Here is a 60695-nt window from a genome sequence, read left to right on the forward strand (position 1 = left end):
AAAGTGCTGCAAAGGAGAAGGAGGTTTAACGACATGTCCAAAGTTTGATAAACAGTTTTTAGTGTAAAAGGAGTACTCTTTAAAAAGGTTCAATATGTAAAATTCATGCTTGTGGTACGTGTTGAAGTCTGGACAATTGTTAACAGTAGCTGATTATAGTCCTAAGCTAATGACATGAAGTCTTAAGCCCCTTTTCTACTCGATTCAAAGGAACTTTTATCATCAGTAACTTATTACTTGGGTAAAAGATTTCCGAGTGATCTGTGTGTTTTGCATTTCTACTGCATCTCAAAATTCCTGAAAATGTATTCAAATTAAGTTTTTGTTTTGTTTTGTTTTGATTCACAGATTTTCCTCCCGCTCAATTTGTTTCGCAAGGTCCAGGCTCCTGAGCGTATGTGGATGGACAAACAAATGACTGCAATGAGCTCGTAGGAGTGAACCGCACACACTCATCTCAGCTTGAGCCAAATCAAAAGAGCATATTCGGCAAGTGGACCTTGTCATCCATCCGCCTCTCATGGCTCCTTCTCTTTTACTCCATTTTCCAAATGATCAAAACACAAACCAACTGCAGCCTGTAGAAGTGGAACAAACAGGTATGCAGCTGCACACTGGCTGTAGGGGATGAATGTAAGTACAGATCTACATCTGTGTTCCACCAATCAGCGTTCTTCAGCAGACAGCCCACGCCCCCATGACATCTGGGGAATCTGAAAAGTCCTACATACACACACACACGTAGAAGACTAGAAGGTCAAATTTTCTCATCCTTACAAATATTCCTGATTTCTTCAGTACCTCTTCTGTTCTTTTGCAGAATCAACTCTGAACAGCAATTCCAGGATGTCAAGGGGATTAGATATTCAAATGGTTGTGTGTTTATCTTCTGAAACTACAGATAAATAGTTTGCAATAATAGCAAGCTCTTGGCACAATATAAAGGTTAATCTTGCATATTAACCCAAAAACTGGGAGCCATATTTCCCCAGTATCAGATGGTAATCAGCAGTGGTGACACTTCTGCTCATTATGACGTATATGAACTGATGTTTTCATCACACACAATAGCCTGGGTTTACTGCCCTAGATGTGTGACATCAGAATCATTTCCTCAAGCATCCAGATAATCATGTCCTAAAGTAAAGAGTCTTCCAGAGTCAACAGCAGCAATTACACTCTAATCTGATTAAACACGACCGGTATAAACACCAGGCTGACTGTGGGTCAGAGTTTGGTAATGTCTGGTAGCCTCAGGATGAACTTCTGATTGACACATCAAATTTTGACTTGGGTACATTTTAATCTTTTGCTTTTAAGCAATGGACTCTATGCACAGCCCCACTACTTCCTGAACTTCAGGTGGCTCCTTTATTTCCTGTCTTTCATTTTTGGACACACTGATTAATCCATGTGTGTCTGACCACGGTAGTCGCAACAAGAAGTCGCAGACACACCTGGATGAATCAGTGTGTCCAATAATGAAAGACAATAAATAAAGGAGGCACCTAAAGTTCACGAAGTAGTGAGGCTGTGCATAAAGCCCATCAGTAAACTGTGCAGTGTCATCAGAAGGAGGCACTGTAGGCTACATTTTCCCTGATTGTAATATAAGGTGCAGAAGAAGACCATTCTGTTGCAGTTTTCTGTTCAAAATGGGTGGTAAGGAATTTTTTTCATAGATGGGATCAAAGAATTAATAATTTGGTCTCATCGGTCCACATTCCCTGTCTACCATACACATTTTAAAGATTTATTGGGAATATCAGGGAAGACAGAGCCAGCAGATCGCAGTTCACTGTTCCAACCCCCCCACCCCATTTAAGGAATAGAACTTTGTTTCAGAAGTCTGTTAATTTATCAACCTTTTGTAATAAAATATTTCACAGTTATTGCATCGCTTTTCTTTTGTGAGAACACAGACACAAATCTTTAGTGTGTAAAATTATTTTGGAATCCTTTGGATTCAATGTTTTAAAGAAAAGTTTACCTTTTTACTGCATTTTAATTAATATTCTCTAGTTCCGGCAAGGATGTTGACTCTCTCCGGCCCTTTTCACCATATTCATTGAACCACTTGCCGCAGCAATTCATCAACATCTGAACATTACAGGAATATAGACACCCACTTTACACCATAAAATCAGCTTATACGCAGACGACATATTACTTTATTTGCAAAACGCACATACATCCTTAACAGAAACTATCAAATTAATAAAAATATTTTCAAATATCTCAGATTACTCCATCTACTTTCACAAATCCACAATCCTACCTTTACAGAAAAGTAGCTGGGATGCAGCAGTCCATACCCCAATACCCCATGCACAAGTCACATCACTTACTTGGGCATTAACATCTCCCCCAGACTGTCAGAGCTGTTCAATCTCAACTACACACCTCTTTTTAAAATCAATCACTGACAACCTCTTGCATTGGATGACCCTCCCATTATCCCTCATCAGCCGAATAGCAACAATCAAAATGTCCATCTTCCCAAAAATAAACTACCTTCTCTCTCTCTCTCACACACACATACACACACAGATACATACACACAAACACACACACATACAGGCATGCAAACAAACGCACCTGTAAATAGCCCTTTGTTTGCACCCATCTTTGTTTTGCTTAATGTCTATGTCTTATGAATTCTCTTTTGTTTGTTAGTCTTTGTTACCCCGTCACAATATTTTGTCAAGCACTAAATAAAAAAAAAAAAAAAAAAAAAAAAAGAAACATTGTCACAGTTGCAGTAGGCGACTGTTGGTTCACATTTTCAATATCTACATACAAAGACCTATTTGAAAATGCAGAAAATTATCCTGAAATACAAAAAGTGTTTTGGGGAGATGGCAATTGTAGCGTTTCCATCACAGGTAGAAATAAATAAGTGGAAAGGCACATAAATGTGTATCTTCTTTTGCTGATTTTCTGAAAACTCAGGTCCATTTGGAAACCTGACTATTTAGTTTAGTTTATTTCAGACACAAACATAACACAAAACATAGGAAAAAAAAAAACACAAGACAAAAAAAAAACAGAAAATGGAACAACTGTAGTGCCTGAAAGGGAGCAGGAAAGAAGTCACTGCTTATCCAGTCCTATGCCCCTGTTCCAGTCCTCAGACTGTTAGTGCCTAATCACATAATATGCAACATAAGATTGTGATTATCCATAAACATATATACATACCCCTACAAACCTGCACACCCATATACCTACAACCACATACACACCAAATTCTGTCTACATCTGTACACCGACCCACATCCGCACACCCATATATAAATACATACACACACACACACACACACACTACAATACCATATAACAACCTGACAATCCAAGTAACGATCACACCCTTCCTTGAGCAATATATTGTGACATATCCATTTCTTTGTACATTATTTTGAATTTATTTATTTGAATTTATTTTGACACTGCCTGAGGTCTACGTCCAACCCCACAGACCGATACACACAAACTTTTCCTGGTTGTCCTTGCTGCCTGGACTTCGAAATTCCCAAATCCCCACAGGTTATAGCCCCCCTCTCTTCGGGCAAATACATTTTGGATGTTTGGCGGTAGTTCATTTTTATTGACTTTATATAGAAGCTGAGCTGTGTAAAAATTTACTAAATTAAAGTCTTAATAGTTTTGCCTGCAGGAATAATAAATGAGTAGGATATAAATACCCAACTTTATGTAAGACTGACTATTGTAAAGTAAATATCCTTGGACTTTGAAGATATAAAAATTTTAAGATATCATCTTGGCCTTGAAAAATATAGTGACTAGAGCTGCCGTGATTAGTCGATCTACCATGAAAATTAGTCAACAGCAATTTTAGTAGTTAACACAAGGGCCTATCCCTTGTGTCAACTACATATGCAATACATTTTTAAGGGTCTCAAATAAAGCCATCAACTTTAAGAGCCATTATCATGCAGAAAGTGGGAAAGTGGAAAGTGGAGGTTCACGCAGCCGCCTGGCAGTGGCAGCTGCAACAGACACGATGCAGAAACAGCAGGAGCTCCACTTAACTCCAGCCATTTCCGCACCGTGTTTGTTGCAGCCATACAATATCATATGGGTGCACTGCCGCTGCTGCTGCCAGGCGGCTGCGTGAACTTCCGCTTCCCAGAATGCACGTCACGACAACATTCCGAAGATCCCCGAGTTACCTACCAGCTCTTTTGTAAATACATGGTTTGTTTATGGTGGAGTACACTTTGAAATTGTTCACCGTGAGGGAAGAGATTCAGGTGAGTAATCACAGAAAGACTTACGGATTTGTGATACTGAGGATATGACTGAGGTTTGACAGATTTGATAAAAAATTGGTGACGAAAGTCTCCCGGACCTTTAACATGTGGTTCCCACAGGAAATTTGTCTGTGATGTGTTAAATAACATATTAGGCTATGCTGATGTCAAAATTTAGGACAAGATATTGGAAACTTTTGGACTTGTTGACACAGACTTAAAGTAACACTGTTACAATGAGCATAGTGACGTGGTTTCAATTCTTGATCGTGTTATGATGTAAGGACTAGGGGTGTAATGGCACAGAAAACTTTCGGTTCGATATATTTTCGGTACAGTGAAGGAGAACAATTTCACAAAAAAAAAAATTTAATATGACCAGTCTTCACGAAACAATGCTGGCACACCACCCTTGTTTTGTCAATTTGTCTCTCTCCATTGACATAACTGACAGGGAATCTTTGTACTGGCTAGGGGTAAAACAGTACATGTCATACAGAACGGTACGCCCCTCACGGTTCGGTACGAGCATGTACTGTGTTATGGCTTATTTGTCATTTTCAAATGACATTTCCAGACAACTCGCGTTTATATTAGAGCTTTGCAAGACGACTGACTTACAAATTCTATTGTCATTGGTTGGAGCTGGATGCGGAGCCTGGCTAAAGCATTACGCAGCGGAGCCCGGCCCAAGCCAGATGCAGAGTGCAGCCCTTCTACTTCCAGCTATCCTTCTCAATATTAACATTAGTATTCACATTAGTAAAACCTCCTCTGTCATCACCATGTTTGTTATTATTGTCATCTTCTTCTCCATCACAAAAAACCTTACTCTTCTTCGTGGTATTTGGTCAGTATGGTAATTTAGAGCAGCGCCCTCTGGTGGAATGATTGCAATGTTTGCATTCTTCACAAAGCCTACATGTATTCGTTTGGTACACCTCTATATTGTATTGAAGGCCCCAAACCAAAATGGTTCGGTACAAACAAGTGCACCGTTACACCCCTAGTAAGGACCAATGTGTCTAGAAAACAAGTCAAATATTTTTAATACAAGCTATACATCACAGTAATAAGCTAACAAATGAGTACATACAGAATAGGATAAGAGAAACTTTCTCATAGATGTGCACGTTCCCTTGACCTGACCCAGCTCCAACTTCTGTACAGCTGTCCACTGAGAGCCAGGAAAATCAAAGCTGAGCCAGCCTTGAATTCAACTGCAGCTGTAGACACAACAAAGCTCAAATCTCCATTTTACGTTCTAACTACTCTATACCATCTCTTGGTTTTAGAGCCAGCAGTTATAAGAATGATGTTGAAGCAGTTCAGTTTGACACTGAATATGGAAAACTTTAAAATTGCAAACAGAACCTTAATGTCTCAGTTGTAGCATTAAAACTTCACAGATGACACACCCTTTATTACATGACATGCACTCTAAGCAATTAGTGCATTTTTACTGTGCCATCTCAAAGTTTGCAATTAGCTTTTGCGTGGGAAGCTGAGTGCAACATTCTGCATTCTGTGCACGTTAACTATGAATCAAATATAAATGCGAGGACAACAACAGATCTAATTCATTCACAGTAACAGTCACATGCCAGCTCCGTGGCACTGTAAAAACAACAATAAATTAAAAAGATGTTACTCGCCGTCACTCAGGTTGTTAAAGTTATCTTGTCACACACTTCCCTCTGCTGCAACTCTCACACAATTCCCATTATGACTGGAGAGAGAATAACCCATTGAGAAATGAGGGATTAGCATGCAGACGTCACCCACCGCCGTCTCACACAGCACAGCACGAGCCAATCGCAGCACAGCGGCACAGACAGCGCACACGCACACACACACACGCACACACACACACACCGTAACCTGACAATGGCAGGCAGTGAGGGACGCTGTAACATGAGCAGCCTGGTGGCCAACAGGCTGAGGCTCTGGGCTTCTCTCAGCCGTAAACAGTGGCATCAACTCATCAGATCTGTCTGTGCTGTTGACGGCAATGCCAGTATGGACACATGATGGGGTTTGTTAGGGTGAACGGCCTCACACACAGCGAGACATAAAGTAGAAGTGGAACTGTGCGATACAACACTTACTGTTAATGCAGTAAGTTTATTTGGCTACAGGGTTTGTTTACATTTTCATCTGAACCACTTAGTCCCTGTTCACATAGGACTAATATAACCTGTGCAGGTTAAGCGATTTGAAAATTAACCCCCCACATTTCTGGTTCATGTGGTTGCACAAGATAAATGAAATCGATTTTTACTTGACCAAAAATCAGCCTTCAACCTGGGATGCAGCAATAATATGATCTTCACCATGACAGGAAACAGATTACATTGATCACATTTTTGGCCATAGTGCACAGACCTATGTAAAAGTGCACAATAGTTTTCACAACATGATAATCCACCCAAAATATCTTTCTGGTAGACGCTGGCTGATCAACTGGCACCAATGCAACATTTAACAGTCATTGTTGTGGCTCCTGGTTGTACAGCATCCACCTGCAAAATGACGACATCTAAAGTCTGTTCAAGGGCTACACACCCATTCATAACTAGAGTAATATTGAGAACTACGTATTAACTAGTATGTAACCCGTGGGGAACCACAGGTTCTAGATGTGGTAGTTTATATGCTGGGGAGAGTTGACTTTTGGGAAAAGATATTAGTCTATATTTTATAAGTAGTGACATAAAAATTGTTTAGTAAGTCATTCTTTAAAATGTAAACAGCAAGTAATATACAGTATTAATACCCATGCAAGCCTGCAGAGTGAAATAGTGAGGTACACACGAAATGCACGGACAGGGGTGGGGGGTGGATAGTTTGTAGGACCAGGGTGGCGGGAGTTCTCCTTAAGTAACGGGATATACCTTACCTATCTCTCTCAGGGTTTCCTTCAGGATTTTTTTAAACTGTGGGGGTTTGCGCCCACCCCCTGTCTGTCGAAACAGGAAGTCGCTTTAGATTGTGTTGACTAAAAAAAAAAAAAAAAAAAAAAAAAACTTTGCACTTTCTAGATGTGGAGTGCCAGTTACCTGTTTGTGTTCTGTAAGCTGCAGCATGTTTTACAATAAACGTGCAGTTTGAGAAGAAACCTGGCTGGTCATTAAACACCAAAACTTCAACTACACTACACATGACGAAGCCAGGAGTAAATGCGGCGTTCCTGTTTTGAACTTCATTTCCCGTCATGCAGCTTTGCACCCATGATTGTAAGGCAACTGTATTCCAAAATGACTAATATCTCTGAAAATATTGGTCCTATCAACTTGCCGAGACATTTAATGAGGAGACGGGACTATTCTTCAACTGTAGGTACCAAATTGGCCACATAAAAACATCTGAAAATGTCAGAATCCTGCAGATGCGCACACACACACACACACACACAATCCAAGCCCTTCCAGTATTATGATATAGATGGATGCTTCATACATAAAGTGAAGGTAATGTCATTATTTAAATTAACATTAACTCTCTGTATGAGAGTTTTAAAAATAACAATAAGGAAGGTTGTTGGTCCTAGTATTGCATAATTAATATGACTGAAACTGCCTTTTCAAAGGAACAGTTGAAGGGAGAGGAATTTGCCATTTCAGTGTCACATTGTTCCTCCACTGTCCCACCCTGTTAAGAGAGAGGCGGTGGATTATCTCCCATTTATCCCGATTCTTTCGACCCAAAGTCACCTATGTAAATAACACATTTCCTGAAAATTCTGATGCTAAAATGACATTTGGCAGACATATATATCAGGACAAAATAGACTTGGCCTCCATTTCAACATCACATTCAAAAATATGGAAATAAACTCATCCAGAAGTGGAAAAAAAAGCAGAAAAATAAAGCAAAGGATAATTTTGATAAAATAATGATAGATATTCGTAAAGAACTTGATTGTTTCATCCAGACAATGTTCTCAATCCATGTGACAATGCCCATTTTGGAGACAGGATGTGACCTATTTTATATGGTACACTATATTTTTTAAGTGGAGGACCTTCAGTAGTGCTTTGCATTTCCATCTCACCTAGAATAAAGGAATATAAGGCCGTGTTTTGTTGGGCATCTTTGCCCCAGCTGCTATTTTCATTTGAGGCAGATTCAAACACACTCAGAACTGCGGTTACTGTGGCTGATAACATTATTCTCCATGTCTCTATAAAATAATGACACTGCTCTGTTTACATTCTGTCGTTCAAAAGTTTGTTTTTCAGTCATAGTCAAGGTCAAGGTGAGACCTGCAGGGTGCTCATGTTTATATGTGACTTAAATGAAGATAACAGTTCTTCAGTTACTTTTCTTTTATTGCAGTTGTTCATTAACTGTTGAACAAGTTATAGTTTGTTGTTGTTCTTTGTAGTGCCATACACAAATTTAGACATGCAGCAAAACAACACAAGGTCCTCCAGCAGGATGTTCACCTTGACTCAACTTTTAATGCAACACAGCCCTGTGTGAACAGAAAAGAAAGAAGAAAACAGGATTTGGACCATCACCACGTTCAAGGACACATTCTTTGAGTAACTGAACACTGTATGTCTATGTAATTGTTACAGAAGATGAAATATTCACCACCAGGATAACTTAATTATCAGAGCTGTAAAATCCCGTCTAAGTATTATCAATTGTTGCTGGCAGTCCAGCATCTAAGACCTTTTCAACTTCACCAATCAGATTTTATATACTGTACCCATGTCTCACTGGTATCTGAAGCCACAGACTTGGGCTCCATTTACACGTAGCCAAGTATCTGGCAAAATGAATATTTTTCTTTGCATTTCTCTGCTGTTTGTACCCATCATTTATATGACAATAATGGCCACTGAAAACGATGGTTTTTAAAAATTTCGGTCAAAGTGGAGATTTCGGCAAATCTCTGTTTTCACATTAGCGTTTTACACGCAGAGGGAAACGGAGATCTCAGACGGACATCACAGTTTTCAACGGAAATACATTTGCATCACCTTTGTGACTGTTGGTTCATAACAGAAGTTTTGTTGTGATTCTTTTCAGGATTCTGATTGGTTAATGGTACTCGACTGTCTCACCACACTGCCACGTACAGGTTGGCACATTCTTCATGGTGCAGATATATGGGGCCATGTAAACAAAGATTAAAGTTACCTTGAAGTTACCTTAAAGTTACACAGCCCCATGCATTATTATAAGAGAAGGTACATTCTACTTCGGACAATTAGCATGTCAGCTTTCTAGGAACAGTATAGATCTTTTGGTAAACAAAGTTTCCTGCCAGGTGTTTATGGCTGCTTGGCTGCCCTGATAAGGGTGCAATTCTGGCTTAAATTCAGGCAGCCCGCAAAGGCTGTCTTCTTCAGGAGTGTTTCAACTTGACAGGCAAAGTCTGTGCATGCCTACATTGCTGAGGGATTATTACAGTATCAATTGGGGCCTAAATTCCATTTGCACCTGTCTTGTCCTGCTAAACGTTCGTGAAACAGGAGGGATTTTTCACTCCTCCAGTTTTCAGTCAACTCGTCATTCATTCAAGGACTTTGAAGAGAATAACAACCTGCTTGTACCAGTGGACACTTCCTCGCTACATATAGAATCATAGAGCCAGTGCATATACACACTGTGTTGAAGGATTCACTTATCTATCTGCACCATTTTAGATCCATGAAGTTCACAGGTTATATATCCAAACATGGGGAAGTCCTGGGACTACTGGTATCCATTTTGTAGAACAGCACAATAAAATATCACAATAAAGAAGGATTAAATACATCTTTCTATTCTCCAAACACTTCATCAGAGTTATTCAGGATTATTCCTAAATCCATGACTGTCTTTAAAGCCAAGGTTGACTCTTGATCATTGCTGATAGAAAACACAAAGACGGCATGAATGGAAGAAAGGGATTAACATACCAGGAAACAAAGTATCTCAGAGACACACTTTAAGGTTTAGCTAGGGTTAATCCCACCACACAGAGAACCTTCATTCAGTCATTGACTCAGGTAGGCCTCAACAAACAGCTGAAGCCACACAAGCTGAAGCATGCAGCACTGAACCACTTAACAATTCTGCATCAACACAGCCAGGTTCTCACAGACAGAGAAGCTTATTCAGGTCACAAGGATGCAGTTCACATTAAAACACTTGAAGAAACTCAAAGTAGTAGTGGACTTCTCCAAGTACCGCCTAACCAACAAAAATGTGACTTTTTCATTTTATATTTTTGTTAATGCTGTCAAACAATTAAGAATTTTAATCAGCTTAATCACAGGGTTGCTATGGATTAATTTTGTGAGAGCAAACAGACTCAAAAAAGAAGGGAATATGCCTATATATGCACTTAACATGTTTGTCGCAAGCTGGGCAACGCGTTAGCCAAAGTGCTAGCAGAATCCCTGACTAACGTATGCTTTGCATTAATGTGGTATTTTGAGATGGAAGTGCTTTGGTGAAAAGAAAACTCCTTCCTACAGAGTGTGTATAATACTTTATGTTGGTCGACTGTTCCGTCTTGGATTTTTTTGTACTCCTATTTCCATCCAGAGGGCCAACGTGCTATTTACCATCTTCCATCTTATCTTCATCATTAATTTTGAAAGCCCTTATTTTTATTTTAATGTCACTGACTTTACTTTATCCCCTCAAGCCACAAAGGGAAGTGGTTATCAATGGGCTATCAGCAAAACCTGAGGAATTCAACAATGAGGTCTTTAAAACACTAAATAAAAGGCATTAAAAAAGGCTGATAATGTTTGGAATTTTACAACACAAGGACTGTATATTAAGAGTCTACCAGTCGTGAAATTTAGCTCAAAATGTTGTTAAATGCAAGCAGCCATGCGAGTAGGTAACCTGAAATAAATGTAGTTTGGTTTTTTAAAACCCCAATCATACTAATTTCCAACATAGAAAAGGTTTATGTAACCAATTTTAAAATGTTCAGAGCATTTGTTTTGAGACAAAAACATATTTTTTTGGTTCTAGCAAAAAACCCAGGAGTTAGAAGTGTGACACCAGTGATGGCTGCACATTATGCAACACCCTCTGTTGACAAGACTTCTTTATTATTATAGTTCCATTCAAAAAATGGGTGGAAACAGTCTTACACAGATTGACAAACTGGACTGGGCAAAAACTCATCATCACTCTACAAGAAGGCCAGAGCCGTCTCTACTTCCTGAGGCAGCTGAGGTCATTCAACATCTGCCGGACAATGCTCAGGATCTTCTGTGAGTCTGTTGTGGCCAGTGCCATCCTCTACGCTGTTGCATGCAGGGATAGCAGGCTGAGGGTTGCTGATGCCGACAGCCTTGACAAGCTGATCCGTAAAGTCAGTAACACTGTTGGCCTCTAACGATGATGTCAGGGGCCAATGTTGTCCAAGATCAAGACAATACCGGACAATTCCACTCACCCACTCCATGACGTACTGGTCAGTCACAGGAGGATGTTCAGTGAGAGACTGATTCCACCCAAATGCACCACTGAACCACACAGGAAATCATTCCTGCCCGTGGCCATCAGACTGTTCAATTCTTCCTTATAACCACGAAATAATTACACACTACAACTTTTGCACAATTATTAATGTATATTTCTTTAATTATGATATCAATAATATATTGTCTAGTACAAACTGCTGTATATCTATCCATCTATCTATCCATCGAGCCTGGAGAAAAGACTGTTTCTTGGAAGGATCAGTGAGCTTTGCAGTGGTAATGCTCACTACTTTTAATTGGAGTCAATAAATAACTGAGGTCTAGCCTCCACCAATATAGAAGACTAGGACTGTAGCCAACTACTACAGTCATTATAGTGTTTTTGGCCTTATTTCCATTAACCTGTTATTTTATACATAGCATAAACAGATTATTTACAACTGTCTGAAGACCAAAGTGATATTAACAATGGAATGTCAACTCATCAGTCATTTCCACATTTCCTGAGGTGGAGTCAACATGACGGTAGTGGATGATTTAGATAAGACTTTGCCCACATGAAATGTTACACACTAACTGTTCACACAGTGATCAGTAATAATAAATCCAACTCACTCAAATGTGTCACAGTCCATCTCAGGCCACTCAGACTGTGGTAAATCTCCAAATCTACCCAGCACTGATTTGACACTGTTTTGCACAGCTCTGCCAGAGCTTTGATCACTGCTTTAATGACTTCCGAGCAAATTTGCAAACAGTGTGGTGCAGGCCTGCCAGCTACTCTAAATCTTTAAGAAGGATTCCCTGAAATGTGACTTTTATGTTCTGTTTTTATAACTATAACAAGTTATCTGTTGGAACCTGTTGTGCTCAATTTACATTTTGCTAAGATTGCAGGCCTTTAGATTACACCTTGGCTGGGCCGACTAACGGTGTGCCCAAATTAAATGTCCCCAAATTAGTGTCCCCAAATTAAAAATAAAAAAAAGGCCAGAGCAGAGTGTAAACGAAAGTATTGACTCACTCGCCCCTGCTTTTTTCCTCCCGTAAAACACATCGGTTATAATATACAAGGCTTGTTCATAACGACAGAGAAAACATTGACAACAACAACACATATGTACCGAACAGGAAAGCACAAGTATTCATGCTTCCCGCAGAAGTCATATTTTGTGATAACGTTAGCACAAACCCAGATCCAAATGCAGAACTCCGACAACAAAAGTTAGTTCCAAAAGGTTTATTGTTCACACACAGGTGAAAAAATATAATGAGTGACAGAATCTTGAGGATAATGGTTGGGGATTTTCTCCTCAGATTCGTCCTCCGGATCGAGGGCAGCAGCCCGTCTCCCCGAGCGGTGTTAGAGTCGTTTCCCCGACTGGGAAAAGCAAAGGGAGGTCCAGGGACGGAAACAGGTCATACACAGGCAGGCTAACAATCGAGCAACAGGACATAAGGACTAGGCAAACTCACGTACCGGTAGTCCAGGGCGAGAAGGTCAAAACCAGATCAGATGAGGCAGACAAAAACCGACAGGGATCAGGCAGAAGACGAAAAAAACCGAGGAATCCAAAACAGGTCAAAAAACAGGCAAGCAAACGAACAAACGAGGTCAAGTACGCTGGTCTGAACTACTGTAGTTACAAACTTGGCGACTGACAAGGGGAAAAAGACAGGGTTAAATACACAAAAGGGGAGGGAAGACAACTAGACACAGGGTGGAGCAAATTAGGGCGGAGACAGGTAACCAGGTCAGAGGTCAGGATGAGCGTGGGGAACAGGAAGTAAAGACGACAGACAAGACACATGAGGGAAAACTTAACAAAATAAAACAGGAAGTGACACACAAACACATAAAAGACAGACAAGACCAGACTATTGTCTGGCAGCAGGTATGACATATTTGCGCCGTTTGATTGGTCTAAATCACCCGTTTCGGCCAATGAGAGGTGATGAGAGCTTGGAGATTGACTCGTACGTTGTACGCCAAAGGTTTTCTCTCAACAACCATGCCTCGTGGGCGACCTATAAGTTCAGGCCGCTCACATAACAAACGCAGTGAAACATATGACATATGAATTATCTGCCTGCATGCAGTCCTGTGATTTGGAATTAAAATCAGCTGGCCATATGCTGATCAATACTTCTGGAAATTAGACTTGTGGAATCCATGCCTTCATACTCTTGAATATATCTGAAATAGTCTGAGAAAACAGGAATTACTGTTGAAAAATCTAATCCCGCACCCACCCCCTCCGCCGATTCCAGCATCTGATGTGCCCAAATTAAGGTAATCTAAAGCCCTGGATTGTCTAATTTATTATCTGTTTGGCTCTCATCAAATATGCACACTTCTCAACGTGGGGTATATTTGTACAGAGGAACTCTAATTGTTTGGTTTCAGTGGTTTTAGTGTTCAAAGTGGATTTGATCTTGTAATAACAGGGCAGTGCCAGAGGCTCATGTAGGTCTTTGCCCTACACTATAAGACATAAGCAGCTGTAATAGCTGCTTTCACCTCCACAATAACACCAAGACCACCAAAAAAACAAGGAAAAACAGCAGTGGATCTCACACAGAAAAGAGCATAAATGTAGCAGTTCCTCATTAAAGCAGCAGGGAAAGTTGTATTTTTAACACTCAAATTTGCAAGAGAGCAAAAATCAGAACAGATCATGAACAGATGTTCAACCAAAAACTAAAATTACCCTTCAGCACCACCTCTGCATTAAATTACAGAGAAAACACCACAGCAAGGATTCCACAAGAACTGTAAAGCCGCAAGAAAAGCAAGGCCACATTTGACATGCAACCTGTTCAGACAGCGCAGCCGAGTGGAAGTCATTTTCTCTAAACAAACACCAGAGGGATGGGAGTCATAATCACAGGGAGGCTGTGACCAGGGCTGACACATCTCTGCAGCCCAGGCCAGAGCTTTGATCATGTGGACAGAGGGGTTGCCTCATCAAGGTGTTAATTGAGAGACCTCTGCCATATGTCTACAAAAGGCCAAATGAATGAGCGGCCTGATGTCCTGATGTGGACCAGCTAAGCCTGATGTGGACCAGCTAAGCCTGATGTGGACCAGCTAAGCCTGATGTACCAAGCAACACCAGGTTGCAGACTTCCACCAGATCTGCTTATGTGTTGGATATAAAACAGTTGAGAAGCTGTGGTATGCTTTGCATGTTGCAATGTACAGATTTAACACTAAGCTTGTAACAGGACAAGTATGAGAGACTCTGAAATGTATAGAACAGGGATGGACAATATTTCCCTCCACAGTGACTTCGCTGAAGTATGAGAAGGGCCACATATTTCAGCTAAATCATGAAACACAAAATGCTGGAAAACAAAAATGGCAGATTGCTTTACAACACGCCATTTGCCAGTTCAGCGGGCTTGAGTCCTCATCGAGTCCTTGGTTAATAAATGTTGACTATTTTACGGTGTGCCAGTCTGTAAAACAGTCAATGTGTCAGTCTTACCAACTGTCTGATAAGCACCAGAGCACTAAAGAAACACTGCAGTACGTTATCAATATGGACAGTTTCAAACATCTGCCATCGTATACAGATTTACTCTGTTTTGTAAACTTGCATGAGCACAGGCTGCTAACTTTTGTTCCCATTTCATGGACAGTCGACTGCTGTGCCTGGAATTAAGTATTTCAGACTTTTTTTCTTCTTGTACACATGTTCCAGTTTTTTTTTTTTTGTTTAATGTCAAGCAAATTTGAAAAATAAAATGCATTGCAAGTGTTTGTTTCAATCATAGTCTGCCTATGTTTAGTACAGATGCAAACAGGTGGAGAAACAGCAGATCTATGTTTCATTTTGTCATCTCCATAGTCATCAGTTAAGCCCAACATTGCATTAATATTAGCCTAGTACTGCATTAGTTAGTGAATTAATGCAATACTACCACTATCTATACACTGTCTATGATATTGATGGTATAATACAGTGATTCCATTACATTTTATACATATTTGTATGTCAGTTATCTGCAATACTTCTCACTGTGATGAAGAAAATATCTGTTAAAAAAAAAAAAAAATGCAGGCATTCTGGATTTATACTCTGCTCTGTGATGTTAGTGTCACAGAATTTGACAGATAAAACAATAGAAATGGAACAGTAGCACTTGCACTTGCACTAGCACTTATGGCTCCATGTATCAATTTAACTCAGCTGTAGTGTTTTGAGCGGTCATTCCAGTTTCATCTCATATTAGTTGCTATTTGGGTATTAGTTAAAGCTGTTTCAGTGTGAAAGATGAGGTTATGTTAAAAAACCTCTGCAATTATTATACAATCACCACTTCTCCAGCACCTGAACTACACCTAATCTAGTTATAGATAACATTTAAGCTAAATTACAACATATGTTTACAGTGGTAGTGGTTTCCTGGTTGTGGTGGTGCACTGCTGCTAGATGAAGACATAGGAAAAACTGCACTGTGCTTTCACTCCAAGCAGAAGAGACACTGCAGAGTCAAACTGTCTGGACAATCAGTGTGGAGCATCTGTATGTTTTATGTTCATGAAATGGCACATTGCATATACTGAAGGGTATGATTCCCTTACTGATTTTTCTCATATACTGGAGAAATGTGTTGTCACATGACACTTTCAGGTTAGTGCCTGTAAAACACAATGACCTGAGGTCCTGTGTATACTGTGTACCACTAGACGTACATAGGACACAAAACAAGACAGGACTGTGGGTTTAAGTGTGCAAAACAAACTCTCTGGCTAAAAGTTAATGTTATGTACAACTCAGACAGGTTAGTTAGGCAAATGCATCAATGTATGATGTTAAAGTGTCACCATTAAAGTTATCTAGACTTACAACACTGGAAGCAATCTTCAAAGTAGGGATTCCTATTGTCAGTATGAACCCCATTTTTATATGATGTGATATTTTTTTCCTTTGCATATTTAATTTTAGTAAAACGATCAGTGTAGAGAAAACAAGCATGTCGAGTCTGTTAAAGAATGTTACCTTTGTTAAATGCAACACTAACCGTGGGATCTGCTTTTGCATTATTGTTGCTGTGAGACTTTTGCCACAAATCGTTGCATGAAAATTACACTCTTTGGTGGAATTGGTAAAAGGTGATTCGGAGGTCCTGGGTTTGGTTCCTGGATTTCATTCCCTGCAGTAAATCCTTTCGGTTCTATAATTCTTGTGACCATTTGGTCAAAGTAGGCTACATAAAAATGTAGCTTGTGGCAAATAACTTTGAGTCTATTCAGTAGGGTTAGACAGGAGAAAATAAAGGCTTACCAAGGACAAACCGAGTTGAGACTTTTACGTCTGAGAATCCTTTGTTTGCTTTCAGAATAAAAGCAACATTTATCTACAGTCATTATACCCAAGTGTAGAAAAATGGATTCAGGGACATATGCCAAAAAGTGCCACACTAGAAGCTAAAGAATTTCATTAAGCTGACATCTCTAAGCTCATATTCTTCCCTCCTGACATTAGTTTACTGCTTTATCTTGAAAGAAAGAAAAATCCAGAGAAGATGAAGAGCCCTCCATTTGACCCCAGGGAAAGGCTTCAAACTCACAAAAGAGACCACCATCCAGGTCTAAACCTTAGCTTCATCTAAGCTAAGGTCACTATTGTGACCCTCAAATACCCCAACTCCCCTTTCATCTATCAGCTTCAGAGTCTGAGAGCAACAAATCACACAAAAACACTTTAGAGCCGCAGAAGAAAAACTGTTACTAAACTCAACTCAACATATGAACAGCAGCTTCAAGGTTTACCACAGTCCCTTTGGTCAGCCCATAAGGACGCTCCAAAGTGTTAAGCATTTTACTGCATTTCAGACAGAAAAAGACAGTGTGACAAAGGAATCCATAATACTTTTTGGGTGCTTGAGTTGAGGATGCTTTGGACAGTGAAAACCACAGCTAAGCCTTCAATCTACGCAAAAATGAGTCAGTATGGATCATATAATGGTGAGGGATTACCAGGTCACATGAATGAGACTGACAGAGTCTGAGAAAACTGTTTAAAAGCCACAGAATTCTTTTTGACAAAAGTTTGTTTGCTTTTTAAGTAGTTTTCTTGCTTTTGAAGCTCAAAATTCAACCCACGTAGCCTCTCCACCACTATGTGAGATACTCCCAACATTTGCACGACACCTGTTCACTGTAAACAAGCTTATTTGTTGGAGAAAAACACAAAGAATTACCCTCGACGAGCAGGTCCAACAAACAGCATATGACTTTAAACGTAATCCTGCTTAACCAGCAGCGCTTCATGGGATTGTCTGGTCTGGAGGCTGAAGGACCACCTGACCTTACCAAGAAAATGCACTGAGGCCAACATGTACAACTCTGACCCAACAACGTAAATAAAAGGATATTTATGTGGGAAAAATGGATTAAACTCCTCAACATTACAGTCAAACATCTCCGGTTTTCAGACGCTCCTGCTCCAACTCACCCGACGCCGAATGTCCCAGACTCTGCTTTCACGACTGGAACCGCCTCCTCTGAGTCCCCGGAGTCGAGGTATAGGTGCTAAATGTTCCGGTTAGGGTTAGAACGTCAAGTTAAAGGCAGCAGAAGGAGTCTGAGAGCTCCGTGGTTGTCCCACACACTCGCAGCCCGGCCCGTCCGCTCCACCAGCCTCTTTGTACTTGTCCCTCCAGCAGCAAGTTGTCGAGTACTGCACATGCGCAGTCCGTGCCGGGACAGCTCCGCTCAGCCGCTGATATGAAGGTCAGTGTGTGCTACAGGTGTAGCTTACCTGCGCCCTGGCTGGCCTACTTTTACCGGCGGAGCCTCAGAGTGCTAAACAAACAGGATTTAACTCTTATTCTTTTATTTTAAACGGAAAAGTACTCAGAGGAAAAATACCAGCCACAAACACAACATAAACAATAAGCTAGGTCGTTAATTGTTAACGTTTCTGCGGCTCCTAAACTGTTTTGCAATGAATCAATAAATAACAAGGCTCATTTTGGTGGTTCGGCACATTTTTAAATTAACTTGTTACTTTGCTGGACGTTTCTCTGCAGCAAAACAATATAGTTCTCGTGATTAAAACGTGGCTACTTTCTTTTGGCGTATTAATAGTGACTAATATATATAGCCTCACCAATTGTTCATGTTGATAGGAATGTGTTTATTGTCCATTCCAATGTTTTCTGAGAAAAACTAACAAGTGCATTAAAGTTTGATACAACCGGAAGCCGAAATATCATCACAGCTAATTATATTTATAATTTTTAAACGCATTAATACAGTTTTTCTGACTAAATAAACCTTAAAGGTTCTATCAGCTCAGGGAAAAGCGAATATCCCAACCGCGGATGACTGGGCAACAGCGCCATCATATGGTGGTTTGTGTGAACAGCGTTAGAAAAGTTTGGTTGAAGTCATGCACTTCATAGTAGGGTGAGTATGGAGGTTTGTAGTTCATTAAAAGTCGACTTAACCACCTAAGACCCATCTAAGGGTTTTCTGTCCACATTTGTGGACAAGATTTTCACAGGTTTATACAAAAACAACAATAACTGTCCACTGCAAAGGACATTGCATTAAAAAAAAAAAATGCATCTGGAAAAATTGGTGCATCATGATGTTTCCAATATAAGAAATCATTTAATTAATTAATCCTGGATCTCAGGAGGTTAAGGAAATAAAATCCAAATTTTGAATGTAATATTAATAAAGATTTGAAAGTGCTGTAGCTACATTTATCCTGTCCCTCCTTAATTAAAAATAACTTATACAGGTGCATCTCAGTGAATTAGAATATCATCAAGTTTATTTTTTCAGTAATTGAATTCAAAAAGTGAAACTCATCTTTATATATATTCATCACAAACATAATTATATATTTCAAGGGTTTATTCATTTTAATTTTGATTATTATAACTTATAGTGAACGAAAATCCAAAATTCAGTATCTCAGAAAATTTGAATGTTATTTAAGACCAGTTAATAAAAGGATTTTCAACACAGAAATGTTGGACAACTGAAAAGTATCAGCGTTGCCAGATGTATGATTTGTTTGATAACTTTACCCTCTGTACGATCAATAATTCCAAAAATTCCCATAATGTATGATCATTTGACCCCTTCAATACATGGCTATAGACCTTTTTCACAGATCCATATTTTTGACCGGAAATACACAATTGTTGTGGAATTCTCCTATCAGGGCAACTATGGTGCAAGCGAGGAACAAGAGTTTTTGTAGCGCTCCAGGTTACTCTTGTTATGCCCAAAAGCAGCCATATTTGTCTTTCTGTTAGGCAGAAGTGGATTCAGGTGATCTGCCGGGATGAGGGACCGAAGCAGACATTTCACATCCGAAGATTTTGTGCTTGGAATTGCTGTTTGCCGCCTGAAACCGGGGCTGTTCCTAGCCTTTTCTCATGTCTTTTCTCAGCCTTTTCTGCCTGTCTAGTATATTTGATACTAAGATGACAGCTATACTATTATATATATATTATATATTAGATATATTTGCACTCTCCTTTTAAACACTTTTTTATTCAAATTTATATGACTGTTTTTATGTGTATGTGTATGTCTGTGTATGTTTTTTTTTTATGCTGCTAACAACACTGTGAATTTCCCCATTGTGGGATCAATAAAGGAATATCTTATCTTATCTTATCTTATCTTATCTTATACACATACATAAATACAAACGTTACCCAAAAAAATGGTTAACTGATGATAGCATTGGGCTAACATTACTGTCACTACATAGAAGATGTCCACATGGACAACCCTAAACAGAATAAGTTGATGCCATAATGCTTCATTCAAAGTAGAATATGATGCTTTAGTATGGTTGACTGTACATTATACATAACACGTAAACATGCTAATGACTTGTTATTCTAACCAGCAGTTCAGAAACACCTGATCGCTCTCTACTTAACTTGATATTTAGGGACAATTCCTTGTGGAAAAAATTTGTACCCTATATTGATTTTGCTCTTTTTGGTTATGGAGTTTCCGCACTCCGAAAAATCAATCTTATCCACTATTACTCGATAATGCAAAATTTAAATAAAATCGATCCAAGATCGATCAAATTGATTTTTTTACCCAGCACTAGCATTCATATAGCATTCTAGACAAATGTCTCTGGTCTGTGGAGTTCATTTCATTTAGACTCAATCCCAGTTAATGTTTTTTATTCTTTTCCCTTTTCCTGTGGGTTAAAAAGAATGTTCCTGTTAACGCTGTTAGACAAACATTTGGTTCACTCAGTCATTGTCAAAGGTTGTATTTTTTACTACATGATGATGCAGCAGTCACCTGAAATTAAATATACCTAATAAATAGCAGTAATCAAATTTATCTGTATATAACGGTATTCTTTGAGTGGATTCAGGTGATCCACCGGGATGAAGGAGTTGGATTTTCATAATAAAAATCTGTGGTAATTATTTTAAGTCAAATAAGGCATGTGATCTTCATTTGGCTGGTGAAAAATATTTTTGGCCGGTAAATTTTTGGAGGTCACTAGCCGATGGCAAATGAGGTAAAAAGTTAATTTTACGCCCTGCATTCTGCACTGCACCTGGTGGTGCACATTGTCTGGCACGACTTTACAGCCAATCAGTGCACAATGTAGCATGGGTGACGCATGACGTAGCACGGCAACACGAAACGTAAACAAAAGTTTATTAAGGTTTCAGTAGCTCAGGTAAAATGTTAAGTTTAATTTTTGATTCTAAAAGTTGAAGGTTTTAGCAGCTCAAGTAAAGTGTTGTTTGAAGAGACACCTAATTTTTAGTTTTGATTTAGAAAGTGTGTTTTGAACACAATAAAACTGTAAAAACAGCTTTCTTCAAGTTTTCCAATCATCAAGCATGTTAGTGGTTGAAGTGGATTGACTGATGTTTATTCCTAATGTATAAACAGATTAAGTCTCAAAATATTTATGATACAGGACCTTAATGCATGATGATTAAGAAGATGGTTAAAAATGACTGATATGCTGGGCTGTTCAGTGCAGGAGCTCATCCTCCTCCACACAGGTGGGGGCACTGCTCTGCCAGTGCCAGTGCTGTTAGTTCATTTAAAGGTAAAACTGCATTATAAACTCTACAGATACATCGTCTGTGGTAATGTTTTACAGAGGCAGATGGTCCTGAGCAATGTCAAATTGGATATGTGTGATTATTTTATTCAAACTACAATAATTTTAAGCTTCTGGTACGATAATTTGTCATTTCCCATCTGGTAACACTAACAAGTATGAACATGTAGCACAAAAAGGAGCAGCAGATTACATGGACCCCCAAACCACCAGTGACTGGGGAAACTTTACACTGGACCTCAAGCAACTTGGAATCTGTGTCTGTCTTCTCTCTCTCTTCCTCAAGATTCTGGGACGTTGATTTCCAAAGAAATGCAAAATTTACTTCATCGTCAAAGAGGATTTTGCACCACTGAGCCGTGACATCTGCTGGTCTTGGTCCACTGTGTTTTTTCAGGTCCAAGGTCAACACAGCCATCTACCAGGAAGTCTTAGAGCACTTCATACTTCCATCCACTGACCAGCTTATGGAGATGCTAATTACACATCAGCAGCAAAAGCCACCCCTCATCCTGATGAGGAGGTGCTGTGTCGGGACCCAACTGATGTCCTCCGTACTCTGAGGAGAATCAGTCCAAGGAAAGTGCAGGCCCAGACCAGATACCAGGCTGCGTGCTCAAAGGATGTCGGATCAGCTGACGCAGTCCTCACAGACATATTTAACATGCATGCCATCATGCTACGAAACCTCAGCAATCATCCCAGTTCCAAAAAAAACCCAGTCACAACCATGAATGACTATCACCCTGTAGCTTTAACACCCATAATAATGAAGTGCTTTTGAAAGGCTGATTAAGGATCACATCACTTCTGTCCTACCCCCTCACTTGACCCACTCCAATTATACTTACTTAGTATACATACTGCCCTAACCGCGCCACAGACGATGCCATATCCACTGCACTCACCTGACCCTGGAACATCTGGAGAGCAGGGAAGCTCTGGTCCTGATGCTGTTTGTCGACTTTAACACGATCATCCCTCAGCATCTGGTCAGTAAACTTGGCCCACTGGGACTGAGCACTCCCCTGCAGAATTGGATATTGGACTTTTAACAGACAGGCCTCAGTACATACAGGGAGGGAAGAATAAGTCTGACACCATCTCACCACGGAGCACAGGTTCTCCACAGAGGTGCATTCTGAAGGTGTTTTCATACAGTGTACTCGAGTCCGTACTGTACTTGGATACATTCACAACTTTCCTGCAGATGTTATGTTCACAAGCGCGTACTGTGGCCCGTGCTTGGGTATGAATGGGTGTTACAGGGCCCAAACAGTAGGTAGCAGTGTGGAAGGAATTCTGTCGCTATCCAACAGACATGGAAGTCAGAAGACGACAAGCCCATACATCATCAACTGAGTGACTGTTCTGTTCATTTGTCTACAATGGTGGCAGTACTTGTCTATCTGTTATTCTGTTTGAGGCAAAGTGAAGAAGAGCAACCTTCGTTGTCCCTGATATCTCACCAAGTGTTTCGCTTGGTAAGGCGAGCCTGTGCTGCATGGATCTGAGGCTTTTTGAGGAGACAACAGGAGCACCGTCTATGGTCTCATGTTGATTAGCTCACTTCCGTTGTCAGAATGGCTGATTAGATCACATCCGGTCTTGGGTATGGATCGCATTCACATGGCAACATACACATGCCAGAGTCCGGGCAGTCCCGTACCTAGGACTACCTTTTCAACTGGACTCGGGTACAGTACCCGAGCACGGAACGGTTGCATTCATGGATAAAATTAAGTGGACTTTGCATCCAGCGTACTCGGATACAGACCTCAAGTACGCTGTGTGAAAACGCCCTGAGTCCCCTCCTCTTCACCCTGATGACCCACAGCTGTTGTGCACAAACCACATCATCAAGTATGCAGATGACACAACAGTGGTGGGTCTCATTTGAAATGATGAGAGGAGGGCTACAGAGAGGAGGTGAAGGTCTTTTGTGTAATGGTAGCAGCAGAAACACCGGATCCTGAATGTTGAAAAAACTAAAGAACTGGTGATCGACTTCAGGATGAAACAGCCGATACACACTCTGGTTTACATCAAGGACACTGTTGTAGAAATAGTGCACATCAGTCCTCACCACTTTCTACAGAGGAACCATAGAGAGTGTTCTAACCAGCAGCAGCTCTCTGTGGCATGAGAGCAGCAGTGCCTCTGACTGAAAAAGGCACTGAAGAGAGTGGTGAGGGCTGCTGCTCACTGGGGTCTCGCTGCCTCCTGTAAGGGACTTGGGCGGAACAACATTGCCGGTCCAGGGCATTGCAAATTTCTAGAGACCCCACTCACCCTGCCTGTGGGCTCCTTTCCCTTCTACTCTCAGGCAAAAGGTACCGCAGCCTGAAATTCAAAACTGCTCAGTTCAAAAACAGTTTCTTTCCCACTGCCATCCATCTTTTAAACAAAGGACTGTAAAAAGGGGGTGTGCAATTACCTCTGAAAATTTGTGCAATAACTTTTTAGTTGTTTGTGCAATAACTACCTGTTTATTCTCTTGTTTTATATTTGTTTATTTTATTCACTGCACTACCTCACCAGTGTCATATCAGTCCCTAGTCTCTTGTATGTTTTGTCTGTCTTGTGTGTCGTTTCCTGTTTTATTTTAAGTTCTCCTCTTGTGTCATGTCTGGTGTCTTTGCTTCCCTTCCCTGATTGTGTCACCTGTGTTGATTACCTGTCCCCGCCCTGATTTGTTCCACCTGTGTCTCATTGTCTTCCCTCCCTTCTGTGTATATAAGCCCTGTGTTTTCCCCTGTCCTGTGCCAGTTTGTATTCCTTCCTCGTGGTTTGTCTACCTACCAGCGTTTCTTCTGATCCTGTTTGTTTGCCTGCCTGTCTGTTCCTGACCTGGATTGTTCCTCAACTTCTGAGATTTGCCCGACCCCCTGCCTGTACTTCAGCCTGATCTGCCACTTCTGTGTTCGACCTTTTTGCCCGGTTTTATGGTACATGACTCAGCCTTTTCCCTTATGTACTGTTGCTTGTCTGTTAGTCTCCCCATGCATGACCTGGTCTGTCCCCTGACGTTCCTTTGCTTTTTCCTAGTCGGGTTCCCCTCGTGTGCTCCCGACCCGGGCCGTGGGGTTTCCTCCCTTGGTTTCGGACGACGTGACGAATCCACAGAGACAATACACCGAAGACTCACTCAAACCCTCTTTTTGTGAACTGTTTACCCTGTCTGTGTTTAATAAACACTGCTTAACTGTATTTTTGTCTGCGGGTCGTGCATTTGGGTCCAGACTTTGTACTTCTGTTTATCACAACCAGTATTTTATAACTTTTTTTTTTTTTTTTTTTTAACTGTGTTTTTATTGCTGACCCTGCATTATCATTTCATTCTGCAGTGGATCTCTGATATAATTTGCCTGAATGACAATAAAGTGATCTGATTCTGAATTATATCCCTGAGTTTGAGTTACGGTGATATAATGGTTTTACCCCGGACGCCGCCGAATCCACTGCCCGATATCCTTGGTGTTTCAGCAATAACTAGGACAGACTTGGTTGGATTTCTTCTCCCTTGATAACCAACATAGGGGACAGTGGAAGAATTCTATCAATTTCAGCTTGTCTATGAGTATTATAAGTCATCCACATGGTGGCATTTTAGTTGAAAATCAGTTTTTTGGACAGAAATCAAGCAATAATAGGCAGATCGAGATAAAATTTGGTTCATACAGATCGCCTTACAAATGTCCATTTTCTGAGTTCATAAGTTATCATTTTCATTCACTTGGTGGAGTTTTATGGGAAAAAATTGGTTCTCTGACCAGTCTACCAACTTTCCTAATAAAAACAACTCTGCAACCTGTCTTGGAAAAGTCTACTCTAAATGAACAAAGACTTCTTCTCCAGATTAAAGTTGCACTCGGGTAGTTTTCTACAGAACTGTGCAGTAGCAACAATAGGACCAGAAACAAGAGATCATGGTTCTGTTGACAGACAACATGGCTACATTACAAGTATATGGAAACTCAAACACGGCACCTCTATGGTCTTCATAAACAAAGGTCTGGACATGTATGTGCTAGCATTGCGGCTTCAACTCTTATGTTTCTGGCTTTGACACTATTTTTTTTAATATACTTTGAGCCTTGAACATTTGTATGATTCTCCATTGAGGTTTTGTGATAAAGCTGTGTTTAGTGTGTGTTAGGTGGGATACATATCTGCAGGCCATAGTTTTCGCTCTAAACTGGAACAAAACATTACCCAATAGATATAATCTAAGGACTTAAGTCTGGCCTGACCAGCTCTAGATGTAAAGTGTCATGAGATAAATAAAATTTGATTGATTAAATCTTGTGCATGAAAATAATTAAATAGGAAAAGAACAACCCAGCCTGTTTTGACAAAGGACAAAGGCTAAAGACACATTTTTATACCCAGAGTAGAGCACAGAGCACTGTGGTATGAGTTCACACAGGTCTACACAGAAGTATGTGTGCTGGAAGGCGATGGTGTGGTTTAGTCTTTCTCTGTCATGTTCACATTCGCCCCAAATGTATATGGTTTTCCTTCACTTTCCTCTGCCAACAAAAGCATGACCTTAGTTCTTCCTGTAGTCACAGCTTGAAAATTGTCCTATCACTGCCGATTAATCAGCAAAACTGATTAACCATGTGAGTCATTATTTTTCAGCTAATGCTTTCTTTAGTGTTTAGTATATTACTGTAGCAATAAATGACTCAATTTGATTAGAACTTATTTTTGTCATTTCATATTTACAGTAGTGTAAAATATATATACGTATATCCATCCATCCATCCATGTTCTGAACAGCTCTATCCTCACTAGGGTCACTGGGGCTGCTGGAGCCTATCCCAACTACCTATGGGTGAAGGCGGGGTACACCCTGGATGTGTCACCAGTTCGTTGCAGGACGAGAGACGAACAACCAATCACTGTCACACCTATGGGCAATTTTTTGATTAACTAATTATGCTATTAATTGCATGTCTTTGGATGGTGGGAAGAAGTCAGAGTAACCAGGAAGAACCCATGGAGAGAACATGCAAACTCCACACAGAAAGCCCCCCCCCCCCCCCCTTTTTGGCTTGTGTTGGAATTGATCCCAGTAGTAGGCCCCAGGAGAGGTCAATGTGCACCCACCTTATGTTTTTTTCTTGTCCAGATTTTTGCTATCCTTAGGACCTCTAAAATAAAAATTTTGATGATCTCCAGAACAAAACCTGTCCAAATACATTTTTTAATGTTTTATTACCCCTATGATACCTGTGGGATTACTGCCAGGAATGCAAGCCAGACTATCTTTCAAGACAACCTCAGATTTCCAGTGTGACCAAGCTTGTCATGCTACCTTATCAGGAAGAGGGCTAAAAACCAAATGATTTAAAGTCAGACGAAAAGGTTGTGAAGGGAAAAACAGTCAACACCATTTTTCAAATGGTCCCTTGACCTGTCACCTCAATATTTAGTGAATGGAAATGGGTTATATGGGTACCTACAGGCCTCCCCTATACAGACACACCAAATTTATTCTAATCTCAGGCAGTTTGGTACCATGCAGTAATTTGCATGCAGTACAAATATGTAAATTTGACCTATTGTACAAAATGGTGTATGAGTATTTCTGCACACAGGGGTTCTTTAACAGTTATGTAATTGCAAAAAAATGGTATCACTGGAAGTCAGAAAACTGTCTAGGCTTTCCACATATATTTTTAATCAATAAACCAATGATCAGTACTTATACATGGCACAACTAAACTGTCAAACAAATGATTTGTCTGTCACCAGTAACTAAGACACATGTATTTATTTAATTAATCTATTTATTGAGAAAATAATAATAATGCTTTTTAAGGTTAACTGATGTAACTTTGGATTTCTACTAAAAAACACAGAAACAAAAAATAAAAAAATAAAAAAACTTTTTCTCTCTAGTAACTTTTTTATAGTGAAACCCCTTTAAAAATACACACTTGAATATGTTTCTGTAAAATAACAGAAAATGTGCATTAAGAAACAGCATCACTAATATGTTATTCCAAAATCTAGTATTAAGCTGTTAATGAGTTTAGAATAATAGTCTTATTTCGTTTTGAATGACTGCTGATTTCAGGGGGAAAAGTCACATTTATTTTTAGCAGCTTGGTGTGGAAATGTCTGACAGTGACATGAACAGAACATTTTACAACCAGGAAGATAAACCCACTTTTTGACTTTTCTTTCAGGTTTGAGCTTCAATCCAGGGTTTCATGACCTGTTATCATTCATTATTACAAAGATGGATCATCTATCATGTTCATCTAATATGTAACTTTTTATGTGTAAAACACTCAGCCTATCGTGTTTGTTTTTGTTTTTTTTTTTTTTTTTTTTTTTCAGTAAAATGCATTCATTTTACAGATATTAAGGCCTCAGATCACCCCTATAATATAATTTACCTATGTAATGAAATTTCTGATTTGAGTGCTGGTTAAAGGAGTCTAGTAAAGTCATCTTAAACAGGGGATTCATTTAATAATAGCTGGAACCTACAGGAAGGCACACAACAATGGAAAGACAAAAACGGGGTTAAAAAAAAACATGTGGATCCCACACCATGTGGCATCTGAAGGTATGAGGAGATTGATGAGAGATGAAATGTTTCAAAAGAACTAAACCAGTCCAGTTGAAACAAGAGGTACTACTAACCTGATGACCTGGCAGACAACACTTAGTAGTGGTTTCCATGGAAACACCAGGTGGGTGTTAAATGTAACTGAGGGTGACAATAACAGGCCTATACTGTAATGGTAAACTGACTGATGGATAATATACATGTGCTTACACATACATAAGTAGTACGTATTGGTATTGGCTAAGTTTAAAGTATTCTGTTGAAAAGTCACACTACACTGTACACAATCCAAAATATCAGAAACCTGAAAAACTTAATCTGAGTGCAGGAGGGGACAAATGTGCTCTTAGTCCACGTATCATTTCCAGACGTGTTGAAAAGTGCAGGTCGTTGTTGCGTAAAGTGTGTCCCACTGCAGGTATGTGCAGCGTCTATTCTTCTGCTCACATCCCAGTCTCAGTATCAGTCTGTGAACCCTCACACTCCAGACTGGTGTGTACAATGCGGACAGTGTCTCCAGCTGCCACACCTCTCCCACAGCTCTGGATTGGCTGGGCTTTCTTCACTCCCTCCGCTCAGTTCCGTGTTCCAGCTGCATTTAAGTTCTGCAGCATTTCCTCCTCCAGCTTCTGCTCTACTCTACTGTGTCTGTCTGGCTGCAGGAGACCGTGTCTGCCACCATGTCCGATCAGGGAACCTTCGACACCAACGTGGTGACCGTGACCCGGTTCGTGATGGAGGAGGGCAAGAGGGCGAAGGGCACGGGTGAGCTGACCACCCTGCTGAACTCGCTGTGCACGGCGGTCAAAGCCATCTCCAGCGCCGTGCGTAAAGCTGGGATCGCCCACCTGTGAGTACCCTCAACCATGTGGGAATGAGGTGACTTTACATTTGATAACACTGGAGACTAAGACTGGCAGTTACACTGTGTGAACTTCGTCTTCTCACTGTATAAAGCTCTGGCGATGAATGACGCTTCTAATGGTCCATCCACGTTGGCAAAAGTGAGCGTTCAGTATGGCGTCAAGATGAGGCCAGATTACATGGTACACGTACATGAAGTATTGGAAGTGCAAGAGAAGTTTTGTAAACCAAAGATATATTTTTCTTTTTAAATGCACCTATAAAGCTTATTTTGCTCCTACAAACCCGTTTTTTGCTTTTACAAAACACTTTCTCGTGGTCTACATTGACAAAATTTTTCTGTGGTTATAAAACATTCTGGCCTTTTTAGACGTGGGGGCGTGGTTACATGAGAGGCGTGTCCACACCTGGTCTAGACAAGAACCAATATTAGTGGTGATGGACAGACATCACCTCATTTGCAAAGTACCACCATAATATGTAACGCGGAACCAAGCCGGGCACCAAGCTCCAAGCCCCGTTCGAGTAAGGCTGTCCATCAGCTTCCAGTTACATTGAACTTAACTGGGACTCAGGTGCGTTTAAGTGACACGGGCACTGCTGTGTGCACAGCCGGGCTCTGTGTCCAGCTGTGAGCCGGGGCTTGGAGTTTGGTGCCTGGCTTGGTTCCGAGTTGCACATTACAGTGTTACTTCGCTGTCGTTCCATTGTAGTGAATGAGGTGATGTTACCACGCATACTGCTTCCTGTCTAGACCAGGTCTGGACACGCCTCTTATCTAACCACACCCCCACGTCAAAAAGAGGACAGGTTGTTAGGTTTTAGACAGACTCCTAGCTGAAATTGAATATTACATATGCAGTACTGAGCTTAAAGACTCCCCCAAATGTGATAAGACTCAAATTATATGAGGATCTTTTTACAGAAAACTAATGTTAAAGAATCCCTTTGTTTTTTTTTTTATGTTAAGATTGTTGTAAGTTCATGTGGCCTTGTCAATAGTATGTTTGTTCTTTGTAACTGTATTCTTTGAAATAAAGTTCTATTAAATAAAAGAAAAGTCATTTTGACAGCTTTCATCAATCAGTGTTCTGTATATTTGGACTAAGAAGATTTAAAGGAAGAACACATCCTGGCTGTACTGTTTTCAGTGCAACAGTCAAAAGATTTCCTGGTAAATGGCAGGTGAGATAAATAGAAGCACATTTCCTGAGTGATAATCACATTTTACTGTTATGAGTAATAATGTTTTGCAATTGTTTCGATTGTGTCTTGTGAGATTGATTTATTTGTTATTTCAGTGGTTGATGCAATACTCTGTTCAGTCATGAAGTTCCATGAGCAGTGAAGAAATGCAGTGTCATGCATCTGTTGCTGGTTTTCTTTGTGTTTATTTTTATCTGAAATTACTACTATGGTCTGGACTATTATTAGACCAACCAGATTGTCACATCAATTCAGAGTGTTTCAATCAAACTTTTTTTAAGTTAACAGGCTGTATGGAGTTCTTCTATATGTTAATTTCCTGGTAAATGACAGGTGAGTTAGAAACCTGAATCTTTTGCTCACTTTTGCTGGCGTGGTTTGATTATGAAAATTTCATTCATCAGAACTTTGTACCGTGAAAGAACTTAACAACCCATAGCTATCATTCTTACTTTCGTTGACATCCTGTATAAAGCAAAGAAAATATTAACTGTTAGATTATATTTTTATGAGTTCTTCTATTTAAAAAAAAAAAATATATATATATATATATATATATATATATATATATATATATATATATATATATATATATATATAGTACAGGCCAAAAGTTTGGACACACCTTCTCATTCTTTGCATTTTCTTTATTTTCATGACTATTTCATTGTAGATTCTCACTGAAGGCATCAAAACTATGAATGAACACATGTGGAATTATGTACTTAACAAAAAAGTGTGAAATAACTGAAAACATCTCTTATATTCTAGTTTCTTCAAAGTAGCCACCCTTAGCTCTGATGACTGTTTGCACACCTTGCCATTCTCTTGATGAGCTTCCAGAGGTAGTCACCTGAAATGGTTTCCTAACAGTCTTGAAGAAGTTCCCACAGATGCTTAGCACTTGTTGGCCCTTTTGCCTTCACTCTGCGGTCCAGCTCACCCCAAACCATCTCGGTTGGGTTCAGGTCCGGTGACTGTGGAGGCCAGGTCATCTGGCGCAGCACCCATCACTCTCCTTCTTGGTCAAATATCCCTCACACAGCCTGGAGGTGTGTTTGGGGTCATTGTCCTGTTGAAACATAAATGATGGTCCAACTAAACGCAAACCGGATGGAATGGCATGTCACTTCAGGATGCTGTGGTAGCCATGCTGATTCAGGTTGACTTCAATCTTGAATAAATCCCCAACAGTCACCAGCAAAGCACCCCCACACCATCACACCTCCCCCTCCATGCTTCACGGTGGGAACCAGGCATGTAGCATCCATCCGTTCACCTTTTCTGCATCACACAAAGACACGGCGGTTGGATCCAAAGATCTCAAATTTGGACTCATCAGACCAAACACAGATTTCCACTGGTCTAATGTCCATTCCTTGGGTTTCTTGGCCCAAATAAACTCTTGTGTTTGTTGCCTCTCCTTAGCAGTGGTTTCCTAGCAGCTATTTGACCATGAAGGCCTGATTCACGCAGTCTCCTCTTAACAGTTGTTGTAGAGATGTGTCTGCTGCTAGAGCTCTGTGTGGTATTCATCTGGTCTCTAATCTGAGCTGCTGTTAATTTGCGATTTCTGAGGCTGGTGACTCAGATGAACTTATCTTCAGCATCAGAGGTGACTCTTGGTCTTCCTTTCCTGGGGCGGTCCTCATGTGAGCCAGTTTCGTTGGAGCGCTTGATGGTTTTTGCGACTGCACTTGGGGACACATTCAAAGTTTTTGAAATTTTCTAGACTGACTGACCTTCATTTCTTAAAGTATGATGGCCACTCGTTTGTCTTTACTTAGCTGATTGGTTCTCGCCATAATATGCATTCTAACAGTTGTCCAATAGGGCTGTCAGCTGTGCATCAACCTGACTTCTGCACAACACAACTGATGGTCCCAACCCCATCAATAAGGCAAGAAATTCCACTAAGTAACCCTGACAAGGCACAGCTATGAAGTGGAAACCATTTCAGGTGACTACCTCTGGAAGCTCATCAAGAGAATGCCAAGGGTGTGCAAGGCAGTCATCAGAGCTAAGGGTGGACTTTGAAGAAACTAGAATATAAGGATGTTTTCAGTTATTTCACACTTTTTTGTTAAGTACATAATTCCACGTGTTCATTCATAGTTTTGATGCCTTCAGTGAGAATCTACAATGAAAATAGTCATGAAAATAAAGAAAATGCGAAGAATGAGAAGGTGTGTCCAAACTTTTGGCCTGTACTGTATATATATACATATACAGGGTGGGGAAGCAAAATTTACAATGAACATTTAGTTGTTTTTTCTCAGCAGGCACTACGTCAATTGTTTTAAAACCAAACATATATTGATGTCATAATCATACCTAACACTATTATCCATACCTTTTCAGAAACTTTTGCCCATATGAGTAATCAGGAAAGCAAACGTCAAGAGTGTGTGATTTGCTGAATGCACTCGTCACACCAAAGGAGATTTCAAAAATAGTTGGAGTGTCCATAAAGACTGTTTATAATGGAAAGAAGAGAATGACTATGACAAAACTATTACCAGAAAGTCTGGAAGATACTATTAAAGAAGATGGGAGAAGTTGTCACCCAATATTTGAGGAACACTTGTGCAAGTTTCAGGAAGCGTGTGAAGGCAGTTATTGAGAAAGAAGGAGGACACATAGAATAAAAACATTTTCTATTGTGTAAATTTTCTTGTGGCAAATAAATTCTCATGACTTTCAATAAACTAATTGGTCATACACTGTCTTTCAATCCCTGCCTCAAAATATTGTAAATTTTGCTTCCCCACCCTGTATCTTTGATGATTGTGTTCTTTTAAAGTAATTTCTTAATCCATGTATCTGTGATAATTGTTTACTGTGTTTCACAGAAATCTGAAAGCCAGTGGGAAGAAAAGTACACATCTTTAGGGATACAGGGGAAACACTCAGTATATTTCCATCACAGTTACATAACATAAAAATACAAACTGTTCACCACCGTGTGATTGAACTGAAATTGTCTCTTTTATCTTTCAGTTTTGTGTTTCAGCCTCCTGACATTTTAATCAATAATCATGGATAAAAATTTATGAAATGCTTTCTGTTTGCTCTGACATTATTTAGATTTACTCCAAAGGTATTGAAATTGTTTCAAATGATAACACTTTTCAGTCCTCAGTAGTAGTGTTTTGCAAAGTAGAAGTAATAAAGTTTGGTACATAGCCTTACATACAACCTGCAACCTTGCATACAACCTGTGTTTAAGTCAACCCTTTTAACCATCTTTCATTAATATAATAATAATATGATGTACAATAATCATTTGTCATATCCTTGTAGACAGAGCAGCAGAATAAAAAGTGAACTTTATTTATTTTGCTTAGAATCAGAATACAGCTAAGCAGCCTGTTGTGTAAAATGAATGACATGTTCAGATGAAATAATGTGTTCAACTCATTAGTCCAGGGATGGGAATTGATGAATTACTCCTTTGAGTGGTTTGTAATTACAGAGCATACATTAGAACGGTTTGTGGGTTAGAAGGTGATCAGCCTCACTCACATTCCTACATATGCTGAAACAGGGTTTTTGTTGGTCTCCTTAGGTATGGCATCGCGGGCAGCACTAATGTGACAGGCGACCAGGTGAAGAAGCTGGACATTCTGTCCAATGATCTGGTCATCAACATGCTCAAGTCTTCCTTCAGCTCCTGTGTGTTGGTGTCTGAAGAGAATGAAAAAGCCATCATTGTGGAGCCGGAGGCCAGGGTAAGTGACTCACAACAAACCCAAAGCACACATCGGTTCTCTTCCTGGTCCTGTCTAATGGACACACTCAGAGTTGAGTAAGATATTGCATCAGACTCAGCCAGTCTTAAAAAAACCTGTTTCCATTTATTCACAATCTCATTTTTGAAATGAGCCTTTGACACACTGAAACCAGATCACTCACATTTTTTGTCACGTCTTGTCATAAAGACCCCTTTCAGACACAGGACATGTGTTTGTCAGCAGAACAGCATGAAAATAATACAGTATGACCAAAAACTTCTACGCTGATATCAGGCATTTCACATCCAGACTCAGATCACAATGTACTACGCTTTCTGTAAATGCAGTGAATCTATTTTTCTCTCACATTGACCGCATGGAAAGGCTTATTTCTAATTACATTTTGAATACATGCTCAAAAATAGAATTATCGTATTTGGCTATTTTTCACTTTTTATTTTGAACCTGTTTACAAACTTTTTTTCAAATTTTCAGTGAAGAAATATAATATAAAATTAAATGCAAAACATAAAATGGTTAGTAGTAGAATGTAATTGAAAATAACTGATAGAGCATAATATAAAGTGATGGTTCTACTGTATATGTCATATCACATGTTTACAGTAGGGTTAATTAGATCTTCATAAAGCTATTGTTGAAATCCATTTTTTCCTATTCATTGTAGTTTTGATATCTTAAATAGGAAAAAAACATTTGAAAAACACACCTCAGACAATAGTACAGGTAACATTCCAAATAATTTGATGTGTTTTTCAGGGAAAATACATCGTGTGCTTTGATCCATTGGATGGCTCATCTAACATTGACTGTCTCGTATCCATTGGTACCATTTTTGCCATCTACAAAAAGGTACTGGAATTTTGCTTAATTTCATTTTCCTAATTAAGTCCTTTTCCATCATCTGTATTTACAATGATAAAGCCAGGTTGATTATTGTGCAATTGTGACTGTATTTGTATGGTCTCATGTTGAAATCTGACCATTTCAAGTTTTAATGGTCCAAACAGATTACTGAGGTCTGTGGCAAGCCTTTTTAATACAGTTGTAGTATTTCAGTTGTAGAAATTCTATTATGGATACCTAATTAACCATGAACCTTTTTATGCTCATCATCATTCCAGTTTTCAGCCACTTATGACTGGAATTCTTTGCAATGATCCTTAAAACTCGCCTCATTCATACTGCTCTTGTCATTTAAAAGATTAGCGAGTGATGCACTTCTGGACCACTGCACCTGTTTTTAGCTTTTCTGTTTGTTATATGTCATTGTGATGGGTTCTTCTGTCCATCGTGTTTGTTTGTTTGTTTGTTTGTGGGATATTTAATCTGTTCTGTTGTTCGTACATGCAACCTGTGCTGCTTGTATGCTGCCTCTTGGCCAGGACATTATTGTAAATGAGAATCAGTTCTCAACTAACTTACCTGGTTAAAAAAGGTTAAATAAATAAATACATGCTAAAATGTCATTTACAAAACAATTACACTTTGTTATTGCAGATATCTTACATTGCATTTTTACTGGTAAGGTCAGTTGTGGGTATCTGTAATGACATTTTAAGTAGAGTTATGTTATGGGTATTTAATAGTTTGTCAACTTGGACATTTGAAATTGAAATTATGCCTGGTAGCTATTTTTTGTAAATATCTGAAATGGGTATTTTTCCCCTAGGAATTCTATTGCAGATATGTAACACTGACATTGTGGATATCTCAACCTGAAAGCCTACTACACATGAATAGCAACAATTATGTCACTGAATGTCATGAGTATCTGGAATGCCAACTGTAGACAGGAGGAACATCACTGTGGGAATATGGAATGTTAATACTGACTAGGGATGTAACAATTACCGGTATAACGATAAACCGTGGTAAAATTCCGGATGGTTAGTATTACCGTTTAAATTCTAATTATCATTAAAACCATGTTCAATTACAGCACTTTGAAAACTCATGGTGATACTGCTCATTTCCTGCTCTAAAGTGTCTGCCTGCAGGACCTCCACTGTGGAGTCCCTCCCCTGCTCCTCTTGATCCGAGCGCTTGCACGGACTTGGTCCCCTCATTGTGACATTGTGACTGATTTGATCTGGAAAATGGTCAAACCTATGACCTGTCCAACTACCTTTTTTCCTACTCAAAAAACCACTCAGGAATCAATAGGAGAATTGATAAGGAATTGGATTGGTAAGCAGAATCAACAATGGCATTGATATTGATCAAATCCTATCAATTCCCACCCCTAGTGCAGATATCTCTTATAGCCATAAGGTGTCATCTTTAATTCACATTTGTATGTTTGACGTGTACATGTTGTTATTTTAATGTTTCCGCCAACAGAAAGTACATTGTGCGTGCCGGGTTTTTTTTTTCAAAATACAACTTGGTTAAATTATTTCAGTGTGTGCATAAGTACTTTTTGAACATTTTGAACATATTTCAACAATAATAATGATAACCATGATAATTTTGGTCACAATAACCGTGATATGAAATTTTCATATCGTTATATCTCTAATACTGACAGGGTGAACTACAGATGTCTGCTAAAGGAACATACAGTACATAGATAGGTGCAGCCCAGTTTTTAAATGCTAAAAATGCTTGCCATATTAGCCTGATATTAACAATACTGTGGGCTGATCATTGAATATGTATTGCTTTTTAGAATTGTACTGTTTTCAGGAGAACAAATCCCTAAACAAGGCACTGTGCTCAACTTTGCTGCCAACTTACTGCTCAGATATGCTATGAAATCTAAATGACACCACCCTCTCCCATAGACCACAGATACTGAGCCTTGTGAGAAGGACGCACTGCAGCCTGGGAGGAGCCTTGTGGCAGCGGGTTATGCCCTTTATGGCAGCGCCACCATGATGGTGCTGTCCACGGGCCAGGGAGTCAACTGCTTCATGCTGGACCCGGTCAGTGTGTGGTCTCATGTGAGTCAGAGAACACAAAAGCATTCACAGTTAGTGGTCATAGTTTCTATTTTCTGCTCCTCAGGCCATTGGTGAGTTTATCCTGGTTGACCGTGATGTGAGGATCAAGAAGAAAGGAAAGATCTACAGCTTGAATGAAGGCTATTCACTATACTTTGAGCCTGCTGTCATAGAGTATCTGCAGAAGAAGAAGCTCCCTCAGGTAAAATTACAACCTAAGAGTGTTTGAAAATACACATTTTTCACGTGAAGACAAAATAAAGTGGGTAATCTTTTATTACTGAACCTCATAGTCATCACTGAGACTATTTGTCCAGATTTTCCTCATTGTTTCAAACCACAGATTTTGGCTGAACTGTTAATCATTCTCCATCAAATACTTAAAAACATACTTCCATCTGTTTTCTTTGAGCAATACAGTGATTAGAATGTGTAAACTGGAATGGAGCAAGGGTTTGGAGTTAATTTACTGAATAACCTGGGAGTACGTATTCCAGCCATTGCCACCTATCCACCCTAATCTCTTATTAACCAAACAATAATTTTCCACCAGATCACTCATTACAGGGTCTAAATAAAGTGAAGGAGACCTGAATGATATTAGAGAGAATTTTATTGAAGTCTATGGAAGCTGGACTTTTTGGTGCTGGCATCTAGTGATTATCAGTGGTTTTACACTTAGAGGCACTAGTGCTTTAGCTTTCATTTTAAGCCCCAGTTGGAGCCCCTTCTTGGAGTTGGAGCTCTTCTGTTCACATCCTCTGAGTCTACACTGAATATAATGAATGACAGCACTGTTGTCCTCTTTTACTGGTGTTATGTTGCCTGCAATGAACTGGCAACATGTCCAAGGTGTACCCCGCCTTCACCCATAAGTAACTGGGATAGGCTCCAGTGACCCCCGTGACCCTAGTAAGGGTAAAGCGGGTTCAGAAAATGAATAAATGAATGAATGAGTTGTATAATGATAATCACTCAACTTCAAATTATTGGTCAGTAACATCAATCTTCAGTGCTAGAGTCCTAAATGTCCATGCTTGACATATTTCATTCATTTATTCATTCATTCATTTTCCATAACTCTTAATCCTTGAGAGGGTCGTGGGGGTGCTTGAATGTGTCCCAGCTCTCACTGGGTAAGGCGGGGTTCACCCTGGACGTGTTGCCAGTTCATCGCAGGACTGACATATAAAGACGAACAACCAGTCACTCTCACATTCCATATTTTAGTACCAACATTTTTTGGTTCGTGCTTGGTTTTGTCTCTATTGATCATGTTCTTTCCAGTTTTGGTATTGCTCATTTTCAGAATGAGATTCCTTTGGTGCAGGTTTGGTAAACCCTACCCATGTACTGCTTTATGTGACTGTAGGATGGCAGTGAACCCTACAACGCCCGCTATATTGGCTCCATGGTGGCAGACGTTCACAGAACACTGATGTATGGAGGCATCTTTTTATACCCAGGAAATGTGAAGAGCCCCCAAGGGAAGGTAAGAGTCAGTTTCTGCCTTCAGATCTTTGTTCTGGTTCATATTTCGAAATCAATCAATCAATCAAATTTTTTTATTTAGCGCCAAATCATAACAAAAGTCATCTCATGACACTTTACAGTAACAGTGACAGTGGAGAGGAAAAACTTTTTTTTAACAGGCAGAAACCTCAAGCAGACCCCGACTCCTGGAGGGAGAGAGAGAGAGAGAGAGAGAGAGAGAGATTGGGGGGGGGGGGGTGGTGGATGCATAGCAAACTGCACTTGAACTGTTAAAAAGTAGAACTGCTGGTGTTAGTATAATTACCAATAGCTAGTACAAATGTCCATGACTGGTAACAGTACTACTACAAATACTAGTATTAACAGTGGGTATACTACTACTGCAACTGTTAGTACAAATAACAGAAACCTCTACCATCTGTGGAACTACATAATAAACACTTATCACCACTATATGGATAAGTGAGTGATGACAATGAAGGCAGGAGAGAAGAAGGACCACAGCAGCAGGTCCAGAGATGATCCAGGGAAAGCCTGTGAGGACATAAGCACAGACACTCCAGGGAAGAAGGAGAGTCAGGAGCATGTATTTGCTGGGACATGAATAGAGGACAAGATTAGAAAAGAAACGTTCCCCTCCTACTTTGGAGATTCTCGGGACCACCAGTAAGCCTGCATGTTGATAGCATAGCGCTCTAGATGGATTGTATGGAACTAAAAGCTTTTTCAGATAAGTAGGTGCCTGGCCATGAAGGACTTTGTAAGTGAGGAGTATTTTAACCCTTTCATGCATGAATTATGAAACCTTTGTCAATATATTTTTCCTGTGTTTTTGTTCCTCTTTAGGCATGAAAAAAAACAATGCGATCAAGGTTTGTTTATTTTTAAGGACTTACAAAAATGTTCACTCAGCCAGAGATCATGCATTTAATTTTTGAAGCAAAGAAACGTGTATTTAAGACCTAATATCAGAAAGTGATATGGAAAACTATGCAATAAGAACGTTTTTAATGCTGCTAATCAAATGTTTTCTCACATTTTAACATACTCTAATACTAGTTATTATTCACTTCATGGAGATAATATGCAAAAAAAACAAAAACTTTTTGTGGAAAAAAAACAAAACAAAAATGTTAATTACAGTCTAATAACAATTAACATTGCTTTACAGCCAAACATGTCACAGCAGATTAGGTTTATCAAGAACAGCAAAGTTACAGTAATGGACTGAATTGCAGTTTATGGGATGATGCATGAGCGTCCACTGTGTTGGCTGATATGGAACTAAAACAACAAAACCCATGAGTATACAAGACAACAGCTGTAGAATAGCTGTCCATGGGAGTGACCACTATGCATGAAAGGGTTAAAGTCTATCCTAGCTTTTACAGGGAGCCAGTGCAGAGAAGCCAACACAAGAGAAATATGGTCTCTGATACTGGTTCTAGTCAGTACACAAGCAGCAGCATTCTGGATTAGCTGAAGGGTCTTAAAGGACTTTTTGGGACAGCCTGAGAGAAGTGAGTTACAATAATCTAGTCTGGATGTAATAAAAGCATGGACTAATTTTTCTGCATCATTCTGTGTTAAAATATGCCTAATTTTAGCAATATTACACAAATGGAAAAAGGCAGTTCTAGAAATCTGTTTTATGTCTAAGTTAAATGATAAATTCTGATTGAAAATGACGCCTAGATTCCTCACAGCGGTTTTGGCACAATGACTTCAGTTTTGTCTGAGTTTAACAGCAGAAAGTTGTTGGTCACCCAATCTTTAATCTCTTTAATGCACTCCTGTCGTTTGGTTAGCTGATTGGGTTCATCAAGTTTAATAGATAAATATAATTGGGTATCATCAGCAAAACAATGAAAGTTGACGGAGTGTTTCCTTATTAAGTTACCTAAAGGAAGCATGTATAAGATAAACAGTGTTCATCCAAGAACCAAGTCTTGAGGAACTCCATGACTGACTGTGGTGGACTGAGAAGATCGATTATTAACATTAACAAACTGAAAACATTCTGTTAGATAGGATTTGAACCACATTCATCGATCCACATAACTTGATCCTTTAATACCAACTGATTGTTTCAGTCGTTGCAGAAGGATGTGATGGTTAACAGTGTCCAAAGCCACACTAAGGTCTAATAAAACCAGTATAGAATCCAGACCCTTATCTGAAGCAGTTAGAAGGTGCTTTGACCAGTGCCATTTCTGTACAAGGATGTTCCCTAAAATCTGACTGGAAATTCTCAGACTGTTGGCCTGAAGGAAGTAACAGAACTGATTGGCTACTATTTTCTCCAGAATCTTAGATATGAATGGAAGATTTGGCTAGTCATGAAAGACAACTCCCTGTTGCTGTAAACTGTCATATTTCCTTTGTTTATCAATCAATTAAGTTGCACTTTCTGTCGTATTTCTAGTTATTTTAATGCACTGTCTTCATCTGGAAAATCATCATTGTGAAACAATTCTTACTTATAAGCTACATACATTGGCTACTTGTGACAGTGTCACAATGTTGTTTCTTCATTTTCCACATCCTTCCAGTATGTGCAAGATTTAGCTCAATATGGGGACACACTATGTGGGTGTAGAAGGCTACCAACATACCAATAAGAGTAGAAAGACATTATTTTACAGTTGGCTCTTTTGGTTTTGTTTCACTAACACACTACAGTAATTGTTTTGCTGTTTTTTGTTTTGCTCCTGGACTATTATTAGAACTGACCAATCATATTACATACATAAGTGTGTATGTATATGTATTATACAATATGTATTACATAATACATATTGTAATTTCAGAGCTTTGAGAATCAGATAAAAGACCAAAAAAATGCTTCATTTGCATCATAAGAAGGTGGTGCTACAGGTATATCCCTATGCTTTGACAGTAAAATCACTATTTTGAATTTTCCCTCACTAAAAAAACTTTGTGGCACAAAAAAACTACACAGTCTTCAGATAACTTCCATGCAGAACAACTTTACTGTGAAACTTTTCCACACAAGAACAATTAACAATACAGGAAAAAAAATAAATAAATATATGTGTGTGTGTGTGTGTGTGTGTGTGTGTGTGTGTACATATATAGGTATTATATAATATATATATATATATATATATATATTATATATATATATATATACAGGGTGGGGAAGCAAAATTTACAATATTGTGAGGCAGGGATTGAAAGACAGTGTAGACCAATTAGTTTATTGAAAGTCATGAGAATTTAAATCTTCAAATCATATTTTACTGCATTTCTAACGGTCTTGTTGTCTACCTCAAGTTCAATTGCCATTTTTCTCATGGATTTGGTTGGATCCTTTAGGATTTTGGATTTGAGAGCTTTAATAAAAGCTTTGGTATGTTTTTTGTTGCTTCCTCCACTTCCAGACTTTCTGGTAATAGTTTTGCTCATAGTCATTCTCTTCTTTCCATTATAAACAGTCTTTATGGACACTCCAACTATTTTTGAAATCTCCTTTGGTGTGACGAGTGCATTCAGCAAATCACACACTCTTTGACGTTTGCTTTCCTGATTACTCATATGGGCAAAAGCTTCTGAAAAGGTATGGATAATAGTGTTTGGTATGATTATGACATCAGTATATGTTTGGTTTCAAAACAATTGATGTAGTGCCTGCTGAGAAAAAACAACTAAATGTTCATTGTAAATTTTGCTTCCCCACCCTGTGTGTGTATATATATATATATATATATATATATATATATATATATATATATATGTATATATGTATATGTATGTATGTATGTATGTATGCATTTTTAAAGTAACTTAGTGTAGTTTGATTTCAATATTCCTTTTGGAAGATTTGAGATTATAAACTAGAAACCAACCCTCTGCTTTTCATCCAAGTTGCGACTGCTGTATGAAGGCAACCCCATGGCCTACATCATGGAGCAGGCAGGCGGCCTGGCCAGCACCGGCTTCGAGGATATCTTAGACATCCAGCCCACAAGCATCCATCAGCGAGCCCCGGTGGCCATGGGCTCTCCTGATGATGTACTGGAGTATATCGCCATCTGCAAGAAGCACGCCAAGAAGTGAGACTGTACCAACTCACCAACTACCACTGTACGACGAAAGCCATGTATCTCTAAACCTTCATCTTTTCAGGGACTGAGGAAGACAGTTAGCCTCTTTTATTATTTTTTGTCAGATGTGAAAAGGTCCTGAACCTAAAAATCCACTCATTGAATGACTGCATTTGGAGTTACAAGGCTTTCATATTACTACATCAGCCGTATTTATGGTCAGTTTGTTGAAAGCAGGTATATAGAAAAAATGTACTGGCTCAGTGAACCAATACAATTCCTCCATAAGCTCAACAGACAACATGCACAGACTGCACAAAAAACTACCAAAGACCAAAGATGTGCCAAACAAGACCAATGTTCTTGGTTAACCTTAACTAAAGGTTTTCAGTTTACCTCTAGTTGTGCCTTAACAAGAATAACCAGACAATCCAGAAAAGTGAAGGACCAAATACAAATGTTATGCAATAATACTTGATGCCTCATTATGTGAACTACTACTGCTCGGTATGATGAAGACTCAATAAATCCAAATAATTTTAAGACGACTCATTGTTTGCATTTAATCCTCCATTAAGCATTAGCATGTGTATATTCATTAAGTACTATCCATTTGGCATGGTGGTGTTCTTACATGAAATGTTACATGGAATGTTGGACTGTTGTGCTGGGCGTTGGTCATTTGTGAACATTGGCTGACTAAGATAACTGCAACTCTTGCCACTGTAGAGGAGCAACTGAAAGTTTTTTTTTTTATATAATTTTCTGAAATAATTTACAGTGGTGAGGAGCAACATGAATACATTGTTAAACATAAATTATTCTTTTCGAGTTCTTATTATCCAGTGATGGTAGTGGTGTCCTCTTCATGGCTTCATGGCTCTGACCATTTTTTCCATTTGTTATGAAATTGAGGTTCTTGCAATCTCAGTTTATGCGTCAGTTTTTCCGTTACATATCTCTCTCTCACAGTGCCTAGCCACTTCTCCTCAGTTGGAGGTTCCACTTTATACCATGTTCTTGGAATTGCTTTTTTAGTTGCTAATGATATTTTAAGAAAGTACTTATACTCTTTTTGTACTGTGTCGTGAAAGTGAGTATTTTTGAGGAAAACAGACCTGAAGCCTTGATGTAGAAATCAGTATAGAAGCTGCTGTCACTTCTGTAGGAAATTAACACAGCCAGTCATCAGCTAAGAAACTGAGTTAGCAAATATCAATAAACAAGTAGACTCCCGTCAGGCAGACACCTAAGCAGGTATGCAAGTTGCTTATTGAACCTTTAATGACGCCCTAAAAGTGTTTTCAGTATTTTCCAAAAGCCTTTTCGGTGTTTCAAGAAATATGAATCTTTCTCTGTTAATGTAGCACATTTAACAAAAGACTCAATGTTTCACACCCTGTGACTTTGGAAATGAGAAAGTTGGAGGACATGCAGTCTATAAAAGTTAAGATACTTTATCCAGAGGAGCTGGCCTTTAAGCTAAAGGTCAGAGGAAGCTCATAGAACCCTAATGACATTTAAAGTTCATCTGAGCTGCTGCTCTGATAGAACCTGGCAACTGAAAATCTACTGCTCCTACTTCTATAATAAAGTCTTATATCATTCACTTATATCTTTATTGTATAACTAGTCATTTGCTACAGCATAGACAGGTCACACACCAATCCCTTCAAACTAAAGGACAGCTGTTGGTTTGAGTATGTCTGAAGTCACATAAAGTCCCTTGAAAAAAGAGATCACAGAGGGTAAATGTGAGTATCTACCATGTGTCTTACAGTTAACCACTGCTTATCCTTTAGAAGACTAAGCTTCATTGTTCGGTACATGAACCCAAATAAGACATTCAAGACTTTTCTCAAGTTAATACACAATGAATGTGACAGTTTTCACCAAGAGCTCTCATATTGCCCAAGTCTTTGGTTCCACTTGTTCAATATGTTGCAACTTCTGTGCCTTAAAGCATAAAAGAACTGGTAAGTGTTTGCCTGCAGTCTGTGCTATTCACCACAGCTGACACTTGAAACCTTCACTCATCTCTGCACACACACACACACACACACACACACATACACAGGCATACACTTCCAAATGGCTGCACACACAAATAGATCCCCTGGCTTCCCTTCATGGCTCAGAGAATGACAAGGACTTGGCTAGTAATGAGATCGCTCACTTACAATCCCCCCTTCACACAGTGAACACACGGCTTACTACTGTGCAACAGGAGGGACCAGGACGAGGAGCAGCCGCACCAGCCAACATGTCGGACCAGTCTGCATTTGACACAGATGTATGGACCCTAACTCGATTCGTAATTGAGACAGGCCGACAGGCTAAGGGGGCAACTGGTGAGCTGACCCAGCTCATTAACGCCATGTTGACTGCCATAAAGGCCATTTCTTCAGCTGTACGCAAGGCAGGCCTGGCCCACCTGTAAGTACTGATACATGGACTGTATGGGTTGGTGCTTTGTCCATCCACTGTAGAAATGGAAATATTTATGTATAAGGCTCTTGTGCTTGCATGTCCCCATGGAGAGGGCCAAGGCCAAGGTTTGCAGCAGTGCTTGTAGGAATTCATGACTGGATTAGAGTGGATGCTTGAATGTGTAAGATTGTGCACACGATCCTGAGAACAAGAATCATTGTGCTTTCATTACTGTCATATTACCCACACTGATGCAAATAAAATGGCTATCTCTGTCCCTAACTGTGGTTCAGATATATTCTAATTCCATACCAACACGGGGGATCTGACTGTCTGTGTGATTGTTTCTAAAAGTTTCAGTTTTTTTAGACAGTGCGATTTTAATATGACCTCAGATTTTCCAGACTAAAACAGGGTGTGCAGCATTTCCGGAAGTCACTGGTTTTAGGAGATTAAAATGTCATAGTGGTGTGGACACTGTGTTTTAAAACACACAAACTGTTTTAGTGTGGACCTGGCCTTAGAATGAGCTGTTGATATTGGCAGGGGGGGGCAGGTCACCTCCCAGGAGTCCACCGTGCTGTACCACTATGTTTCTACATTTGCTTAGAGCAGATTTCCTCCACTTCTTTTTGGAATTTTATGGCAGGTGGCATCCAGGGAGGAACCATTACTGTCATCAACTATGTTTGAGTGGATAACGAGTTTTGCTTTTTTCTTTTTTTGTTTTTAAATGCAAAATGTCTTTACATCTGTGCTACTACTCTAGAATGGCAGCACTTTATAAGCTGTTCTCAGGTTAGAAATCAGACCAGGAAAAAAAAAACAAAAAAAAAAACAGAACACCGTTTCTAAGGTGGGCTTTCAAGGACTTTGTGGCCACTGTAAGGGAGGATGAGGGAAGAGGTATTAATGTGGCTGCAATCTGCATCCACCATACACCACTGAAGATTACATAGTGAACATTTATGTCTTAAAGTTGTCATCTGCTTGTGTTGATCTGGTGGGATGTTTGGTCCAATGTACTTTGTAGGTGGCCAGAAAAAGTTGTAAAGCACCAGGTCACGTGGTAGTCCCCTACATTTCAGTTATTCTGTATGAAGAAGCATTGACACCATCTTCAATCATTATGACAACCTCATTGTTCAGAAAAGTTGATGCACATTGAAATTATGTAACTAAACACAAGGGAACATTGTTCGATGCTAAATGAGGGTAACTGGTGTTCACAAGCTGAACAGTGAATGAGTGTCTCAGACTGTGACAGTTGGTTCAAGTTGAGTATGGCAGCATTTCCCTTAACTCACCATCTTAGGCTACGTTTAGAAGGTAACTATCTGAACCGAAAACACAAAAGTGGCATTGTGTTCTCACTTTTAATTCTGCATTTAGACGTGCGTTTTGGGGAGAAAATCTGCATGCAGTGTGTGAAATTTCCAATTTCGATATAGTATGCACACCAGATGGCTAGGTGGCATCACCGCCACCAAGACCAAGTGCTTGCATAGAACCTTTCTACTTCCTGTTCTCTCCTAGCTCAAAATACAATCACAAAACAGGAAACAAAACATCTTTCTTCTTTGCTCTCTACTACTCTCTATAAAGATTGTGACAATTGCTGAAATAACTCTTGGATATATATATATATATATATATATATATTTATAGATATATATTATATATATATATATATATATAATAACTCTGACAATCACAGTCTGGTGGTGGTAAACTACATCTGTATCCACAGCTGCCCTGGGGCAGGCTGATGGAAGTGTGGCTACCAATTCACCCCTATGGCCCATCCAATCACCACTGAACATTCATGTGCATTCATACACCAGTGTGAGTAGCAGCACTGGAGACAAGGAGAGTGAAGTGTCTTACCAAGGACACAACAGTACATGACTAGGACAGAGCGGGATTTGAATCACCAACCTTTCGGTTATTGGATGACCCGCTCTACCTCCTGAGCCATGGCCAACAAAAGCATATCTATCATTTCGACTAAATATTCCGGAATGATTTTATACTTAAGGCATTTTTAAAAACTTTTTCAGAGAAGCGAACAACTTCAGTTCATCATCAAGTCCATCCCATAAGTTCACACCCACAACCCAAATCCAGAGTTCACATTTGTCCTCACTTTAGTACATTCATAAACTTAAAGTCCTATGAAATTATTATACTCTCTCTTAATTTAAAGAAATCTTGAATGGTATGTGGAACAGTATTATTTTTGACTTTATAAATCATCTTTAATATTGTAATATTGGAGACAGGGCGTAAAATTAACATCCGCCAAGCGCCAATGGCAGGTAAAAAATTTGTTTGGCTTGTAAAACAAACACACACACCCATCAGTGGCCGATGGAAAATTTTGAATTGTATGTGAGAACGGCTTCAGCGACCCACCTCGGAGAGCCTCCCCAAACTAGGCAGCCAGTTCCTTTGCACTGAGTGCGGGTTTGAGTTTGAGGCCGGGAGGACCTCCCGGAGGAGTTTTCCTCACTCCTCCTATGTGACCGTCCTGCGCGAGCGACATTGGGTACGGTTACATGATGTTTTTTAAATCCGATTTATTTTTCCAGAAGAAATTAATCCGGGACTTAAGTATTTTCTCTTCTGTTTACATGGAAATGTTAAACCCGAATAAAGGTTTACATGAGACATTTATTCGTTTCTCGCAGCCCTTCTGCTAGCTTAGCTTAGCATAGTCACTGCATTTCCATGGTCACACGAAGCCAGTTTTTTTAAAGGTGATTTGTTGTCTTTTGTAAGTGATTTTGAAATCTGAGTCTCCCTAATTATTTCTTTAGATCTGCGACTTCTGCACTCACACAATCTTGGGACTGTTGTGTTGACAGAAGTTGGAAAATCTTTTTGTTGAAGGGATGTATGCACTAAATTAGCTTTGCTTTACCGTTTTAGCTTTGCATTAGTTTTTATTTCCCAAGATTTTATTAGTGCAGTAAGTCACATCGCCATGATTCGAGCCCAATTTGTTATCATTTTGACCTCAGCGGACTAAAGGAATGATTAGGGAGAACTGAATTTCACAAAATCACTCATAAAATACTACAAATCACCTATAAAAGCCTGGCTAGTCTGACCATAGGAATGAAGCGATTATGCTAAGCTAGGCTAAACTAAGCTAAAGGAAGGGCTGTGAGAACAAGGCAATGGGTGCACGGCAGTGCAAACTGATTTGCCCACTTATGGAACTCATTAGTTCATGACAAATGAATTAATAAAAAACAGGTGATGAACTGTTCCTTCAGGGTTTTCCAGGCTGGTAGATCCCATCAGAATAGCCCACTGGAACGGTTTGGGAAGACTAGACTGCAGTGCATATTCTTCCACCAGCGCAGAATGTGTGCGTCATTGTGACAGGACAAGACAACGAGCATGTGCAGAACGGAAGGAATAAAGTCCAAATGGAATAAAGGGTTTACATGTCCGAGGAATAGTTTAGCCTGGATTCAAAAGTGGATTAAACCAGTGACTTTAATTGGGTTTAAATTTAATCTGAACTTTTCTTTTTCCACTGGAATAAGGTGTTTACATGGGCATCTGAAATAGGATCGAACCTTTAATCAGTTTAAACCAGGAATAAAAGTTGTCATGTAAACGCATGGATTGAGACGCCCGTCTGCCCTAGGGGCCAGCGAGATGGACCCGTCTGCGCCTCGGTGTGGCGGTACCTGGGTCAGGTACCCGCGGTCCTGCCCTGAAAAAGCGATCTTATCCACTGTTACTCAATAACACAAAATTAAAATAAAATCAATCCAAAATCGCCCTAGTATTCATATAGCATTCCAGACTCTAGTCTCTGGTCTGTGAAGTTCATTTCATTTAGACTCAATCGTTCCTGTTAAAGCTGTCAAACAGACATTTGGTTCACTCAATCAATGTCAAAGGCAGCACTTTTGAATATTTTTTATTACATTGATGATGCAGCAGTCACCTTGAAATGAAATATAACTTAATAAAATGGCAATCTAATTTTATCTCGGCATAACTGTATTTTTTTAGTGATGCTTAAGTTGGATTTTCATAATAAAAATATATGGTAATTATTTCAGTCAAATAAGGCATGTAATTTTTATTTGGGGTGAAAAATTGTTTTGGTCAGCAAATTTTTAGCTGATGAATGGTAGAATTAGTGATTAACAGTAGATGATGGATAGACTTTTATTATCTAGCAGATGTCTTGCTCTGGTCCTTTCTGCTATACTTCTTGCCAATTTGGAGCGGACTCTGACTATTTGAGGTCTCCAGCTTATGTTATGACTGACAATCACACTTGAGAATTTATACTCATATGCCCTCTCTACATTTATGTTGTTGATTTTTGTTTGTATTTGAGTATCGTTCTTACTTTGGCCAAATAACATAATCTTTGTTTTCATTATGTTCATTGACAGTTTATTTATCGAACTATTGTTTTAGCTGAAATGTCTGTCATGAGAAGCTGTAGATTCTTACCAGAGCTTAATATTGTTGTGTCATCAGCAAAAAGTATGAATTTCAATTTAGTAGTGGTGTAATATAATCATTTATATAAAGTAGAAATAATTTTGGCCCTAAAATAGATCATTGGAGCACACTACAAGTGTGCCTCCAAACTGATGTTCAGTCCCCTAGCTGAACAAACTGCTGAGTTTCAGACAAATATGACTTTAATATGACCAGTTTAGTGAAACTCCGCGAATACCATTTTTTCCAACTTTAGCAGAATTTGATGGTACATGGTATTGAACGCTTTTTTTAGGTAGATGAAGAGTCCCACATGTAATTTTTTATCTATATTGTTTGTTTTTTCCTTGATTACTTCTGTTAGAACCATAGCTGTCGACATGTTTTTTCTAAACCCGTATTGTGCTTCATTAATAAGATTAGTCTTATCTATAAATTATCAAGACATGCCGAAAAGAGTTTTTCAAGGATCTTGGAAAACAGAGGCAAAATATACAGGTCTATAATTTGAAATGTCGTACCTATCTCCATTCTTGAATACGTGTCGAACCTTTCCAATTTTCATTAAATTGGGGAATCTTCCTGTTTGGAAGGATAAAGTACTAGGGGGTGTGACAATACATTCCTCATGAGACGAGGCGATTCACGATATTGGGTTCATGAGACCAAGATGAGACACATTACATTACAAGACATTACTTTTAAGAAAACTAAAATGACAAAAATATGACTACAAAGACTTTTTTTAACAGAGTTACAAAACAATGTAGGTGCATTTTGAAATGTTTTATAACTTCTATCCATGCATGAGTCCTTGTGCTGTCACCTATCCCAGTTTTACCGGGATTGTTCTTTTTTGTAGTCTGTCCCAGAAAATGTCTAAGTTCTCCTGGGACACAGAATGTCCTGGTTTTTAATGAACAATGCCAATGCTGTTACAAATAAACCAAGGGTTAGCAACACGTAGCATGCTGGTTTAAGTCCATACCTGTAGTGGAGCCACTCCGTTTTGTGCGTGTGTGGTGTGTGTGTGTGTGTGTGTGTGTGTGTGTGTGTGAGTGTGTGTGTGTGTGTGTGTGTGTGTGTTGTCTGTTGCATGGATGGGACACACTTCACCTGTGGCTCTTAAAGGGGCCATGACACACCCTGAACAATTGAACTGAATATTAAGTCCATAACATAGCATCAATCTCGCATCAGTTTAACTGATGCCTGATATCAGAGGGCGTGTGACAGAGGAGGTTGAAATGCTTCCAGAACAAAAGTAGTGAAATTTTACCACGTGTGAGTCGTTGATAAAGAAAAATCCAGTCCTAAATGCTGGTTGGCTGAAGTTTCCCAGATCCAGTCTTGTGTCAAAATGTGAAATTTGAGAATTAACAAGAAAATGGGTTTAACTCCAAAGGAATATTAGTGTCAGATCTACCAGATCTACTTCAAAACATTGTCTGCACATGACAATTCATTCACTTTACAGGTTCTATCAGTGGAACATTTATAAATCTATTGGATAAATGTACATAAACTAATAATAACAACACTTTCTCATATACCTTCAAAACATCAGCAACCAGCACTTTGATCATTTTTTTCCAATTGATCTTATTAAAATACATAACATTTAGCACATTTAATCTCTGAGGCACATGATTTCTAAAATTAGATCAGTGCAATATCAGCATTTTTTTTTGTTAAATGCTCATTGATGTAAACATTTGTGCCTCTGAGTTTCCCATCTCGTTTGTACCACATTTATCTGCTTTCTATTAGCAAACCTTATAATTATGGCTGGTTTGAACTTTTCTCTACGTGGCAGGAGGACAAGTCTCTATATCTCGTATGTTCATGGTGATCCCCTTGTTTTGCATGAATCCTACCACTTGTTGCTTGACTGATTCCGTGTCTTGCTCATGGTGCTCCTCCTCTGTCCTTGATATCCAAGCCAGTGATTGATTATGAGGTCATTTATTCTGGAGTGTTCCATATCTGCCAGTCACTCCTCTAGTGCTGAGATCTTTTGTCTTTTTCATCATTTAGTTTTATTTTTAGCTCCTTCACACTTCTTGCATCAGGTCCATAATGGTATTTTGTTGTTTGGATATACTATCCATTTGATTATATAAAGTTTAATGATCTTTTGATTTCCTCCAGTTCCTCCTCTGTTGCAGGGTTCCTCTTTGGCCCCATGTCAGAACAAGCAATAAGAGCCTTCACTCTAAATAAACGACTTTGCTCTGGGCCACCTTAGCTGGTTAAGCCAGTATAGCTGCGCTGAGCCTCTGCGGGCCGGGTTCAGCTGCTCCACCTCCACAGGTGAAACTGGTGTAGGTTTGGTGACGCATCAGACCTGCAAGCACTGAGGTCCCCCAATAGTAGATTCATTCAGCAACTCTGAAAATGCATTTTTAATTTTTTTTTTTTTTTTTTTACTATAGTAAAAAACAAATAATCAATGGCCTGAACATCAAAAACTATTGAATACCCAAATAAATCAGAATCATTCAATATCATGTGCAAACTCATGAATTAGTAAGTGTATAGTTGAACATTAATCTGAGTAAAAAAAACACAAAAAACATTTGGGAACTGTATCTTTGAGCATACTGTTTACCACAAAAGTCAGTTTTTAAAGGGTAGAAACCATCAGCTACTATCCGCAAGAGCTCCTACTGTTACAGATAGAATATAAAACATCCAATTGGTACTAATGAATTAGTCTATATCCAGTCTTGACCCATAGCACCACCTGCTGCTCTGAAAGTTGAATTACTTTGGGCATTTGTGAGAAAATCATCAACACAAACACTGTGTAACAAACATCATATGACATTTTGTTGTCTTTGTAGAATGCATACACTGATCAGATGTCCAACACCTCCCACAGACACCCAATGGTACTGTGATTGGAATGTCCTTCCTTTGTCCATTTTTGGTCAGTACTAACCACTGCAGATCAGAAACACCCAACAACACCTGCAGTTGGAGATGCTCTGACCCAGTCATCACCGTTACAATATAGACCTTGAGGAAAGTCACACAGTTCCTTGTGTTGCTCATTTTGCTGCTTCCAAAATGTCATCTTTGAGGACTGAATGTTCATTTGCTGCCTAATACATCCAGTGAAAGGTACCACTGTAATGAAAAAATCAATGTTATTCCACTTCTCCCATTAGTTCTCAGAATGTTATGGTTGATATATTCATGTACTTGCAGCACGATGTAGTAGATTTGTTGTGTATTTGTTGGATATTTGTTGGATGAAAACATTGTTTTAGGAGGAAATTAGTTCCATACATTGAACCAATAAAGGACAGTTGATAGATACTTAATGTCTGAGTCCTGTCCACGTTGTCGTCTAGCTTTTTTAAGTAACTACAAAGGCAAAACATGTGATAGAACACAGCAGGTCAGGCTTTTCCTGTTAGGGTCAGAGGTCAAAATATGTATTTGAGGATCAACAGCCTGTCTCTTGTTCTTACTGATTATGTTCAGTGAAGTTGTGTCCCACATGTAGGCAGGGCATGGCAGGAGCAGTGAACGTGACCGGTGATGACGTGAAGAAGCTGGACGTACTGTCCAACGACCTGGTGATCAACATGCTGCAGGCGTCCTACAGCACATGCTGCATGGTGTCTGAGGAGAACAAGGAGCTCATCATCACACCCAAAGACAAGAGGGTATGTAGACAACTCAGTACCACCTGTGCTATGAATCAAAACTTAATTCAATGCAATAGATTCATGGGCAACAATAGAAAAAAATAACAAGTGTTTTGAAGAGTCAGCATATTTTCAACCACTGAGTAAAAAAAAAACTTGAAAAAGTTCCTCTTGTTTCCACTTGAACATTAGCAACAACAAGCTGGAATGTTGTCAATGTTGTAATGTATTGTGTATTTGTCAGTAGTGATATGTAACTGAATACTTTATACAACACTACTCTTACGTAAATGTGAGATACTTCATTGGGCCAGATCAAGTGAAAGTGAACATTATTGTCAAAAATTAAAATTTACCTATAATTTCTCAAATAGGCTCTTTTTTTTAGTTTAAGAACTCTATTTTATGGAACTGTTCACAAAATTTCAGTATGAATTGTAGAAAAAAAATGTAACCGATTATCTAAAGTTATACTTATGACATATATGTAAATGCACTATTAACTTTAATAATAATATTTTTCTTGCTTGTGTAAGTGATATTTTAAGTCTGTGAATCTGTAATGATGGGAAGTCTTTCTGCTAGCCCTAACAAAAATATTTGATGCTTCATTCTGAAGCATGACATTAATGGATTAGATTTCTATAGCGCTTTACATTATTGATCCATTATTCATTCGCTCTCACATTCTCCCTCTGGTGGAGGTAAACTACATTTGTAGTCACAGCTGCCCTGGGGCAGACTGACGGAAGCGTGGCTGCCAATCTTGGCAAACGGCCCCTCTGACCGCCACCGAACATTTAACACCAGTGTGAGTGGCACAGGAGGCAAGGTGGGTGAAGTGTCTTGCCCAAGGACACAACGGCACATGACTAGGACAGAGCAGGATTTGAACCGCTAACCCTTTGGTTATTGGATGACCCGCTCTACCTCCTGAGCCATGGCTGCCCCACTAGGCTCGCCCCATTAGGGAAATGAACTAAAAAAGTCACACTCTGATACTTAGCCTTAGCTTTATTTAGTGAATAGCTTTGATTTCAGCAGATATTTACTCTAACATCATTTCATTCAGCTTAAGCAAGTTCACAACGTTTACTTCTGGGATCTTTTGGATGTTGCTGAACCCAAATGTGACCCACTGAAGTAACCCCAGACCATAACACTGCCCTCACAGGTTTGTTACTGTAGGCACTAGGCATGATGGGTAATCACTTTATCCTCCTCTCTTCTCACCCTGAGGGACCCCTCACTCTGGAACAGGGTCAATCTGGACTCAGACCACATGACCTTTTTCCATTGAAACACAATCTAATCTTTATGCTCTCAAAATAATGGAAGGATCTGAACAAGCTTTTACAATAACTAAGGAGTCAAAACATTCCACTCATTGCATATTGAACACTCCACCTGTTGCCATGGTATTACATGACGCATAATTATTTAATGTTGATGATAAAGGCAACTAGTAAATGAATATCAGGTTGAAAACAAGTACTCAATTTGACTTATTTGATAAGCGTTTGACACTAACAAAAATATGACAACAGGTTAAATGTGTAAAAGACAGTGAAGTTTATTTTGTATTTGTTTTAAGATAAATTGATTTGATTTTCTGTGACAGCATGTTTGTCACAGAGTCCACTTTTAACCAGTTATAGTTCAGTTTGTTGTGTTTTTCATTCTTCTGTTGAACATTCCAAGGGAAAGTACGTGGTGTGTTTCGATCCCCTGGACGGCTCCAGTAACATCGATTGTCTGGCATCCATTGGTACTATATTTGCCATCTACAAACGGGTAAGTGCAAACACTCACAGAGCATGCAGCCACTGAAAGGAAGTGTTTGATATCAGAACATGTACATATTTACTGATGTGGAGTCAGAATGGAGTGGATTTTCTTCAGAGCTTATAATCATGACTCGTACTACAGAAACAGGAAGTTAACAACCCATGGATTTACTGTATTATACAACGACTGGGTATAAAACGTGACAGTATCTGCTGGTGTTTGTGTAATACTGTAAAATCTTGAGGTATTTACATATGCAAATGGTTTTACTGCACTGAAACCATTTAACTCATGCTTCAAAACAAACTTATTAATGTCTCATATATATCGTCAGTGGCCTCCAAATGAACAGACCTGTAGGATTGTGAAAACATTGGAGTTCAATATCGTTAGCCTTATAGCATAACTGCCCAAGTCATACACTATATGGACAAAAGTATTGGGACAAGTTGTATTCAGGTGTTTTCTTCTAACAGGGGTCTGGGATACAAAACAATAATGACAAATGTCATAATATAGTTTTACTAGCGTGTCGACCTGTGGGAAACCACTAGTTCTAGATCCTCTGATACAGTTCATTCCTTTACTTTCTTTACTTTCTTGGTAAATTCCACTGGCATTTTCAGTTGAATAATCTCTCAGCTGGCATGTGCAATGTGGCCCTATTGTTTATCTGTTGCTAGGTAACCCACTTCTGTGATTGTAAGGCCATTGTATTCCAAAATTACTAATATCTCTCAAAATATTGGTCCTATCAACTTACCATTTTCACTAGTTCTTCCTTGACCAAAATGACATAAGTATGCCAACCTGCAGCACTCTGCTCTGTATGGATTTTGTGTGATGCCTGAGACACACAGAGTCCACTTCCCTTTTATAATATAGATATTGGAATAAATATTACTAACATTGATGTTATATGTCAAATCATCATTAACAGGACATCTCACTGCTGTAGACATGATGTGTCCCAATATTTTTGTCCATATAGTTTGGAAACATCAATATTTACTAAAAGTTTGATGAAAGATTTTCTTCCTCAGTGAGATGTGATGAAAGGAGATGGTTAGTTGTGGTAGAAAATTATTATTTAGTCAGAGCATAAGAATATTTTAGAAATTTAGAGGCAGAATATTTAAAATCATAGTCATGGAAGAAAAAAAAGAGATATGATTTGAGATAAGTTTCAGTGTTTTACTGGTAAGGCTGTGGATCTCAGAAATGTTCCTCATGTCGACATTCCATCTTTGTCCTTTTGTTACACACTGACACTGAATGTTTCCTGTACTCCTCTGTTATTTGTGTCTATCTAACTGAATGTTATCATGATTCAGACTGAATACTATTCAGGTGTAGATTTCAGCAGGGCGAGGTTTAACAGTACACACTACAGTCACATTTACTTGTTACTGTATTTGTATTTTCAGTACTGTTCCAGTTTTTGACACCTCTCATTGCTTTTGACAAAACAGACTACAAAACAGGCAGTGTCTTCAGGCTAATGCGATGTCTTCTCTGAGTTTTTGTGTCAGGTAAAACATTTAGGATACTGCACAAAGTCAGCACAGATCCTTGATCCTCAGTCTCTTTCTGAAGCTACAACAAGCAATGCAAGAAGAAATACATGTGCTCAGTATTACCAACACCAGAAGTAGAAGTGAATGTGTTCTACAGGGTCTGACCTCCGTGTGCACCTGGTACATGTTTCACTGGTTTGACTGTGTTGAAGTTTGCTCAATAATCTTGTGGTTTATTACACCAAGGTTCCTTTAGACCTTCCAGCTCTTCTACAGATTTGCAGTATCTTTTATATTTTTCCTCTGTTCAGATGATTCAGCACAGCATCTGTGATATTCACTATTTTTCTTCTGGATTATTTGTTTTCACTGCTCATTACATATTTCCTGGATATTCTAGTTCTCGACAAGGAAATGTACTTGTGGTCATTAGAACCTTAGTAAAACAAGAATGCGGGCCTAAAAAAGAAAAGGTAAAAGATAAGCACAAGGTAAAATAGAAAGCACTCAATCCATAGCCTTCATTTTGGGTTAAAATCATTTGTTACATAGTTCATGTAACAGTGAACACTAACTAGGCCTGACTTTCTTTTTGCTTTTATGAGAAGTAAATGGACGATTGTACAAGTGATAGCTTCCACAATGTTCCACAAATTCGTACATGTGGAAAACTGAGAGACAACAGGATTTTTTTGTGTTCAAACGGAAATTGTACTTAATCATGTCTAATCCTTTACACAAATGCACCAAAATGTGTACAACAGTGTCACTGAATGAGGAATTCAAATACTTTGTAATGCCCAGTGGTTTGGAGGTTTCCACATGTTGTTTAGAAATTACTGATTATCTTTAGAGAACAACTGTCCTGTAACTATAGGTGAAGTCAGATTGTCATACAGAGGAGGGCGCTGCTGTTCTGCTTATGAATCTGTGTGGCGTGTTTCTTTTCAGGACACTTGCATACACTGTAAGGCAGTTTCACACATCAGAAAGGGAATTCAGAAAATAACTAAAGGCTTCTTTTTGGGAAATGGGTTTTTAAAAACATTTAAGGACAATCAATCTCAGGTATTATAATTATATCTGATCTAATATTAAGCTAGATTTAACCTGTAACAGACTAAAACAAAAGTTTACATTCTACTCCAGCAGAGAAGGAAGATTGTATTTCATTGTTTAAGAATATATATATATATATATTATATATATATATATATATATATATATATATATTATATATATCTATCTTCAATATAACAACACTAAGACTTAAGCATTCTCTTTGTGTAGTTTTACAGTCCATTATGAACTTTCTATTTTAATATCTCGTCAAAATAAATGTGTTCACTCCACTGAATGTTCAGCTTTGGCTTAGATTTTAGTTGTTAATACAGAACAGTTCTGTTTCATTGAATGAAGTGTTTGCTGTTTGTAGAGCCACATTCCAGCCACTCTGCTCTACCTGGGTTTATTTTACCTCCTCTGTTTCTTCCAGGAATCAGAAGGTGAGCCTACAGAAAAAGATGCTCTACAACAGGGCAACAACATCGTGTGTGCAGGTTATGCGCTGTACGGCAGCGCCACTCTGGTCGCCCTCAGCACCGGCACAGGACTCAACTTCTTTATGCTGGACCCAGTGAGTATTTCACCTCATTAACATGAATTCAGCAATATGAAGTTTAAATGTATCTGTCACTGATCTGAGCTCTGGTCACTGTCCTTCTGCCTCTCTAAAATTTAATGTCTTTATTCCTTCACTGTTGTAGGGTTTTGCTTTATTTTAGAAAACATTATGTTCCTGTCAATCATCACCCTGCAATACAGAGCCGTAAACACACATAAAAACCTTCTTTATTTGGAAATACAAAATGTTCCAACATACCTTTGTGCAACTCAGAGAATTTGACCTCACCTATTTGTTTTGCTTGTTTTGTGTTTTTGTATTCTTTCTGTAGAGCCTTTTTACATTTCACATATACACATTTATCACCTTATAGTCCCAATTCAGATTAATTCAGGTTGGCCTTTGCTACCAACATGGAACTGGTGATGTTCTCGTTCATTTGAACTGTTGAGCATTTCAACCAAACATAATAAACTAGAAAAGCAAAATTTCATCAAAATCCGATAACTCAAAATAACTTTTTGAGTTATCTTGCTAACAGACAAACAGACAAACAGACCGATAAACCCTGATGAAAACATAACCTCCATCATTACACTTGTCAGAGGTAATTAGTCTGAAATTCTGGTTTTTAGCTGGAGCCAAAAATTATTAGTTTCTACAGGAAGATAATGGAATGAGTACCACAGTGACCAAGTGTCAGAAAGCCGTGGAAGAAATAATGTGCAATAACTGCTGACGAAACACTAAACACAGGTTTTTGGTGGTGAAAAGATGGAAAGTTGCATAAAAAAAAAACAGTAGTGGCAGAAGAAACAATAAACACACTAAAAAACATGAAGAAAAAAGCAAAAGGAAATAAAGAACACAGGAGACTAAAGATTAAAGTTGTCAAAAAGTGGAGGCACCAGGAATCCAAGACTCCTGAACAGAACCAGTTCAAGAAGCAGAACTACTGTTGGTGGAAAAGGCCTAAACAGAGGAACATGCAGAGGACATGTCCTCCAATATAGTACTCCATTTTCTCAGAGGAATTAGGCTGTGGAAAGCAGCTTTAGTCACAACAGGATTTAAAGGTTCAGTATACATTCATAACACTTTGTTTTGCAGTGAACTAAGGGAACGACAAAGAAGAGAAATGTTGCACCTTATTTTCCTGACTCTCCTGAAACATTTGCAGTTACTTACCTCGAGTGATGTCGTAATGGATTGCTGTAAAAAGTATATTTGGCTGTTTCCTTTAACTGTGTTTCTTCTTTACTTCACAATTCCTTTATGGGATTCTTATACCATAAACTGCAAGAAATGTTGTATTCAGTTAAAACTTTCTTTTAATAATTAGCCATTTTAACTGTCACTCAGATTTCACCTTACACCATCAGCTGTAGGGACTTTATCTTTAGTGCATCATTTAGAAATTGAGGGTCCATCAAGTAATTTGTGTTGTGTTGCGGATTATTACATCTAATAAGTGCGTTCTTGGTCCTCAGGCTATTGGTGAATTTATCCTGACCGAGAGGAACGTGAAGATCAACCCAAAGGAAAAATCTATAGTCTAAACGAGGGCTACGCCAAGTACTTCCACCCCTCCATCAACAACTACCTTAAACACAAGAAGTACCCAGAGGTGAGCGCATGTTACACCATCAACAACCTAGAGAGAAACGGCTGTAGACGTACAAATATATAACGCAGTCAGAGCTAAAGCTGGCTTTTCTTTGAGGTTTGGAATGTGATACCTTTAACCAAAGCTCCAGTTGAAACAAGGCTTTGGATTCTGCTGACACACAGCACTTACGCTAAGTCCTGAGGATTTCACACACCAGCAGAATCTCACACTCATCATGTGAGTCCTGACCAAGCATTTGCTCTGGTGCAATGATTTCATCAGGAGTCTATCTATCTATATCTATCTATCTATCTATCTATCTATCTATCTATCTATCTATTATCTATATATCTATATATCTATCTATCTATCTATCTATCTATCTATCTATCTATCTATCTATCTATCTATCTATCTATCGATCTATCTATCTATCTAATGCTTAATTGATATACTGTTAACCATAAAATTGGCATAATTTTGTTTTAGACACATTCCTCTTTTTACTCGTATTTATCACTAATCGACTTTGACCAGGTGCAGTGATTACATACTAAGTCCCAGTTACATTTTATCTATCAAGAATAAATCCCATCGTCACAATCATTTCATGCGAAGAAGTACAAAAATTTTATTCTCACTTAATTGGCAACAGTGTATTGGGGGGGGGTGCTATTTTAAGGTTCAATGTATAGACAAAAATGTTGCAGAGTGAGCAAAGAATAGCCATGCATGTGATCAACAGTCACTGAAGCATGACAGCAGGGTGAGACAGGACGGAGGGCAGTGGCATGGTCATCTGAGCTGCAAGATGAGGATACATCTGTGTGAGGAAACATCCTGTTACAGCCTCTTGTAT

The 60695-nt window shown here is 39.0% G+C and overlaps 2 protein-coding genes and 1 pseudogene across 2 annotated transcripts in view; 2 read left to right on the top strand and 1 right to left on the bottom strand.

The window, feature by feature from the left end:
* kank1a (KN motif and ankyrin repeat domains 1a) overlaps positions 1–18395 on the bottom strand; it is a 103479-nt gene extending 85084 nt beyond the window's left edge. Inside the window, exon 1 of the mRNA XM_030143257.1 lies at positions 18187–18395. The gene's annotated coding sequence lies outside the window, so the exon portion shown is untranslated. The remainder of the gene's footprint in view (positions 1–18186) is intronic.
* Positions 18396–28975: 10580 nt separating this feature from the next.
* Positions 28976–43269, top strand: LOC115425646 (fructose-1,6-bisphosphatase 1-like). Its single transcript, XM_030143317.1, has 7 exons — positions 28976–29252; positions 34041–34203; positions 34984–35076; positions 37011–37151; positions 37234–37371; positions 38542–38661; positions 42552–43269. Exons 1-7 carry the CDS (start codon positions 29083–29085, stop codon positions 42741–42743), a joined length of 1017 nt encoding a protein of 338 aa, XP_029999177.1. The 5' UTR covers positions 28976–29082; the 3' UTR covers positions 42744–43269.
* A 1601-nt stretch (positions 43270–44870) lies between these two features.
* LOC115426253 (fructose-1,6-bisphosphatase isozyme 2-like) lies at positions 44871–59917 on the top strand (annotated as a pseudogene).
* Positions 59918–60695: the final 778 nt, after the last annotated feature.

This window comes from Sphaeramia orbicularis, chromosome 9 (genome assembly GCF_902148855.1).
Source record: "Sphaeramia orbicularis chromosome 9, fSphaOr1.1, whole genome shotgun sequence".
Taxonomy (NCBI): Eukaryota; Metazoa; Chordata; class Actinopteri; order Kurtiformes; family Apogonidae; genus Sphaeramia; species Sphaeramia orbicularis.

Coding starts and splice junctions, on each gene's coding strand:
- LOC115425646 (XM_030143317.1), top strand. CDS start 29,083: ATGTCCGATCAGGGAACCTTCGACACCAACGTGGTGACCGTGACCCGG. Junction 37,372..38,541: donor AGAAGAAGAAGCTCCCTCAG/GTAAAATTACAA, acceptor ATGTGACTGTAG/GATGGCAGTGAACCCTACAA. Junction 38,662..42,551: donor TGAAGAGCCCCCAAGGGAAG/GTAAGAGTCAGT, acceptor TTTTCATCCAAG/TTGCGACTGCTGTATGAAGG.